The 72,089-nt window shown below is 41.1% G+C and overlaps 4 protein-coding genes across 4 annotated transcripts; 3 read left to right on the top strand and 1 right to left on the bottom strand.

Moving 5' to 3' along the window:
- The first annotated feature begins 37,912 nt into the window (after positions 1–37,912).
- On the top strand, positions 37,913–38,697 carry LOC121754269. Its single transcript, XM_042149642.1, has one exon. It carries the CDS (start codon positions 38,038–38,040, stop codon positions 38,527–38,529), a length of 492 nt encoding a protein of 163 aa, XP_042005576.1. The 5' UTR covers positions 37,913–38,037; the 3' UTR covers positions 38,530–38,697.
- Positions 38,698–39,248: 551 nt separating this feature from the next.
- On the top strand, positions 39,249–40,047 carry LOC121754413 (transmembrane emp24 domain-containing protein p24delta9-like). Its single transcript, XM_042149776.1, has 3 exons — positions 39,249–39,507; positions 39,602–39,961; positions 40,009–40,047. The coding sequence occupies exons 1-3, from the start codon at positions 39,271–39,273 to the stop codon at positions 40,045–40,047; spliced, it is 636 nt and encodes a 211-aa protein (XP_042005710.1). The 5' UTR covers positions 39,249–39,270.
- Positions 39,818–45,014, bottom strand: LOC121755565 (serine/threonine-protein kinase STY8-like). The gene is given in 9 exon segments (XM_042150880.1): positions 39,818–39,940; positions 40,042–40,133; positions 40,491–40,624; positions 40,749–40,864; positions 40,948–40,971; positions 40,973–41,034; positions 41,128–42,515; positions 44,384–44,505; positions 44,661–45,014. Coding segments are annotated over 6 exon segments (585 nt in total). The 5' UTR covers positions 41,321–42,515; positions 44,384–44,505; positions 44,661–45,014; the 3' UTR covers positions 39,818–39,940; positions 40,042–40,077.
- Positions 45,015–64,531: 19,517 nt separating this feature from the next.
- Positions 64,532–65,684, top strand: LOC121754411 (neurofilament medium polypeptide-like). Its single transcript, XM_042149774.1, has 2 exons — positions 64,532–64,756; positions 64,803–65,684. The coding sequence occupies exons 1-2, from the start codon at positions 64,532–64,534 to the stop codon at positions 65,682–65,684; spliced, it is 1,107 nt and encodes a 368-aa protein (XP_042005708.1).
- The last annotated feature ends 6,405 nt before the right edge of the window (positions 65,685–72,089 follow it).

The following is a 72,089-nucleotide window of genomic DNA, read 5'->3' as shown; positions in this document are numbered from 1 at the left end:
ATAGAGTGGGTTCCTTAACACATACATATCATGTATATCATTTAAAACACAACAACATCGTTATTTTCGCAAGGATAGAAATCTGGCAGAAAAGCGCGGTCATTTTGTAAAAATCATTTAAAATTCATCCGGCATCCATTGGGGCTGAAACATTCCCACAATACAGTAGACACATCGAATATCATTCAGTTAAAATTTCACATCAAAATAATCTTTTTAGGGCAGTCAAATCGAAAACGTAACTCACTGGTCGAAGATTACAACACTCAATGCTTTCTAAAGAATGGGCGAAGATTAAAAATCTTCCGAGTGTTACAACTAGATTCATAAAGCTTCGTTTTCCCATTGAACCAAGCCCATGTGATCTCCAATCGTATGGTTGGGTTACCACTATAATCATCTTTTTTAGATGTGGTTTTCAGTCCCATTCCTTTTAGCAATTTATGCATTTGATCACGGTTTAAACCTTTTGTTAACGGATCCGCTAAGTTATCAATTGACCTTACATAGTCAACTGTGATAACACCACTTGTGATCAATTGTCTGACGGTATTATGTCGACGACGAATATGTCGAGACTTACCGTTGTATAAGCCACTATCTGCTCTCCCTATAGCTGCTTGGGTATCACAGTATATCACTACTGTCAGCACTGGCTTCTTCCAACATGGAATACATTCTAGGAAATTTATGAGCCACTCGACTTATTCCCCTACATTATCCAATGCGATAAACTCAAATTCCATAGTGGAACGAGCAATACACGTCTGTTTCATTGATTTCCATGAGACAGCACCACCCCCCACAGTGAACACATACCCACTTGTAGAAAATGATTCTTTTGAATCAGAGATCCAATTTGCATCACAGTACCCTTCAAGTACTTGGGGATATCTTGTGTACTGTAGCTCAAAGTTAAGAGTATACTTCAAGTATCTCAAAACCCTACGCAGAGCTTTCCAATGTTCCTTGCTTGGGTTTCTCGTAAATCGGCTCAGTTTATTCACCGTACACGCAAGATCTGGTCGGGTGCAGTTTGTGATAAACATCAAACTCCCTATGATCCTTGCATATTCTTCTTGAGCTACAGGCTCACCCGTGTGCTTACTCAAATGCACGTTGGGTTCCAATGGAGTCTTAGCTGGCTCACAATCAAACGAGTGAAATTTCTTTAGCACTTTCTCAATATAATGAGATTGTGTCAGAGCAATTCCCTCATGATTCCTTTTAATTTTGATTCCGAGAATCACATCAGCTAAACCCATATCTTTCATGTCAAAATTTCTCTTTAACAGATTTTTGGTTTCGTTGATAATGGCACTATTGCTGCCCATAATCAACATATCATCTACATAAAGACACACAATAACAAAACTGTTATCTGTGTTCTTAATGTAAACACACTTATCACACTCATTGATAGGGAACCCGTTTGACAACATCACATTGTCAAACTTCAAGTGCCATTGTAACGGCGCTTGCTTCAACCCATATAATGATTTTACCAGTTTGCATACTTTACGCTCTTGCCCAGGCACAACAAACCCTTCGGGTTGTTCCATATATATTTCTTCTTCCAGATCACCATTCAGAAACGCAATTTTCACATCCATTTGGTGAATCTTAAGATTGTGCAAAACAGCAATCGCAAGAAGCACCCGAATGAAAGTGATTCTCGTAACAGGTGAATAGGTATCAAAAAAGTCATGCCCTTCTTTCTACTTAAAGCCTTGGACAACTAGGCGAGCTTTGTACTTATCTATAGTACCATCGGGCTTATATTTCCTTTTCAGAATCCACTTGCACCCTAAAGCCTTACAGCCTTCAGGTAAGTCTACTAACACCCAAGTGTTATTTCACATGATGGATTCAATTTCACTGTTGATAGGTTCTTGCCACCACGATGCATCTGGGCCAGACAAAGCTTCCGCCACTGACTTTGGTTCACCATCCAACATGAAAGTTATGAACTATTGACCAAAAGTCTTAGCAATTTTAACTCTTTTACCACGTCTTGGTTCAACATCCTCAGGACTTGACCTCGTCCTTTTTGGAGGATTAGAACTAGTGGATTCATCCATCATTCTTTCACTAGAACGATCCTCCTGCTTCTTGCAAGGGTACACATTCTCAAAGAATATAGCATTTCTTGACTCAATCGTTGTTCCTTCAGCCACGCCAGGCACAGCTGACCTATGGACTACTATTAAGTGCATGGCCAATAAAGATGCAATCGACTGTTTTACGACCTATTGCAACTTGTTTCGGAGGAGGCACTTCTACCTTCACTAAGCACTCCCACACTTTGAGGTATGAATACGAAGGTTTCTTTCCTTTCCACAACTCATAAGGAGTCACATCCCTATTTTTAGTTGAATTTTATTCAGGATATGATTCACTGTTAATACAGCCTCCCCCCACATGTTCTGGGATAAACCAGAATTAATCAACAGAGCGTTCATCATCTCTTTAAGTGTTCGATTTTTTCATTCAGCAACTCCATTTGACTGGGAAGAATATGGAGCCGTTGTTTGGTGAATTATACCACTTGCATGACATAATTCTGCAAATGGGGCTACATACTCACCACCTCTATTACTTCAAACACACTTAATTCGACAATTAAGTTGATTTTCGGCTTCATTTTTTAAGTCTTTAAACGCTTCAATTGCCTCATCTTTACTTCTTAATAAGTAAAGGTAACAATACCTTGTGCAATCATCTATAAATGTGATGAAGTACTTTTAACCACCTCTAGTTCGCACAAATTTTAAATCACATACGTCTGTATGGATTAACTCTAGAGGTTTTGTGCTCCGTTCTACCGAGCGAAACGGTAGCTTTGTCATTTTTGCTTCAACACAGACTTCACATTTCTTTTGTGAGTTAAACTCGTGAATTTTTAGTAAATCAAGATTCACTAATCTTTTTATAGCATTTAGATTTACATGTCCCAATCTATTATGCCATTAATCAAAGCTCTCAAGCAAATGAGAGGACGTATCATCTTCCTTATTGCTTATTCCTTTTCCACGGTGAATGACCGTAACATTCAGCACAAAAAGTTCATTCACTAGGCGGCCTTCACCTATGAACTTTCCATACTTGGTTAATAAAACCTTTTCACACTCAAATTCTAGTGAAAATCCATGATTTACTAGAAGTGAGCCTGACACCAAATTATTTCGGATGTCTGGGACATGCAGTACATCCTTAAGGGTAAGAACTTTTCCAGATCCTAATTTTAGGAACACATTACCCACACCAACCACCTCAGAAGAGGCTTGGTTTCTCATGCGTACTTTTCTACCTCCAGCAGATTTGTAAGTAGAAAAAACCATTCTCTCGGAACACACATGACATGTGGCACCAGTATCAACAAACCATTCATTTGGATCATTACCATGGTCCACGTCGGAGACCATTGCGACCACCTCGTGATCTTTGTTGTTTATAACAACACGTTCAAATAATTTGCACAATATTGTCTCCAACAATAAGTACACAATTATATTGAAACATATGTGCATTGGTATATTTAAAAACCCATGCATCCCAATTACTACTACCAAGTCTAAATTGGTCTTGCTGGTCAACTGACAAACGATAAACACAATTCTCAAAAGGATTGATCTCAGGGAATTAATCATTTCGTAGCCCATGAACATTGCGACTGTTCGTTTCTTCATTCCAGCATTGGAGCTCATGTTTCCTTCAACTTCGATTGATATAACCCTGTCTTAGAAGAGTACACTAATTTGTCTTGCGATTGTTAGAAATAATGGGAAGAAATTCCCAAGCCGTGTACAAGCGGTACTCTAATTATTACAATCGAAAGGAAACTTGCAACAAAAGAGGAATGAAAATTACAACGAAAATAAAGCAAACCAAATTTATAAGTCGAGTCGAGGAAAGCCCTCTTTCCGCAAGACAAATTACGCCCCGGCTAGTGCTCACGGAATGGCGTATTGCCCCCAAAGATAAAACGACTTCCTCCTAGCGTGTAGAAGCACCTCAAACCCGCTAGGCACCGGCGAACTTGATGGAGTTCTGAGAATCGAGCTAGACAATGCTCCTAAGATGCACACTATGATGTAGAGACCTTGAGAGAAGAGAGAATGTTTGTTGTTGGTGTATTTTCCATCTACAAATCCATGCCTTATATAGGCTAGAGATGGAGACATGAAAGATCAAGACATCAAGATACAACATAAAGAAATTGGGGTTGAAAGGCCAAAGGACTTGGCCACATGAAAGGCCAAAAACCTCTCTCTTTTCCCCCACATTTCTCACGTTTCCTACAAAGAACAAGTGGGAGAGGTGTGGGGAGGAGATGGGGCGTGTGGAATGAGGAGGGAGAGAGGCGTGTAGTTTTGGTTTAGGGTTTTTTTTTCTCTCCCCCTTTATTTATAGAGCGCAATGGAATCCCAATTAATTAAAGGAGATTTGGAGAATTAATTAAATGGAGGTTTGAAGGAGATTTGAGGGGGAGATTGGCGTGAACTATGGGGAGGAATAAGGGGAAATTTTCAAAAATCATAGGCTATTTAATTAGCTTATGATTAAATTTTGTATTTCACGGAGTTGAATAAAATAATACGGAGCAGAAAAGTAATAATAATCCTTCCAAAACAAAGGGAAGTTGTCACGACCGCACTTCCTAAGGATAGAAAGTACGGTGGGTCGCGACTAATGGGGAATAAAGAAGCGGAAAAGAAAGGGGAAAACAAGCAAGGGGTACGATATGTAGATCAAAAGATGAACTTTATTACCAAATTATAGTCTGAAATAACGAAGCAACAAAGTTCGTATGAAAAAATAGTCCAACGGAATAAAGATAACATCAGAGTTCTAAAACTTGACGTAGCGGAAGCATTAGAGAGTTAGCTACTACTATGTATGAAGACACAATAGCAACCGGAACGTTTATTGAATATGGTCTCGGTCCAATGCTCAACATCCTCCGTCTCCCGTCCACGCTCAACCTGCACATAGGGAAAACATATGCAGGGGCTGAGTACTTGATGCACTCAGTGAACTCATGCCCAAAATACATTTCATCAATAAAGTTATGTCAAGCCACTGTTGAGTGAAACTCGGGTTTTACTTTAAAAATAAATGCCGAGAAACACTAAAATCATTTTCATCGTAAAACATGGCCGCGCAGCCCATCATCATCATCATCCCCCATCATGTACCATATCTGAACCTTCATGTGAAACGAGAATGTGGCCACAAACTCGATCACTGGATTGGCCGACCACAAAGGACGGCTCACGATCCCCATCAGTGCACTAGTCTGAGTAGGGACTCACTCCCTAGTCAGACCCGAATTCGTTAACCATCAAAGTCTAGTAGGACATTATCCTAATAGACAATCAGATAGGCAATTCAAAACGTAAAATTCGGCATGACATAACATTAAAACCACCCTTATCTCACCATATACGTATCATTGCAAATAAAAGAGTTTAAGTAATAAAGCCCACCTCAATAGCTTATAAATTTCCTTTTATAATTGCTTGATCCGACTTTAACGAGCGTGCGAACCACCTTTTTTGAAAAATATAAATAAAGTACACATCAATCTCAATAACGACAACATTTAGAATGCATGCACTCTAATTAAAGTCTTTTATCTTGTTTTATCAGTTTTCGTGCATTCTCGATTATTCGGCGGCCGCCCAAGGCGTCGCGTGCGACGCCGGTCGGCCACTTACGCCCACAACTCATTCGTTTACTCGTCGTATTTTTCCTCCAGAACGTAGGATTTAATCCTAAGATTTAATTAAGCGCGAAACTCACTTTCACCAATTACTTTCCCTCGAATTAATTATTTCAAAATTGGGATAAAATTATTCGTCATTCGAAATATTCTAAAAATTAATTAAATGATTCCCCACCATTAACTTTATCCCTCAGCCCCATTTATTTAGAAGCCCCCATTTATTTAGAAGCATGCCCAAATCTCCAATTCAATTAGCCCAAACTAATTAAAAGAAAATAAAAGAAAAGAAAAGGGAAGGCCCAAAACTTATACCCCTCTCTCTCGTTTCTCTTCTTCACAAATTCTCCCAAATTGAGAGATATCCTGTTAGAAAGGAAAATATATAAGTAAGGAAAATAGGTAAGCAAGGAAAAAAAATTAATTAGGGAATGAGTATTATGGCAAATCTTGCCAATTTTATGTAACCCTTGGCCTATTTAAAGGAGGCGTACCAATTGTAATTCTCTGAACAAGTTGAATGAATAATACTCATAACAAAATCATCATAGCCTAATACCTTTCCCGACCAAGAAGGCGGTTATTTTCAACCTGCAACATGTCAGACGATGAAGAGAAACCAAATATGGAGGAGACACGATTAAAGATGAGTAAGAATGTTACTCTAGCCGTTAAACTCAATGGGATGAATTATCCCCATGGAAACGGCTGATAGAGTAGCCATCGTGGGAAGACAAGCAAACAGGTATATCACCGGTACACCGCAGCCGCCAGAACCTGGAATGAAGGGGTACACAGAATGGGAGGAAGCCGATATGACAGTGTTCTCATGGATAATTGACAACGTCGAAACAGAAATTGTTGTCGACTTTGCACATCACCAAACCGTGCAAGCTCTGTGGGAGAGCCTACAAACTACGTTCGAAAGTACTGCAGATCCATATCTGTTGTACGATCTAGAGGAAAAGGCAGGTCGAATCGTGCAAGGGGAACATGGGCTAGAAACATATTGGCGACATCTCCACGGAATCTGGGTCGAAATTGACCGATGCCAACATCAACCTGTGGATTGCTGCGACAAGGGGATTAGCCAACTTCGAATGTATGTAGCAACAAAACGGCTGTTCAAATTCCAAACAGGCTTGAATGCAAGATATGACGGGATCCGAAGGGATATTCTCAAGGAAACCCCGTTGCCCTCAGCCGAGACCGCATACTGTCTGGTAAAACGAGAAGCTACGCTGTTGAAAATCATGCCGGCAGCAGACATCAATCTCCAGACCGGCGCAATCAACGATGGATCATCATCGGGCCAAGTCGGACACGGGTTCGCCGTCAAAAACCAGCCACCACCGCGACCAAAACAGCCACCACCACGAACCGCCGCGCAACAGCCCAATCGCCAAGGCGGTTTCAAACCCGACAAATCAAAATTTTGGTGCTCTCATTGCGGAAAACAAAGACATACTCGAGATACATGTTTCCTCCTCGTTGGATTTCCGGAATGGTGGGATGAAAATTAAAAGGCTAAAGCTCGATTAGCCATCGGAGTCGAAGATGGAGGCTGATTATTTCTGCAAGGAGCAGGAATAGGGAGATGACTAACACCCGTGGGAGAGCAGGAGATACCGGTCCTCAACCGGGTGTAGGCGGCAGGCCCGGCGAGGCAGCCTTCGCGGAGAAGAAAGGAGGCGGGTCATATGGAGGTAACGGATTGGGGTTGAGAAACCCTGATCCCCAATTTGATTTTCAGAATAAACCCCAAAGCATGAGTAATTTAATTTCTAGTCCTTATAGTTCAGAATATATGCAATATGACCCGGGAAAATTACAGTTAGGACCCCAGAAAAACTATATTCCACGTTTGACCCCAAAACTGTCTGAAAGTTCCGTCTTAAGCCCAAATCGTTTTGCACCCTTGGAAAATATACCTATTGCATGCATTGCCCAAAGTAAAATTGACCCTAAGGAGAGTGAGTGGATTTTTGATTGTGGGGCAACTGATACTATGACCTACGATCTGAAAGATTTTTGTGAATTTAATGGGGCAACTAAAAGCCAAATTCAAACTGCCGATGGAGAGTTGACCGCTGTGGGTGGGAGTGGAACCATTGAAATATCCCCAACCCTGAAGCTTACAAATTGCCTCTATGTGCCCAAATTATCTCATAAACTTATGTCTATCAGCCACGTGACGAAAGAATTAAACTGTACGTTACTAATGCATCCAAATTTCTGTGTATTACAGGATATCAGGACGAGGAGGATAATTGGGCGTGGCACTGAGCGTCAAGGTCTTTATTATGTGGATGAGATTACTCAACAAGGTGGCACCGCGATGCTTGCTCACGGATCTGCAAATCGGGAAGCTTGGTTGTGGCACCGCAGATTGGGGCATCCATCCTCGGGTTATTTAAAATTGTTTTTTCCAAAGTTTTCCCATTTTAAGGATATTACTTGCGAATCTTGTGTTTTGGCAAAAAACCACAGACAATCCTTTAGATCAAGTGATACTCGTGTTAAGACTATTTTTTCCCTAGTGCATGCCGATGTTTGGGGTCCAGCTCCTATTGTTGGTGATCATGGTTTTAAATATTTTCTCATTTTTGTGAATGACTGCACTAGATTGACTTGGGTATATTTTTTGAAGCATAAATCTGACGTTTTTGAAAAATTTACCCGTTTCTTTACAATGATCCAGACACAATTCCAAACCACGATCAAAATTCTTAGATCCGATAATGGTAGGGAATTTGTTAACAAAGACATGACTGATTTTTTTAAAGAAAAGGGGTTAGTTCATCAAACTACTTGTCCTTACACTCCTGAACAAAATGGAGTAGCTGAACGAAAGAATAGGATAATCCTAGAGGTCACAAGAGCCCTGTTTTTTGACTCAAATGTTCCTAAATTTTTATGGCCTGCCACTGCTGTCTACCTGATTAATCGTTTGCCTACAAAAATTTTGGGTATGAAAACTCCTTTGCAGACTCTCGCATCCCTTACTGATATTCCCCCACCTCTCATACTTCCGCTTAAAATCTTCGGTTGTTCCGTTTACGTGCATGTACCGAAACACGAAAGAGGAAACTTTTCTGCATGTGCAATAAAATGTGTTTTTTTGGGGTATGGGGTAAATCAGAAGAGCTATCGATGCTATCACCCGGGGTCTAGGAAGGTTATAACAACCATGAATTGTAATTTTCTAGAAACTGAATACTTCTATCACAACTAACCTCGGGGTCAGGGGGGAGTGCTATTCAGGGGGAGTGTGATAAAATTGGACCCCTCAGTTTTCCGACGCCACATCCAAGTATCTCGAACGTGGAACCAACAGAACAAGCTAGTGTCACTGCCGAGTCAGTCACATCTGCTATAGAGCCTCCTCAACCGCCTATGCCTGAATCGAGTCCTCTTCCAGTGATATCCGAGGTAATTCCTGAAACTAGCTCAGATAATACAGTTATTACTCCTGACACTTTTGGTGTAGACGAGAATGAGAATGCAGCAATTGATGGTGATACCGGCCGCTATATACTCCCCAACAGAACTACTCGTGGGGTCCCGGCTAAGTGATACAGTCCTGAGAGGATTAGTAGAAGCCGATATTCTATGGCGAATCTAGCTAAAGCAAATCTAACAGAGATGGCTAGGGCGTTTGAAGCAACACTTTACGAAGAAGAAGAAATCCCATATACGGCCGAGGAGGCTATGAAAATTGCTCACTGGCGAGAAGCAATGCTAGTAGAAATGCGGGCTCTGATGAAGAACAATACATGGGAAGTATGTCTTAAACCTGATGGAGTTCGAACTGTGGGATGCAGATGGGTCTTCACTATCAAACGGAGGCCAGATGGGTCGATTGAAAGGTATAAGGCGAGACTTGTGGCCAAAGGATACACTCAGACTTATGGAGTTGATTATGCTGAAACATTCTCACCGGTAGCAAAAATGAGTACTATTCGAGTGCTCTTTTTAATAGCGGCAGTCAGGGAATGGCCACTACATCAGTTTGACGTGACAAACGCATTCTTACATAGGGAACTGAAGAAGCCCATTTACATGGAGCCACCACCTGGATTTGTTGGAGATTTCGAAGGAGGAAAGATTTGCAAACTAAAACGAACACTATATGGGCTAAAGCAGTCACCTAGAGCTTGGTTTGGGAGATTCTCTGAGGCAATGAAGAAGTATGGGTATGAACAAAGCAACTCTGATCATACATTATTCTTGAAGAAAAGAGAAGGAAAGATTACATGCCTCATCATCTATGTAGATGACATGATTCTCACGGGAGATGATGAAGAGGAAATAAGCAAGCTAAGGAAGAATTTATTTGCAGAGTTTGAAATGAAGGACTTGGGATCACTAAAGTACTTTCTGGGTATAGAAGTGCTAAGGTCAAAGAAGGGGATCTTCATCAGTCAGAGGAAATATGTACTTGACTTGTTAACCGAGACAGGACTACTGGACTGTAAGTCAGCAGATACTCCTATGGTTCAGAATCATGGTCTGCGGATAGTTGAAGGAGCTAAAGCCACTCACCGCACGAGATATCAACGTTTAGTTGGGAAATTGATATACCTATCCCACACTAGACCCGACATAGCTTATGCAGTTGGAGTAGTTAGTCAGTTTATGCATGCACCTCAAGTAGCTCACTGGGAAGCAACACTGAAGTTTGTTCAATATCTGAAAGGGACAGCGAACCATGGGATTCTATTCGAGAATCATGGACATTTAGAGATTCATGGATTCACGGATGCTGATTGGGCAGGGAACCTAAATGACAGAAAATCAACTGCTGGATATTTTACCTTTGTGGGAGGAAATCTTGTCACGTGGAGAAGCAAAAAACAGAAAGTGGTAGCCTTGTCAAGTGCAAAAGCTGAATTTCAAGGGATTAAGAGTGGGTTGACTGAGATTCTGTGGCTGAGGAAATTGATGACTGAGTTGAACTTAAACTCACAGAAGTCATGTAAGTTGTTCTGTGATAATAAGGCGGCAATCAGTATATCTGAAAATCCAGTTCAGCATGATCGGACAAAACATGTCGAGGTGGATCGACATTTCATCAAGGACAATATAGAGGCCAAGACGGTAGAACTTCCTTTTGTGAGATTTGAAGATCAGTTGGCGGATATACTCACGAAAGCTGTCGATGCAAGAAGCTTCCATGAGGTATTGGGCAAGTTAAGTATCGGTAATCCCATTACTTAACTTGAGGGGGAGTGTTAGAAAGGAAAATATGTAAGTAAGGAAAATAAGTAAGCAAGGAAAAAAAATTAATTAGGGAATGAGTATTATGGCAAATCTTGCCAATTTTATGTAACCCTTGACCTATTTAAAGGAGGCGTACCTATTGTAATTCTCTGAACAAGTTGAATGAATAATACTCATATCTTTCAACATACCCAAATAATAGACCCTCAATTCCGTTCCTCCTCACTCCGCCAGAATCGGCTCCTCCTCACCGCCGACTGCACCTCGACGATGGGAGCTCCGTCGATTCTCACCGTTCGCGACTTGCATACCACCACCGTGTCTCCTTATCACACGCACCAGACACCACCGCTGCTGTTCCTCGGCGGAGGTTGTTGTCGCCGCCATCGGTCAGCCTCCTGCAGCGATTCGCGCCGCTGCTGTGCAGATCCTCACCGGAGGTTGTTGTCGACGCTCGAAACAGCGCCGAAAGGCCCGCAGCTATCCGAACTCACCCCGGGACGCCCCCAACATGCCCCGAACAGCTCCGAAACAACCCCGAAAGATAAGTTCTTTACCAAGTTATGTTCTTTTTCTTATTTTCAGTTCACTAAGTATCGGGTTGTGATTATTGGATTATCGAGTATGCAAATCTATGAATGAATGCGACGGACTTGACTTTGAGAGTGTTCATACCTTGTTGAAAGAATTGGCAGAATAGGATGAAGGAGGTGTCACTCTTGTATAAAGTTTCTGTCACAAATTGAGCAATTGTTTTGAATTGGAATAGAATTGATTTGCTTGAGCTATGATTTGGTGAAAAGAATTTACCTTGGCTTGGTTGTGATTGAAACCAAATGGCAGCAAATTTCTTCCACTCTCTCAATCTCGGCTCTCTCTCTCTCTCAAATTGCTTGTTGTAAATTGTATTGTGAGGTGTTAGAGGAGAGGATACATGAAGGATTAATGTGTGACCTTTGATTTGTAGAATTAATTGAGGGAGATGGAAGGTGAAGAAGTTGAAAATGGGGAGTCTCATGGTGGAAGAATCGGCCAAGAAGGAAGAAAAAGAAGAAGAAAAGGTGTTGGGCTTGCTCCCACATTTTTTAAATTGAATTGGGCTCCCCCACTTTAATTGAATTTGTTTTGGGCTCATTTAGTTACAAAGCCCAAATTTGTATAATTATTTATTTGTTAGACTTTTTTATTGTTATGGCCAAAAGCCATATTGTAAAATAAAACATTGAACTTTATTTAATTGAGAAGCCCAAATTTTACTTTTCGCATAACTTTTTATTAATTAAAGTTCACGGAAAACTTTAATTAATTTCATCATTCCCAACTCCAACAAAAAATAACGAGAAGCATAGCATGACGACAGAAATTCATTTTAACTAATTCACGATATTTTTTTTAATTTAGTACTTAAAAAGTACGGGCGTTACAGAAGTAGGCGTGTAGTCGGGTTCCTCCCACAAGGAAAAATTTCTAAATCTTTAATAGAATAAGGTAAGGCAAGATTTGCTAGGATATTCCAATTCATTCATGGAAAGAAATAATTAGGAGATCAATTAATATACTGGAATAATTTCCTCCTCCCATAGTTAGGGAAATTTCGAAACCTCCCTTGGAGTAGCATAGGGATCGATTTTTTTCTCATGAAGAAATAAAGTAATTGGGCTTTGGATTTAATTTGGATGATTATCCCAAACAAATAATTAAATCCAAGAAAATAGAATTCATCTCCAATAATTAATAGTGGTCGAAAAGGGCAAGATGAAAAATTGATGATCCTATTTAATCTCACTCACCCTTAAGAAAATAATTCACTACAATATATTTCATCATGCATCAATTATTTAAAAGCCACGTCATAAAAATCAACGAAGTTGACTCAGTCAAATCAAAATTAGGTCACCAAAGAAATCACATAACAATCTGTCACTTAATTCGAAAAGAGGGGCGTTACATCCTACCACTCTTAAAAGAAATTTCGTCCCGAAATTTGGTATCCTCAAGGAAAGAGTTCAGGGTACAGCTCTATCATTCTTTCCTCATTCTCCCATGTGGCTTCTTCGTGCCCATGATTTCTCCAAAGTACTTTCACACAAGTAACCGGTTTATTCCTCACATTCTGGATCTTTCGGTCCAAAATCATTTGGGGTCTCTCTTCGTAGCTCAAGTCTGGGTTCAAAACGACTTCTTTGAAGTGGATCACGTGCTTTGGGTCAAACACGTATTTCCGCAATTGCGACACATGAAAGACGTTGTGCACGTTTCCAAGGCTTTGGGGTAGCGCCAAACGGTATGCAACAGGACACACTCCTTCAAGGATTTCATAAGGCCCAATAAATCACGGTTTCAAATTTCCCTTGACACCAAAGCGCGTTATCCCTTTTGACGGGGATACTTTGAGAAGGACCTTGTCGCCCGCTTGAAATTGTAAGTCGGTTTGCCGTGCATTCGCGTATGACTTCTGTCTGTCTTGAGCTTCTTTTATCCTCGCACGAGTCTGTCGAACAATTCCAACCATCTCTTCAACTACATCGGGTCCGAGTACTCTTCTCTCACCAACTTCGTCCCAGTAGAGCGGGGATCTACACTTTCTCCCATACAAGGCTTCGTACGGTGCCATGTTTATCGTTGCCTGGAAACTGTTGTTGTAGGCGAACTCAATTAGTTGTAGTGCGGACTCTCAACTTCCTCCTCGGTCTAACACCACGGCTCTCAATATATCCTCGAGGGTTTGGATCGTTCTTTCGGATTGCCCGTCCGTCTGCAGGTGAAATGCTATGCTGAAGTTCAGTCGAGTGCCTAGCTCACGTTGTAGGCTGATCCAAAATCTTGATGTGAAATTTCGGGTCACGGTCCGGGCGTGATTGTCACTAGGACTCCATGCAGTCGCACTATTTCCTTTATGTAGATCTGAGCTAGCTTACTCGATCCATGCATTTCGACAATCCGTATGAAGTGTGCACTCTTGGTGAGTCGGTCTATAATTACCCATATAGCAGTATTCCTTTGTTGCGTCTTTGGCAATGCTTCACACAATCCATGGCGATGTGCTCCCATTTCCACTTGGGAATTTCTAGTGGTTGTAACTTTCCGTACGGTCGTTGATGTAGAGCCTTCACTTGCTGGCAGGCTAAGCAGCGCTCCACAAATGCTGCTATGTCTCTCTTCATGCCATTCCACCAAAAGGACTTTTTCAAGTCTTGATACATCTTCGTGCTTCCCGGGTGAGCGGTGTATGGAGTCTCATGAGCTTCACTCATGATCTCGTTCTTGAGTTCCACGTCGTTTGGTACGCACCGTCTCCCTTCAAAAGTGAGGGTGTTGTCGGACTCCTCACTAAAACTTCCAGATTTGCCAGTTCTCACTTCAATTCGAATTTCTTCAAGTTTCGCATCCATCCGTTGGGCTGCAACGATTCTCGTTCTTAGATTAGGTTCAACCACTAAAGTGGCAATTCGGTCTTCCAGTGTTTCAGGTGCCCTTACCACTTCCAATTGCATTTAACTAAACTCTTGTATTAGACTTTCCTCTTCCATCAGAAAAAAATAGCTAGTTGCGAATGGTTCCTTCGGCTCAAAGCATCTGTCACTACATTTGCTTTGTCAGGGTGGTAGTTGATGCCACAATTGTAGTCCTTTACTAATTCGAGCCATCTTCGTTGTGGCATGTTCAAATCTTTCTGCTCGAAGAAATATTTCAGGCTCTTGTGGTCCGTAAAGATTTCACATCGAACTCCGTAGAGATGGTGCCTCCAAATCTTTAGGGCATGCACTACTGCTGCTAGCCCCAAGTCGTGGGTTGGGTAGTTCAACTCGTGCGGTCTCAATTGTCGTGACACTTAGGCGATCACTTTATTGTTCTGCATCAACACGCATCCTAGTCCCACCTTCGAATCGTCGGTGCGGACTACGTAGTTCACTACAGGCTCCGGCACAGCTAACACTGGCGCGGTGGTCAATTTCTCATTCAAGAGTTGAAAACTTGCCTCACACTCCGGGGTCCAATTGACTTTGACTCCTTTCTTGAGTTGTTGGGTCATTGGTCTTACTATCTTGGAGAACTCTTCTATGAACCTTCGGCAGTATCCTGCCAATCCCTAGGAAACTCCGAATCTCGTTCGGTGTCGACGGTGACTTCCATTGTTGTACAGTCTCAACTTTGGCGGGATCCACTTGGATTCCTTCTGCCGATACAATGTGTCCAAGAAAGTTTACTTCTTTCTGCCAAAATTCACACTTGCTAAATTTGACGTATAGCTTCTCAGTCCTCAACGTCTCCAAAGCGATTCATGCTCCTCGTGCTCCTTCCCGTTCTTTGACTAGACCAGGACGTCATCTATGAAGACCAAAAAGAATTTATCCACGTACGGATGGAATACCCGATTCATCAAGTCCATGAATACCGCAGGTGAATTCGTTAGACCGAACGGCATCACAACGAACTCATAGTGACCATATCTTATACGAAATGCGGTCTTCGGTATGTCCTCCCTTCGAACTCTCAGTTGGTGATATCCGGACCTTAAGTCCATCTTTGAAAACACGTCGGCTCCTCGGAGTTGGTCAAACAGGTCATCTATCCTCGGCAGTGGATACTCGTTCTTGAGAGTCAATTTGTTCAACTCTATATAGTCGATACACATTCTCATCGACCCGTCCTTTTTCTTGACGAAAAGCACCAGTGTGCCCCACGGTGAGACACTAGGCCTACGAATCCTAGGTCCATGAGCTCTTGAAGTTGTATCTTGAGTTCCTCCCACTCTTTAGGCGCCATTCGATATGGTGCCTTAGACACAGGTGCGGCTCCTGGTTCGAGGTCGATCGTAAACTCCACTTGACAGTCTGGCGGCGGTCCAGGTAACACTTCGGAAAAACGTCTGGAATTCCTCGCACAACAGCGACGTCTTCCACTTTCCTTTCATCCATCTCTTCTCCGTGTTGAGATCGATGCTGACTCGACTGGTACCGTTTTCTGTCGTATGCAGTCCTAGAATCATCCCACTTTCTTTTCTCCCGGGAGTGGTGTAATGACGAGGTAGTGATTTCCTTAGCTCTCTCCTTAGGCATCGCTGCCTCAATATCCAGTGCTAGAGCTAGTGCTTCCGCGTAGGGAAGTCTCCCACGGCTCGCTAATGACATCTTTATCTCGTGCCTTAGTCCCTCGCAGAACTTATCAGACAGCTTCTCGTCAGTATTGACTTGATCAGGTGCATATCGTGTCATGCTGTTAAGTGCACGGTCATACGTCCTTGGGTCAGATTATAGAATTCAGACGCCTTCGCGTTCCGGTAGCTCTTCGGCACGTACTTGCTATACACTTCCGCCTTGAAGCCTTCCTAAGTCATTCCTTCTGCTTGGTCTCGGGGCATTGTCTTCATCCTGGTGTCCCACCAGAAGTCGGCAGCGTCGGTCAGTTGGTAGTTCACACAACTTAACCGTTCTCGATCATTGCATCCTAGGATTGCGAAAATTTGCTCCAGTGCGCGTATCCATGATTCGGCCTTGGCCGGTCCTCCCATGAAAAATTTCTATTAACTCTCCTCGTTTTGTCTTCCAACTCCCACACAGTTTTCTAATATTCATGGTATTATCACACATTTCTTTTCTCGATCGTCTCATCGTCCCGTGGCTCTTTCTCGTCACCTTTCATATGTTCTCTCTTGTTGACGATATTTAATTTGTGCAATAAACTCTATGGAGGGGCTTGTACTCCCTCTATAATTTCCTCGCACGATGGTGACCGTAGATACATCTTCTCATATTCATTATTCGCTTGTCGTTCGATCGATCGTTCACTCATAAATGTATCTCGTCAGTTATGTCGACGCTTCTGGTTGGTATGCCATTTTTGAGCATGTCTGACTATAGAAACTTATTCCTTGTGTAAATCCAAGTCAACTACTGCATTTCCCTACCGTCTAGTATCAAGGATTCGAAATTTGACCCAACAGTCTTACTTGGATATGAACAGATTTTAAATTGTTGCAACATTGCTAAGGATGTCTTTAGTCGGTAAGGCACCAAAATTAATCAAGGAAACAAGGACAACAATGCAATGATTGAGTTTCATTGGACTCAACCCGTCCATTCTGAGAATTAAATGGTTTAGAGGTATCAAATAAAACCATAGAGCTTTGAGAATTTACTTCTTATGAGAGCTCGGAAGAACATGAGATAGGTCATGGAAACAGGATGAAACTGCAAAATTTCTCAAATTCCATAGCCGACAGCTAGATCACAATTTCCGAAATTCCGGACAGCAATGAAGGATATCGTTCAAACATATCAAGGCCTAAAATAATCAGTCGTGGCAGGATTTAGAAACATGGAAAAATGTCATGAAGTAGTACAAATGATGGTTCAACAACATCATGTTATTGGAAAAGATGAAATCACATCAATGGGTTCGCGGTTTTGTTAAAGACAACTCAAAGTGAATGGAACTTTTCAGAAATTTAACACGATCAACCCGTTAGGGAATAAGTGAACAGGATAGCCTTAACTTGGTGTTGTAGAAAGAAAAATCATTGAGTATGAAACAATATATGTAGTAAAACCGAGCTAAAAAGAATTTCACTTCTGCAAGAAAGAACTTGCAACATGCATAGTTACGAAATAAAAAGGTGTACAAAAGTTCCAAGAGGAATATTTCATCCTTTGAAGAAACATGTATGGGAGATGTGATCATACTGAAGGTCAAAACTGCAAACAACTTTAGGAATGAAGTTCAATGATTGAAGCTCATAAGGTCAAAATATTGTCCTTACGAAAGATGAATCAAAGAAGACTACTAATCAAGATGTCCAAAGTTACATAGGCAAGCACAAATTTCCAAGAACTGAAAGTGAGTCATGACTCGGTATAGGAAAAGAAATAATGGGGATTACTTGCGAATTGCGAGTCGAACAAGGCCTTAAATAGACAAGGGCTCACCGTTAATTGAAAGGTTCCAAAAAAAAATTTTCTTAGAATCCAAGTAAGTACAGTTGATTTAAAAATCGTTCATTCTAGCTACGAGGGTCGCACTCCCTCGCACATTTTTCGTGAGCCTGAACATGGTAACATCGTTCTATGAAATCGTGGATTCCAACTTGAGATTGATCGTATCGTCGAAATTAATAACTATTTTTGATGGTCGCATCTTCAAAGTCTCTTTGCCATGCCACGTAGTTTTCGAAATGCATTGCCATTGTACACGTGGTCTTAAAGTGTCGTAAACGTCGTCGTATTTGTGTCGCATCGCCACTTTGGCATGGTATGCAAGACTGCATAGTTTTATTAGATCTTAGGTATGATCTCGCCATTGTGAGGATACACCAAAGTTCGAAATATATATTTTCGTTGGTTTTATCACTCAGGAAAATGATATTGCAGTTGTCAACTTACAACTAAGTTCTAGCACGTTTAGTCTGGCCTACCTCTTAGGCACTCTATAATTTCAAGCATAGCTTGAAGTCTCGTACTTCAACGTATATTTGATCATTACCTAACTCAAGCTTCATATGGCTCCTACGTTCGCAACAAAGTTCAAAAGTTCCACATTTCACTTTAATAGTGGTTCTATACAATACCTCGTAATTCATCGGTCATGAATTATCACCACATAAACGTCATCCATATATTGCACAATCAACACATTTATTCGTATAAGTCATTTGGTGTTCCATAGCATAACAAACATCGTACATTAATATATGTGAATAACAACACTCAGTCAATCAATCATCCATGGAATCGCATTTCATAAATCATGCAGTTCATGCTCATCTGTATCACAAACACAACTCGCAACTACACGCGTATCATGCTCACAGTTTCATGGTCATGAAATTTCAACCGCCTAGGCATAAAATGTTGTCGTTCATGGAAGCAACATGTATTTTCTTCAAGTAAATTTTGCAGTTTCGTGGACGTAATAGCAAATCCCAACATCAACCAATACAAGTTCACAATCATACTTCAATATCCAGCACATTCAACACCATCATACCTCACTGTTAAACAAAAGCAATTGTATATTCTCATAGTGTCTCCCGGTTCATATCTTCACAACATTTTCCAGAAGCCATAGTGTTTACTTATTTCCCACAGGTGTTGTTTCATAGTATAATTAAGTAATCACACTCATACGCCACGTTTCACAATTCATGTAATTTCAATCATTTAGAATTTCATCTATCCAAACTCATAGAAGTCCAATCACATATTCTCTGATTTTTCTTATCGGGGTGTGCACAATAATATTCATCATTTTTGGCATAGTCGTATTAAGCAATTTCATATCCATGTATTTTCATCATCCCACACTTCCAAGCAACATTTTCAAAGACGTCATATTATCTTTGATTCCCATCGAAAATTTCCAAGCTTCGGTAATTTAATCCAAAACTCACAAAAATATTTTTACCTCTTTCTTCGTGGTTGGGCGGGGCGAGCTGCGGTGTTGAGCCTTTGACGATTATCAATTAGTAAATTTACACATGAATAGACTTTGACTCAACAAGGCTCTTGGGTCCAGAGCGGAAAGAACCGAGGCTCTGATACCAAACTGTCACGACCACCCTTTAGGGTTAATAAATGCAGGCGATCGTGATTAAAGAACTTAAAGAACAGACATAGAAAACTAGGGTTTCAATAAAGGTTTGACCCAGAATTAATAAAATGACCAAGGGTTTGACATTATTCAAAAGATACCAAGTTTTCAAACATTCAAATATACAGCTTCAAAGTTTAATAAAAGACAAGTAAAGGAAATGTCACAGCGGAAGCATCCAAGAGAAGAGTGAAGTCATGTGTGAAGACACAACGACGCTCGGTGTTTCAAGACAACCATAGTTTATATTGATATTTGCTCAACACCACCAACCGCTCGTCGTCGTTCAACTTGCACATAGGGAAAACACATGCAGGGCTGAGTACTATAAAAATAATAATCAGTGGCTCATGCCGAAAACATTTTTTTTAGTAAAAATATAATTTATCATGCCATACGTAAGTAACCATCGGGGTTTAGCTTTAGAAAGGCCCGAGGCACTCAAAATCATTTCTCATAGTCAAAGTCGACTGATCAGTCATTTTCCCATAGACGTTAGCCATATCTGCCAATACATGACAAGGAATGCGGCCGCAAACCAGGTCACTAGACCGGCCACCATGTACGCTAGCACACGATCTACCATAGGTGTACATTAATCCAAGTAGGGTTTGCGGCCCTACGAGGACCCGAATTCGATTTAAATAATAGTGGCAAAAGCCACATCAGATAGGCACGTTAAAACAAAACACGACATGATAAACATAGTAATTTCCACCGATAAAGTATTTAGGACATTGTCCTTAATTAAAAGAAAGCCCACCTCGACCGTTTAGACCTTAAGTACTTCTTTCCCTTTGTTATCACGCTTTGTGCATGAGTTATCACCTTTAGATAATATGTATTACCAATCAGTCACAAACATTGACTCATAATTATGCATGTCCCCAACGTTTCCCTTTTCCCCAACAACAAAAGGAAGCACACCGTAGCATGCATCATCGAATAACATATCACTTCATCATAGAGTGGGTTCCTTAACACATACATATCATGTATATCATTTAAAATACAACAACATCGTTATTTTCGCAAGAAATAGAAATCTGGCAGAAAAGCGCGGTCATTTTGTAAAAGTCATTTAAAATTCATCCGGCCTCCATTGGGGCTGAAACTTTCCCACAATACAGTAGACACATCGAATATCATTCAGTTAAAATTTCACATCAAAATAATCTTTTTAGGTTGGTCAAATAAAAAACGTAACTCACTGGTTGAGAAAAATAATTTCTGGCAAAACTGCGCAGTCAACTTCACAAATTCACCAAATATTCATCTTTCGTCGAAATAGATTGAAATCACACACGACATAGAAGACACCTTGAGGGTTACTCAGAAAAAAGAATCGTACAAAAAGAATTTCTTTTGGTCGGTCAAACATGCGTCGGAACCTACTGTCCGAACACTACAGATTTCATGCTTCAAAATTCGAATTAGGGTTTTATCCTCATTCATCCAAACACAACCTTTTTATGCTTCCAGCACACAACCATGCTTAAAAAGGATCTCACAATCATGTTCTCATATAGTCACACATCATTCACCCATGATTCATTTAGACTTCACACAAATTCACTCAAAACGCATATTCACAATTTATTCTCAATCAGACACGAATTCACACCTATTAAATTCCTAGATTTGAAATCCCTACACTCACTATATGCATGAGGGAGTCAAAACAATGTTTGAATGGAGAGGATGAAGAAAAAGTTCAATTGTACCTTTCTTGATTGAAACGATCGGTAGGACAAATATAAATCTTGATTCTTCAACAACTCTTGGCAAGGATGAAAAGATCTTGAGTGGAGTAGAAGAACAAGTGGGAGAGGTGTGGGGAGGAGATGGGGTGTGTGGAATGAGGAGGGAGGGAGGCGTGTAGTTTTGGTTTAGGGTTTTTTTTTTCTCTCCCCCTTTATTTATAGAGCGCAATGGAATCTCAATTAATTAAAGGAGATTTGGAGAATTAATTAAATGAAGGTTTGAAGGAGATTTGAGGGGGAGATTGGCATGAACTATGGGGAGGAATAAGGGGAAATTTTCAAAAATCATAGGCTATTTAATTAGCCTATGATTAAATTTTGTATTTCACGTAGTAGAATAAAATAATACGGAGCAGAAAATTAATAATAATCCTTCCAAAACATAGGGAAGTAGGCGTGTAATTGGGTTCCTCCCACAAGGAAAAATTTCCAAATCTTTAATAGAATAAGGTAACGCAAGATTTGCTAGGATATTCCAATTCATTCATGGAAAGAAATAATTAGGAGATCAATTAATATACTGGAATAATTTCCTCCTCCCATAGTTAGGGAAATTTCGAAACCTCCCTTGGAGTAGCATAGGGATCGATTTTTTTCACATGAAGAAATAAAGTAATTGGGCTTTGGATTTAATTTGGATGATTATCCCAAACAAATAATTAAATCCAAGAAAATAGAATTCCTCTCCAATAATTAATAGTGGTCGAAAAGGGCAAGGTGAAAAATTGATGATCCTATTTAATCTCACTCACCCTTAGGAAAATAATTCACCGCAATATATTTCATCCCGCATCAATTATTTAAAAGCCACGTCATCAAAATTAGGTCACCAAAGAAATCACATAACAATCCGTCATTTAATTCGCGACATTAAAAGAAATTAAAGTAATCGTCTTAGGGTTCGAAAAGTGGGGCGTTACACTAGACCTAGTCACTTGTCATCGAACACGTAATCCAAGCATTCAAAACATTAACCCACTAGCTATTAACTAGCATATGAAAGTAAAGATCGATCGATTGTAAAAGTATGTGGAATGACATTTTGGAAAAGGGTTAGCGGCTTCCACATATCAAGAGTGTGTTAAAGAATTAAACTACTTATGTTTCAAATAAGAACGGAGGACTAAACTGGTTAGTTATACTAGGTGAAAATTGACCGGCTAGATAAAAAGTAAAAAGGACTCTAAACTGGTCAATTAGACTATACTGGTAAAGGATGCTTGCTTTCCAAAGGAAATACAAAAGATGATTTATCCAACATACGAATCAAGTGAAAATCAGATGAGAGCACCACCCCTAACAAATTAGTCCACCAAACTAAAAAAGTGACTTTTGATCACATTTCTCTAATTGGCTTAGAGCATCCACAATGGCAGTGAGCGGACCGGCTAGCCGTTAGAGCATCCACAATGGCGGCGAGCGGACCGGCTAGCCGAATTTCGGCGAAAAAATCGGCGAGCTCACGCCGATTTTCGAGCGCTCGCCGATCCGCTGGCCGCCATTGCAAACTCCGGATCGGCGAGCGGATTTTTTTTTTTTTCCGACGGTTGGGGGGCGACGGCGACGACGAGTGAGACGGAGGCGGGTTTTTTTTTTAATTAATGTGATATTTTTAAAATTAATGTAATTTTTTTTAATTAATGTACTTTTTAAATTTTAATAATATAATTGAATTTTTCCGTATCTGTGTCGTAAAATTAATTCCGTATTTTGTGTGATTGTTAATTATTTGTTTTATATAATTTTGAGTGATGTGGCTAGGCTATTGTTAGGCAATTGGTGGGCTATTTGCTTATTTTGATGATGTGGCAGGAGGATTTTTAGTGCTGAGAATGTGGCAGGAGGAGTTTGTGGCTATGCTATGACTGAGCTATGGCTGGACTATTCTCATTGTGGATGCTCTTAAAGAATAGAAAAGCTGAAAAGTTGCATGGTACACAAACATAAAGTGAATTTAGATTTGACTCTCTAGCGAATTTCGTACTACATTTTCTTCTAGTAACTAAATAAACAGAGGATTCTAAAACCATAGACTAGCTTAAACTTCAAAAAAAGGAGCTTACTTCTTTGCAATGTAAAACTGAAAATTAAAGTTGAAATACTAAATTACTCAAACTGGGCAACTATAATGGCACTAAAACAGAAATGAACTCTAATCATGCATCCAACTTGAAATGACTCTAGATCTAACAAATATAAACAAATAACAACGGCTCCAAACATCCAATCAAACGGAAATAAAATGCAACATCCCTGAAATCAACAAAAACTTCCATAATATGAAATATAGGACATTCAAAACATCCAAACAGCGAATCAAACTCAAGCAACAAATAACCAAGAGCTAAAAATATCCTACACTTCAAACCATTTGGGAGATGAAACTGAACATGCAAAAAAGAAATTAAATGATTGTATCTTCACTCCAAAGAGTAGTGGAACAAGTTAACTAAGATGAAACAGTGGTGTTGAACGAGCAATAGACAAACCCCTCTTTCCTTCAATGTTGATTCCTATTTATAGGACCACTTCCATCACAAATTCTTATTGCATCTTCTTTTATGTTTTGACAAATGTACTCTTGCGACAGGGTGTCTTCTCATTCTCCCTTTACACTCCTGGTAGCTGTCACACCCCAACTCCCCCGACGTATATATTTATAATAAACAAATACAAATTAAAGTAAAGAAATCACATATTAATCATTTCACCATCCAAATACTATAATTACAAAATCCATCATTTATTAGACTTATTTCAAATATTCTAAATCCGCTCATATAAATAAACATCAAATAAACAATTTAAGATTCATAAGCACATGACTCTCTGCTCAATATATTATTTTGTGACAAATCAAGCTTGGTATATGCCTGGGATTCCATTGTATATGACCCGAGGTCCCACTACCTTTGTACATATATATATATATGACCCGAAGGTCATTGCCATTGTATATATGACCCTTAGGTTCCATTGCAATTGTATACATATATGACCCGAAGGTCCATTACCAAAGTATATATGACCCGTAGGTCCATGGCCATTGCATATATGTCCCGTAGATCCATTGTCATTGTATATATGACCCGTAGGTCCATTGTCATTGTATATATGACCCGTAGGTCTGTTAATTATGGAGCCTAAAATATCTCCTACCATGTTTAGGATTTGTTTCCTTGAAGTATATTTCCTTGTGATAGATTTATTCCTTAAAAGATACTCCCTCCGTCCCGGGCTACTCGCTCATTTCCTTTTCGGCTCGGAGATTAAGGAATGAGTGTATAGGAAAGTCAAAAATGACGGCTGTAGGTGAAATTTTTTACTAAAAATGGAAAGAGTGCAAGTAACTTGGGACGCCTAAAAAGGAAATAAGTGCGAGTAGTGCGGGACGGAGGGAGTATTTCCTTATGGAATATGTTTCCTAGTTTGACTAGAATTAGGGTTCTCTAGTTACTTATAAATAGAGGTGCTCCCTCATTGTTAAATTATCCTGAAATTATATAGTGAAATCCCTGGCTTGGCATCGCCCCCAGACGTAGATACACATTGTATCGAACTGGGTAAACAACTTCTTGTGTTCATTCTTTTCATATTCGTGATTGCCTGTGTTTATTTTCCAACAACTGGTATCAAGAGCCTAGGGTTTAAGAGGCAGAAATCACGATGGGGATCGACGAGAAAATTGCTGTAGAGAAGTTCGATGGATCTGATTTCGGATTTTGGAAGATGCAGATTGAGGATTACCTGTACGGTAAAGATCTCTGGAAGCCTTTAAAAACCAAACCCGAAAAGATGGAACATGAGGAGTGGGAGCTGCTGGACAGAAAAGCGATGAGCGCGATTAGGCTATCGTTGTCCAAGGATGTGGCTTATCACACGACTGCAGCAAAGTCGACAAAGGAGATGATAAAGATCTTGGAGGACATGTATCAGAAACCATCAACGGCAAACAAGGTACATCTGATTAGACGATTGTTTAATTTTAGAATGCAAGAGGGAAAGCTGGTGCAACAACATCTCAACGAGTTCAACATGATTACTTCGCAACTGAACTCGGTTAATATAAAATTCGATGATGAAATTCGTGCCTTGATTTTGCTATCGTCTCTGCCTGAGAGTTGGGCTGGCACAGTGACAGCAGTTACTGCTGCAGAGACAAAACTAACAGTTGAGAGAGTAAGAGATCTGATGATTGGTGAGGAAGTTCGCCGGAGAGAATCAGGATCTTCTACTTCGGGATCAGCACTTAATACAGAACAGAGAGGCAGATCGAAGGGAAAGCAAAATCGTGGAAGATCAAATTCCAGAGGAATGAGTCAATCCAAGAAGGATTTGGATAAAGTTAAATGCTGGAATTGTGATGAGTTTGGGCATTTTAGAAATCAATGTGAGGCACCGAAGAAGTATAAGAATAAGGATCAGAAGGACAAGAAGACAGCAAACGCTACCATGTCTGATGACGATGGCGAGGCGTTGGTCTTGAGCGTCAGTAGTCCGATGGAATCGTGGGTATTGGATTCTGGGGCGTCGTTTCACTCCTGCAGCAATGTGGAGATAATGGAAGACTACGTTTCTGGCCATTTTGGGAAGGTACATCTGGCTGATGACGAGCCCTTAGATATCGTGGGAAAGGGAAACGTGAAGGTAGTGACATCCAATGGATTCGTAATAAAACTGAATGGAGTCAGACACATTCCTGGATTGCAGAGAAGTTTGATTTCGATTGGGCAGCTTGATGCAGAAGGGTACACCGTGACGTTTGGCTGCAACAATTGGAAGATTACCAAGGGAGCTATGATAGTAGCTCGAGGTAAGAAGGAGGGTACGTTGTATACCACAACTAACTTCAAAGATTGCATTGATATTGCAAGTGAGGCAAATAATGCAGATTTGTGGCACTGTCGTCTTGGCCACATGAGCGAGAAAGGGATGAAGATAATCTGCTCAAGAGGTTTACTGCCTGGCTTGAAAAGTGTTGAAGTTGGCCTGTGCGAGGATTGCGTGTTTGGGAAACAGAAAAGGGTGAGTTTCTCAAGAGGAGGCAGAAAATTGAAGACACAGAAGTTGGAGATGGTCCACACTGATCTATGGGGACCAGCACCTGTGAAGTCCCTAGGAGGCTCTGAATATTATATGACTTTCATCGACGACTCTACTCGAAAGCTATGGGTTTATTTTCTGAAGAGTAAATCCGATGCGTTTAACGCTTTCAGGAAATGGAAAGCCCTTGTTGAAACTGAAACCGGGATGAAGGTGAAGTGTCTAAGATCCGATAATGGAGGAGAATATGAACTTGCAAAGTTCAAGGAATTCTGCGCCGAGAATGGAATCCGCATGGAGAAAACTGTGAAAGGAACTCCACGGTAGAATGGAATCGCAGAGCGCATGAACAGAACGTTGAATGAGCGAGCAAGATGCATGAAGTTGAAAAGTGGATTGCCAAAGAGTTTTTGGGCAGATGCAGTCAACACAGCTGCATTTCTAATTAATAGAGGTCCATCAGTTCCCTTGGAGTTTCGGATACCCGAGGAGGTCTGGACAGGAAAAGAGGTAAATCTATCTTTCCTACGCATCTTTGGTTGTGTTGCTTATGCTCATCTTAGTTCCGTTGAGAGAAGTAAGTTGGATGCTAAATCTATTAAGTGTGCGTTCATTGGTTATGGAGGCGATGAGTTCGGTTATAGACTCTGGGATGAGCAGAACCGTAAGGTTATTCGCAGTAGAGATGTCATCTTCAATGAACAGGTATTGTACAAGGATAGATTGGAGGCGTCAAGTCCCAGCAGTTCTGAGCCACAAGTGGTCGAGCTAGACATCTCAAACTCGAGTGGGAGCAAGGAGAGTCAGAATGCTAAAGAGGTGCTTGAAGAAGAACCAAGCACTCCACCACCGACTATTCCGCTGCCTAAATCGACTAGAGAGCGACGTGCACCTGATAGGTACTCGCCCTCTAATTTCTATTTGTTACTTACTGATGGTGGTGAGCCCGAGTGTTATGCAGAGGCAGGAGAAGGCCGTGATAAACGAAGGTGGAAAATTGCCATGGATGACGAGTTTGCCTCTCTTCTCCTAAATGGCACATGGGAGCTTGTGGAACTTCCTAAAGGGAAAAAGGCATTGCATTGCAAGTGGGTCTATCGAATCAAAGGTGAAGCTGATGGTAGCAAGCGCTACAAGGCTAGGCTGGTTGTCAAGGGATTTGAGCAACGATACGGTATTGATTATACAGATGTGTTCACTCCTGTTGTGAAACTAACTACTATTCGTTTAGTGTTGAGTATGGTAGTTGCAGAAAATCTATTGTTACATCAGATGGATGTAAAGACGGCATTCCTTCATGGTAATTTGGAGGATGAGTTGTACATGACACAGCCTGAAGGATTCATAGTAAAAGGAATGGAAAACCTTGTATGCAAGTTGAAGAAGAGCTTGTATGGTTTAAAGCAAGCTCCAAAGCAGTGGTACAAGAAGTTTGATGGATTCATGATGGAGATTGGCTATAAAAGATGCTACGCTGACTATTGTTGTTACTACAAGAGGTTTAACAAGAGCTATCTTATTCTGTTATTATATGTTGATGATATGTTGATCGCAGGAGGTGATCAAAAGGAGATGGATAAGTTGAAAAGGCAATTGTCTGAACGATTCTCCATGAAAGATCTTGGAGAGGCTAATCAAATTTTGGGCATGAGAATCGAGCGTGACAAGGTGGCAGGAAAATTGTATCTTTCGCAAGCTGCTTAGATTGGTAAGGTTTTGGAAAGATTCAACATGGATAATTCGAAGCCAGTAAGTGTGCCTTTGGGCAGTCACTTTAAGCTGTCGAAGAAGGAGTCGCCGAGTACAAAAGAAGAACGTGCTGAAATGAAGAAAATTCCTTATGCTTCAGCAATTGGCAGTATTATGTATGCAATGGTGTGTACGAGGCCTGATATTGCACAAGCAGTGGGAGTAGTGAGCCGGTTCATGGGTGATCCGGGCAAGCAACATTGGGAAGCAGTTAAATGGATCCTTCGATACTTGAGAGGTACTACAGAAAGCGTCTTATGTTTCAATGGCAAGAATGTCGAGCTGGCAGGTTATGTGGATGCAGACTTGGCGTCCAATGATCTTGATGGGAGAAGAAGCACAACCGGGTATGTATTTACTTATGGTGGTACTGCTATTTCATGGACTTCTAAGTTGCAGAAGACTGTTGTTTTGTCTACTACGGAGGCTGAATATGTAGCTGCGACAGAGGCAAGCAAGGAGATGGTGTGGTTGCAGAGTTTCTTAGATGAACTTGGGAAGGAGAACAAGAGTAGCATACTCTACAGTGATAGTCAGAGTGCTATTTTCTTGGCGAAGAATCCAGCGTTTCATTCTAGGACAGAGCATGTGGAGTTGAAATATCATTACATCCGACACCTAGTGGATATGAAAATCCTGCAACTTGTGAAGATACTTGGAAGTGAGAATCCTGCAGACATGTTTACTAAGGTGGTGACCTTAGAGAAATTGAAGCTATGCATAGCTTCAATTGGCCTTGGAACTTGAAGAGAAGGTTAGGCGATGCTAAGCGGATGAAGGGATGAGATCACGAGGAAATGGTTGTTTAGGAGTTGTTAGTCTCCAAGTGGGAGATTGTTAATTATGGAGCCTAAAATATCTCCTACCATGTTTAGGATTTGTTTCCTTGAAGTATATTTCCTTGTGATAGATTTATTCCTTAAAGATATTTCCTTATGGAATATGTTTCCTAGTTTGACTAGAATTAGGGCTCTCTAGTTACTTATAAATAGAGGTGCTCCCTCATTGTTAAATTATCCTGAAATTATATAGTGAAATCCCTGGCTTGGCATCGCCCCCAGACGTAGATACACATTGTATCGAACTGGGTAAACAACTTCTTGTGTTCATTCTCTTTCATATTCGTGATTGCCTGTGTTTATTTCCCAACAAGGTCCATTGCATTGATATCAGATCTAGAGCAAAACTGTCACATATCCTCTTTAATCCAATGATTCAAATAATGCCAATTACATATGTAGAGCATGTTCCACCAAATAATTCTAATATTATATAAATATATATTACTACACCATTCATATAACCATACCCTATTTAATCATATAGCAATTAATCACATACTACCAATAAAATTAAATATGTAATTTATACACACCTTAGGTAGGATTGATATTCTAGCGTAGCACATGTTTTTGCTGTCCAATTTGCAACGTAGTAGATTCCTCCCATTTTTATCCGATCCATACTATAAATTTGAACTTGGAAACTTCAGCAAACTACCCAAATTTGATAAATTCTAGTCGCACCGTACTCGAATTCTTCTTAGATTTATGCAAATATTATGTTTATTAGGTCATCCGCAATGCCGTCACTTATTCGTCCTTTAACCGTCCCTTAAATTACTATTCATGGCCCCACTGTACTTTTTTACTCCATCTCTTAACTAAGGAACGGAACCTGCAACCCTCCGTCCCTTAACCGTCCCTTAAATTACTATTCATTCAATTTCATTTTTTATTTTTATTTTCAACCAAATTCAATTAAAAAAACACACTTCATTAAAAATAAATTAAAATTACAACATAAAATAAAAATACAACTTAAAATTCAAAAAATAAAAAAAAATACATAATTAAAATCCTAAAAAATAAAAATGACATAATTTAAAATACAATTTTATAGAAAATAAAAAAAACTGCTCCGCCTGCGAATCATCCCCCGAAGGCGGTGGAGGTGCACTGAAGCCGTGAGGAGGCGGAATGCCAAGTTGTGCTGCCATAAACGCAATTCCGTTAAGATAGGCTTGGTATTGGGGAGGCGTCATGCGGGAAGTGTCCGCCATTGTGGCGGTCATGCGGGAAGTGTCCGCCTTCGCCGCATTTCTCCCTTGCGGCCGACGGCGCCCACGGGAGGACCCCCCTGCATCGACTGCCGTGCCCTTAACCTCCTGCGAGGTAAACTCGCCTGCGGCGCTGCCCGAACCGCCTTCACTAGACAAGTATTGGTCACTCACCGTGTGCTTCGTGCGCTTCGAGGTCGAGCCCGAGATGGAACTCACACCGCAGGCCCTCCTTTCCTCGTCTTTGACGACCTCCCAAACATCGACATATTTGAATTGTTTGCCGGTGTCGTCGAAGTAGACTCGCAAAGCCGACCTCAGAATGTCGGCTCCCGTGGCTCCGCTTTGGTAATGAGCCATTTCATTCTTGTAGATGGCGCAGAATTTTTTGACCTCTCTGTCGACTCGGTCAAAGTGAGCGCGGAGCATCTTATATGTGCGGCGGTGGGTGCCCTTGATGACCTTTTCCCAGAAGCACTTCTGGGGTTGTTGATTCCCGACGATGAGATCGTACGAGACGCTGATCCAGGCATTATACACAGCCAGTGTTTCTTTGGGGCCGTACGGATGCCGGCCTAGATCCTCCTCCTCCTCGTCCGCCTCCGCCTCCGCCTCCGCCTCCTCCCCCGCCTCGGCCTTCTTCCGGAGTGGGTTCAACGGAATAATCCTCCCGAATCTGGGATAATCCCTGCGAATACCTCGGGGCGGAGGGACGGGCGTATGCATCCACGTCAAAATGGGGTGGTTGGTACCCCCCAGGCGTCGACGAACCCTGGGTGCCCGGCGTCGACGAACCGGAACCACCACCGAGGACATTGTACATGCCCCATAGTCGTCGAACGCGTTGATGTCGAACTCAACGGAGCCGCCACCGCCAGAGTTCCCGCCACCGGATATTTTGTGATGAGAGGTTAGATGAAAATTGGAGAGGAAATGGAGATGATTTGGGAAGAATAGATGTGTAGTTGTGTGTGAAATGAGGATGAATTAGGAGTATTTATAGAGTAAAAAAAATTTTAAAAAAAAAAGAAAAGGAAAAACGGTAATATAACGGTAATATTACGATATTACCGTTTTTCATTTTTTTTCATTTTTTTTATTTCATTCGAATTTTTTTAAAAAAATGATTTATTTCGTCAACGTGACGATGCCCACTCGCGGGCCGGCGAGTGGCCGTCACGCATGGCGCCGGAGCGCGCCACGTCGCCTCAGCGCGTGGCGAGCCGTCTCGCGGGACAGAACGCGGAACGGGTGGGGGATGAGACGGGGCGCTGCAACGCGTCACGCCGCCGTCCCGTCCCTTAATGACGGAATACGGGCCACCTGCGTGACGCCTTGCGGGTGGCCTTAGAGCATCCACAACGCGTTGCGTAACCGCCCCGCGTTCCGTGCCGGAGGAACGAAAACGCGGAGAAACGCGTTGCAGCCGGTCGTTCCATCCCCAGCCCGTTCCCAGCCCGTCCCGAGACCCGCCACCACGAGACGCGGCACGAGACGTCTCGCCACGCGCCGAGATGACGTCGCGAGCTCCCAGGCCATGCGTGATGCCCACCCGCCGGCCCGCGAGTGGGCGTAGTCACGATGACGCAATAAATATTTTTTTTTAAATTTGAATTTTTTAATAAAAAAAATTATAAACGGTAATGTTACCGTTTATAGCTGTTTTTCAATTTTTTTTCTTTACTCTATAAAAGACTCCTATTTCATACTCATTTCACTCACAAACACACATCTATTCCTCTCAAATCCTCTCTATTTCCACCCCAATTTTCATCTCAAATCAACTCTGTTTTTCTTCTCCTAAATTTAATCAAACTAATGGATCCTTTTGAAAAAAATGCGTCAAATAATGGAACAATCACTTGAAGAAGATCGACGACGGGAGGCGGAGGAAGCCGCGCCGCCCCAACTACGGTCCCATACGTACATCCATCGTAACCGGGAGGAAGCCGCCGCAAGGTTATTACGCGACTCTAGTGCCCACACCCAACTCCAACATGATCTAATTGAGCACATTTGGGCAAATTTTGACGGATGAAATTATTAAATTGTGTACTTTTATTTTTTAGGAAATTATTAAATTATGTTTTTTTACGAATTTTATGTTGTAAGTTTATTTTATTTAATGAAGTCTGTTTGTTTTAATTGAATTAGGTTGGAAATAAAAATAAAAAATGAAATTGAATGAATAGTAATTTAATGAACGGTTAAGGAACAGATAAGGAACAGAGGGTTGCAGGTTCTATTCCTTAGTTAAGAAATAGAGTTAAAAAGTGTAGTAGGGTCCATAAACAGTAGCTTAAGGAAACAATACAGCAACAGCGTTTACGTGCTTTCCCCTTTGACAAATGAATGGTGGTATGTATATAAAAAAATTAAGTAGCTTTGTTGAATCAACAACTAGGCTAACTTTATAGGATAATAGGGTGTCTCACTATAGTTAGAATTCTCACACGTAGTCTAACTTCTAATCATATTAAATTGGATAAATTATTTTCATTTCCTATAAGGGCATCCGCAGTGTTGCGGATGTCCCGGCGCCATTCCCCACAGAATTCTCACCGCCACGTCATAAGGACTTCTCACTGCATAGTGGCAGAATTCCTCTGCGGAATTCCCGACGGAATTCCCACATTAAAAAAAATCACAAATTCACAAATTAACCAATTTCCAGAAGTAAATAATTTATGGAATTAAAATTTCGACGCGAATACGGAGAAAACGACCACACTTTATTTTTAAAAAAATATACTTCCTTAAAAAAATACATAATTAATTAAAAAAAGTACATTATTTGAGGCATCATACCCGGCATCTGGGGCAACACCCCCCGACATCTGAGGCATCACCCCCGGCATCTGAGGCATCATCTCATACCACTGTGAGTACATGTTGTAGTACCCCGACATCATGCCCGATGGCATTTGAGATTGGGGCAGCATCCCCGGCATTTGGGACATCGACCGGGAAAAGTGCGTACTCCTGCCGATGGGAAAATGCGGCGCCAGTTAATCGCCCGAGGCGGGAGAAGAATCGCTATCGTGGTGCTCCATTGATGATTCAAAAGAAATGTATTTAAAGAGATAGATACTCGTTAAAACAAGTGGTGCGGATGAAATGAAGTTCAACGAGACGTATTTATAGAAAATCAAAAAAAACAATTAAATGCAAAAATCGGAATTCCACGGAAGGGTGCGGACCTGCGACGTCCTCATGCGAATTCCGTATCTGCGCGTGTGTGGCCCAATGGTGGACGTCCGCTACGGAATTCCGCTAAATCTGTGGGAATTCTGCGTCGACGTCCGCCATTGCGGATGCTCTAAGATATGCATTTACTTATATACACAATAAAAAACGGCATCCTACAACTATACGTGTATATTCAAGAATCTAACTTACACTATAGTCCGTATTCATACATTTCCTACTTTAACTTATGTATTCACATGCATATATACATATATAGCATTTAAAAAAATGACTTCTTTAATCATTTGTTTACTATTTTACACATATGCACAATATTATTAATATGATTACACAAATATTAACATTTATATTGGCATTTTACTATATGTATTTGAATATCACTATATTCTTTATTATACAAGAAAATGACTCTCTTTCTTTTCTTTTGTTAGTTACTTTTCTCTAAATACATTAATTATCACAACAAAATGATATTTATATTAAGTCAGGGGTGTTACAGTAGCGCCAGGAGATAGAAGAGGGGAGGAGGAGGAGGAGCAGAAGGGGGGGAGAGAGGTTAGAATTCATCAAATTCCGAAGACCACACTTTCATTCTGATCATTCCACTCTTGGGAGTATCTAGAATAGTGTTACTTATGTTGTCAATATTTTCAATTGTTTAGCTTTGACACTGTTTATTATGAGCTGTTTAATTCATCTTGTAGGATTTTTGGTGATTGTAATGATAATAATGTTGATTTAATCATTTGATTGTTAATTAGTACCTAGCTCTTGTTGTTATATTAATTGGTCTTGATCTTTGAATATTCAGGTGATTAGCTACCTCATGAATGATATTAGGCTTAGCTATTGATTAATTGAAAGGTGAAATAGCTAAGTTGGAATGATAACCACGTTGATCTATAAAATTTGGGAGAGTTGTGATCTTGTGTGAGGATTTTATGTTCTTAGGAAATTAGACACTAAACATTAGAGGGACACCTTGATGATAGAGTGCAACGCACACATGCTAGATACTTAAACGCAAAACTTGATCTAATTGAAAGATCGTCCTAACAAAACTAGAGATACATAGAGGCATAGGAATTGAATAGGTTAATTAACATTAAGTCCTTATATCATATCCTTGAATCTAAAAAAAAACTCATTTTAACTTAGCATATAAAAAATGTAAAACTCCTTTTAACCTAGCATATGGTAGAAAATAACTTAGAATATAAAAAACACATATTATTTTTATGTATGGAATAAAAATGATTGAATTAATTTAGGTACATTACAATTTTTAAAATCATATCACCATTTTCGTTCTAAATCAATTTTTCCATATAAAAACACATTTTTATTTTGTACTTCATCCGCCCTTAAAAAGTGGAGTATAAACTATTACCTTTTTAGTCCGTCATTAAAAAGTATGAACTTTATAAAATTTTGGACCTCACCACGTTACTAATAATGTAGACCCTATTATCTACTAACACTACTTTTACTATATTTTCTCTTCATCTTCTTTGTTTTACCAATTATTATACATTAAAACTTGTGCTCAAAAAAAAGTTTATACTTTCTAAGAACAGATGGAGTATATAAATGGAAAATCTGGGTTTGATGTCACTTTTAGGTCATTTTAGGTCATCCTTAATTAAAATGATTTAAAAATAAACTAACAATGATGTAAAAATTCCCTATATATGATTTTGTTATGCATTTCTGTATTTAAATCTAGTTTTGCATAGATTAAAACCTTATATAGGAAACAAATATTATTTTTATATATATACAAATTTTAACTAAAAAATATTAAATTAATTTAGAAAAAAATATGTTACAATTTTAAATTATATCACCATGTTCATTCAATCTACTTTTTGATTGGGGAATGTCACTTATTTTTATTTTTTAATGTTTCTCATAAGAAACGTTCTTTTAACAGCCTATAGGAAACAAATATTATTTCATTAATTAAAATTTTTACTATGGGTATAATTTATATTTCTATAAGTATTTTCTAAAAAAAATCGTAAAACCAACTGCAATAAACACTTTAAAAAATATTTATATAATTTATAAAAAATAGATATAGATGAACATGGTGATATAATTTAGAAGATTGTAATACATTTGTTTTAGCAAAAATAGATTTAGAATGAGAATAGTGATATCATTTTAAAAATATCCATCTGTGTCACAAAAAATGTCTCATTTTCCTTTTTTTGTTTTTCCTACTAAAGATGCTATATTTTTTTTAAAAAAAAATTCTCTCTCATATTAATATAAAACTTATATTTATTCTCTCTACTTAACACAAAACAAAATCCTCTCAAATCTCATGTTATCCCACAAGTGTGATATCATGTGTGGAACGGATGGTGTACTCCTTTTCTAAAATAATTCAATCAATTTTATTTAGGGGTGGCACAGTACGGTATACCGCACTCAAAATGTCATACCGGTACCGCAAATTGTGGTATGAGAAAATGTCATACCTATACCTTACAGAATTTTTCGGTATACCGCATTGCGGTATACCGAAAATTCGGTATGCTTATTTCCGATACCGTTACCATACCGTCTATGCGGTATACCATACCGTATTGTGGTATACCGTACTTTTACATTATACCGAAATAAGGTATGGCATTCCGAGTACGGTATACCAAAATAAGGTATGACATACCATAATACTTGTGTTTCATACCCAAAAAATTCTATTATAGCCAAATATTTAAAATAAAATTTCACTTATTTAAATAATATCCAAAAGATTAAAACTACACCATAATCAAATCTATACAGTGGACTTGATTTGCATCTTTGCATGTGTGTTTGGGGTTGGGGGCGGTTGAACTAAAATATGAAAGTAGGGTTAGGAATTTTAACATATTAACTATTTTTTATATAAATTTTAAATACAACTTATATATCAAATTTTTGGCAAATAGTGTAAATGCGGTATACCGCGGTATAGGAAAATCTATACCTTACCGTACCAAAATCTATCGGTACGGTATCCGTACGGCAACTTGCGGTATACCGCAAATTCGGTATTTTCGGTATTTTTTCGGTACGATAAGTGCGGTATTTCGGTATTACGGTATATTTTTCCAGCCCTAATTTTATTCCCTACACAAAAATAAAAATATGTTTTCGTATTCTAAGTTATTTTCTACTATATACTAAATTAATATTTTCTAGTGTATGCTAAGTTAAAAGGAGTTTTCTAAGAAAAATGAAAATTCCAACCCTCCAAGGCTTCAAACTGGGGGCACAAAGATCCTAACTACACCCTCTACCATTTGGCTATTAAGTATTTTTGTTACTATTTGAAAGGCGCGAAACCTATAATAAAGTAAGGAAAGTAGAAAAAAAGAAGAACAATAGCAATGTGTATTGAAAACTTTCAAATATAATATATTTATAGGCAAGATTCCTCATCAAATTTCTAACAACTCTCTAGCAGTCTTCCCAAATCTACCACTGACTAAAGATAAAATACTTAAAATTAAACCAACTATTAAACCACTCTGCATGACATGAGGAGTGATTCCGAAAATCTAAAACAAATTGATAACAATAATAAACTGAATAAATCCGCCACTAAGCATAACATACGTTAATGGTTTCTAAAGTTTAGCATTGATTTTGAAAAAACCTACATGCGTTTCTCTAGAGACGCAAAATCTACATGCATCCTTCCCCCTTATTTGGAAGGAAGTAAAAAGTCTCCAAAAATAGAATTCTCTTTCTATATTCTACTGCATTGAGAATTTCACCTTAAGCAAGTACTCCCTCCGTCCCATTAAAGATAACTCACTTTTCTTTTTTGTTTGTCTCATCTAAAATGACACATTACTATAAATGGAAATACCTTTATCTCTATTTTATTCTCTATCTTACTTTACTCTCTCTACCTAACACACAAAATAAATATGCATAAAACTCTGTACCGCTCAAGGAATAGGTCATCTTCCTTGGAACGGAGGGAGTACTAATATTTGAATCAATATCCCACGCTACTACTAAAGTCATCTTGAAAAAACCAACACATATAATATCTCTAACTTTAATGTGTCTTCCTTATTCTATTATTACTTCTAAGTATATGCATAATACTCCCTCTAATCTGTCTTCATTGTTCTATTATACCTTCATGTATATACATAATACTCCTTCAGCCGTATTTTTAATACTCCCTCTAATCTGTCTTCATTGTTCTATTATACCTTCATGTATATACATAATACTCCTTCAGCCGTATTAAAAATGAAATGTTTCCTAGAATAAAAATTATACTATATCTCTATTTATTTCATATTTCTTATTTTACTTTCTTTGTTAACTCACAAAACAGCATTGCATAAAATCTCACGTTAAAATCTAAATATTTCATATTTTTTTGGGGTGGAGAGAGTTTTTTTGACTTGGATAAATTTGTAGAATAGAAATTTGAATTTTATACCCCATATTCAATGATTGACAAAAAGAGCCTTCTAGAACAGATGAATTCGTTGTATTTTTTTCTACTGTTCTTTTAGATGAAGAATGGTCTATTAATGCTAAATTGTGATATTATTATTCTAAATTGATTGTGGTCTCGGTCTGCAAAAATTTAACCATACTTATTTGAGAGAGCGAGAGAGAAAGGGGTTTAAGGAGAGAGGGGTTTTAGATCGGCAGCCATGGCAGCGCTTTCACAAGCAAACCCTAGCTCCATCTCCACCGCATCCACCCACCCGACGTCTCCTTCAAATTCACCCCAATCTGACCTACCCAAACTCGAAGCCCTAATTCGAGAATCCCCTGATCCACCGAAACCAGAGGAAAGATCCCCAAATGAGAAATTTTCTGACGATTCGACCAAAGAAGGGGCCGGCGGCGATGGAGGAGGAGAGGAGGAGGAGGAGGAGGAAGGCGAGTGCGGATTCTGCTTGTTTATGAAAGCGGGCGGTTGCAGAGAAACTTTCACGGATTGGGAGAAGTGCGTGGAGGAAGGGGAGAAGAACAAAGAGGATATTGTGGAGAAATGCGTTCAGGCGACTTCGGCGTTGAGGAAGTGTATGGAGGCGCATTCCGATTACTATGCGCCGCTGCTCGATGCGGAGGAGGCGGTGATGAAGCAGATAGAGGAGGAAGAGAAATCAGATGATTCTGAGAAGAAGGAAGCGCCTTGATTTTGACTCTGAGATTGATTTCGATTTTTAGCGTTTCGTGATAGGAAATTGCTCTATCTAGAATAAACAGCGTTGGATATTTGGCTGCGAAACTGTTGATTTTAACATTGATTTCTTAATCTTTGTGATGTTTTGTTGTTCAATGAAGTGCCTATTTTGGCTTTTTTAGCTTCATGATTTTATTGATTAGTGGTTGGGAATGAACGCAAATGGGATTTGTGTTTTAATCAAGAATCATGTGTTTTCGAAATGTGCATCTTGGAGAAGATTTTATCAGAAAAATTTATCCGAATTCTTGAACATTTTGATTGACATAGCCATGGTTCTTAAATGTCACATATATAAAAAAAAATTCAACTAAGATTGTACAATCAGGTAGGTACCCGTTCTTGAAAAAATTCCCTTCCGGGCAACCAAACCCGATCTGAAATTGCGTCAGAGTACCCAATTACCCGAGTCGGGTATCTAGTCCCAAATATCAGATATCCAATTACCCGAGTCGGCAATTATATATACACAATAATACAAGTACGTATATAAAACTAGGTAATACTAGTGAGTAGTAATATTTAATTTGATATCGATAAGTATGTGACATAATTGATGTCTCAATTTTTGATTTGAAGTTTGATTATTGAATTTATTGTGTTATTAAAAATAAAATAAAAGTGAGAGGTGGGAGGCATTGATGAAGTCCAGGTGAAAAAATGAAGAAATGAATATTTAGAGATCTGGAATATAATGTGGATCAGAAGAGTGGATTTGAGGATGGAAAGAGGAGGAAATGTTATGGTGGTTCTGGCTGTGATTGTGTTGCTATTAAGGCGGGTGGAGTCGATCCGATTCGATCTGGAAACAGGGCACTCCAAATGCATAGCCGAGGATATCAGGATCAATTCAATGACAGTCGGAAAATATCAAGTCGTAAACAACAACGAGGGATTGCCTTTGCCGGATGCCCATAAAATCACTATTCGGGTACGGTCTCATTCTATTACTACAATAATTCATTTCTGCATACATGATAAATCTATGTATTGTTGCTGATACTGTTATATATGTATAAATATAGGTTACCTCAGCGTACGGGAACAACTACCACTACGCAGAAAATATTGCTTGGGGCCATTTTGCGTTTCAGGCAGCGGATGACGGTGATTACATGGCTTGCTTCTATGCCGCTGAGACCAAACCCTCCAGTTTTATGACTGTGGAGTTTGATTGGAAGTCCGGTGTCGCTGCCAGCGACTGGAGCCGTGTTGCCAAGAAAGGTTCCCTTCGTGTAAGTGCTCTCACTCTCTCGCTTACCTCTTACTCTCTATACTTGATGGATTTTCATCTTCAGGCAATGGAACTTGAGTTGAAGAATATGTACAATACAGTCCAGTTCATTCAAGACGAGATATATTACCTGCGCGAAAGGTATAATTCAGTTCTACAACCAAACTATGCTCTCCAACAACATATCTTGAATAGTAGCCTACTTGTTCTACAGGGAAAAAGAAATGCAACTGTTAAATATATCGACCAACTCCAAAATGGCGTGGCTCAGTTTTCTGTCGCTTCTAGTTTCGTTATCTGTCTCAGGCCTGCAGCTCTGGCACCTGAAGTCATTTTTTCAAAAGAAGAAGCTTATTTGAACTCATTCTTGGTATGGGGACTGTAATGTTTTTTAGTTTCAACTTGCAACATTATTCATCTTTGGAGAGAAAGAAGCTAGCTTAGAGAAACAAGTTTCTAAATCTTATACTAATACCATACATTGTTGTTTTTCACATTTTCGTGAGTCCAGATCTCAGCTTGCGCTGGCACTGCTTCGCACTCAAAAAAGTTATGAATGGCAAAATAAATTCACAGAGCACTCACAAACACACCAACCCTAATTTAAACATAACATAATTGCATGACAATGGAGATATCACCATGCAATTACTTCTGCCAAATTCCCTCTAAAACATTACCTTGTCCAGCAACATGAAATGAATAGGTGCCTGTGATTATCAGGAGGTACTCTTCTATCTTTTCAAGTATCTTCAAAATCTCTAAGTGAGGTGGCATCTGGTTCATGTCTGCAGACCAACACTGCACAGCTAACCTGTACGGTTAACAGAGCTTACAACGCCTTTCAGTGCAATTAAATGTAACTATGTCGACTGCTACAATCCTTATATATGAATCTATGGCTAATTCTGCTTCAGGTGTATGCAGACAACACTTACTCCTTTAGTTTGGGAATAACTTTTGTTGATCTGAATATTGGTATGTGTCCTTCTGCTACATATGTAGCTGCTTCATATGGTTCATATTGTGACATAGGAGGGTCTCCCTCGAGAATCTGCAACAGGTTAGAACCGTCTTTACCTTGTATATCGACCATGCCGGTATATGATATGCCATTATGGAGGTAGAGCTTCTTACCTAGTATAATATCATCCTGAAGGAAGAAAACATCGACTTTCTTGTCATATTTCCTGTGCTTGAAGAATTCAGGCGCCATGTAACGGTCTGTTGAAGTCACACAAAAGACAATACACATTATTAAAAATCGATTCAACTCCAGATGCACTGCGTTGATCTGTTTTAGATTTTAATACTCACAGCTTCCAGTCTCACCAGTCATTTTGTAAACATCATGAGAATGTTTTACCCTGATGAGCTTGCTTAACCCAAAATCTCCCACTTTTCGATGGTTGGCGCTGCTATTGACAAGTAGAACGTTGGAAACACACTGCTTTTTATCATCATATAGGGAAAGACCAGAATCTATACAGACGGTCAGCACAGACTCCATTGCGAGCTAAATGGAAATCAGCAGCAATTCTACTCTATTCTCACCATACATGAGACCACCTACTAACCTTGGTTTGAGATCTGTGTACTAAAACATTTGGCTCACTGTGGAGATACGCCATGCCTTTATTCCAAACATGATTAAAACATTCAGAGGAGCATAAAACTTAGTATTTTTAAGTACTACATAACATAAATTGCACCATTTCATATTTGAGATATACTGTAATTATTGCTGCATAATGATCTCATATTGATATTGCTGGGTGTTATATGGCAGATATAGGAAAAGCCAAACATTTTCAAATTTAGGGAAGCCCAAGCCTTATCCTTGATTCCCCCATACCCCCATTTCTAAACAGCAGGTTACTAAAGTATGTATTCAGATGAGTACATTTGCTGCCATAAAAAAAGATAAGCATGAAAATAGGAGACACAGCTTTATGATAGAGAGGGATTGAGACGAGTGGTCAATGATGTACTGTAAGTTTCGGATTTCTTGGTAAACCAAAATGACAATAACCACATTTTACCTCGCAATATCCATTGCAAAATTGATTGCAGTTGACAAACTCAAAGCCCCTTTTTCCTGTAGATGTTGATGCAGATCACCTTAATAAGGAACAATAACAATTGGACAATTTGTAGTGAAATGCAAAACTTTACACTAACAGAAACATGTATCACTGACGCCTCTCAAGTACTCTATGACTAACATTAAGGGCTTTTTGTCGGTAACAGCACATAGAAACTGGACAATATTTAGATGACGAAGCTTCGCGAGCAAATTGACCTCATGCTTGAATCCATGCTGTATTACGGTCAACAAACAGGAATACAAAATAGTAAGAAAAGATACTTGAGTAAATCGGTTATACAGATACTATATGAGTGACTGGGGAATAGAAGCAGAAAAAGCTAAAATCTAAGTTCAGCATATGGATTGAACACATCAAACAGACAGTTCAGAATAAACTTAATATTATATGACAGACAAGGTTTAGGTCCCATTCTGGCATGCAAGGGGCAAAATACTAATATAAATTATATAATGAAAAATTGAATTAGCAACACAGTGGTGTGGAAAACCATACATCACTAATCTGCCGTCTGAAAGGCTCGGAAGAATTCGCTTGACAGCTACTGGTGTTCCGTGTTTCCCACCAACTAGCTTTTAGTATCTCACCAAAAGAACCCTATCAATACCAAGTGTCATCAATAGGAAAAGAGAGGTGACATGTACCCAAGTCTTAAGATGAATAGATTTTAGTAAAGGGAATGAAGAAGCACTGACAGTTGTCAGAAAAAATTAGGATTAGCACACACCTAAACACAGTCATGGTTTCTCACTTCTTCGACTTCACGTCATGTAGTGTGTGACAGAGAATCAGAAAACAGCTTGTATGGAGTAAAAAGCGGTTGAAATCAAAACTGACGAGAACAAAGCAAAAAAAAGGAAGACAAAAACTGGAATTTAACTCAAAATAAACACTCCTCCAGAGAGTCTTGAGGCAATGCTCAGAAACGCCTACGCTTCACTGTCAACAAGTTTCGTCTTTGCTGGATGCATTCTTCAAATCCTTCAAATCCTCCCACATAATTTACAGGAGTTCACAAGACAAGAATCCTACAAAAGTTGCCCTAATTGATTCAAATCATTTCTAATCTATTTAAATCACATCAAATCCAAACTTACTTAATTTATTTAGATAATAATTGACAACAATGGCTAATAGTTCAACAACTTTGACGTTGGACAGTAATCCATCCATAAAGAGGATTAATATCAGTCGCCTTCCTAGCGAAAACAGCATTTCCGCAAGGCTGGAGTCGAACCTAAAACACTTGGCTTTAATCGGTGGAGGCTCATACTATCGCTTGCGAACGTAACTTAGACAGGACCCAAGAAGGTGCTGATGAAAATGGTGAACCATTGGTAAAAGCGAGCACGCTTCATGGTGAGGAGGCTCACTGTGGCACGCAGAGAGCGCGTTGAATAGGGTATCAATGGCCTCGTTCTACCTAAAGGTACACAAAATGCAGACTGGTAGCAGGTGCAGCAACGACCATTGGTTGCTGGATGGTGGTGTGCGGAGCAGGTGCAGGGTGTAGGGCGGTGATGGCTCAGTGTTGAGGTTGTGAGAATCAGTGTTACTGATCTGGGATGAATGTTGGTCACATGGAGTGTGGGAGTCGTGCTATCCCCACCCCTAATCAAGCCAAGAGCCCATAGCTCCCGCAATGGCGCCAGCTTATCCTCGATACCCTTAGATATCCTGGCATCGAGGATGATCAATTGCATGTTGATGTTGACAGCCTTCTCCATTCCATCCAGACATTGTTCGTAGCTGCAAGTGTTCACCATGACTGAAGGCACGCTCCGCGCACCGACTGATATGGAGTCAAACTGGTCGAACACAAAACTAACGAGAACAAAGCAAAAAGGAAGACAGTAACTGGAACTGAACACCAAGAAAACAATCCTCCGGAGATGTCCACGTCAATCCTCATAACCACTAACAAGTTTGGTCTCTACTGGACACATTCTTCAAATCCTCCCACGGAATTTATAGGAGTTTGCACGACAACAATCCCACAAAACTTACGCTAATTGATTCAAATCAATTCCTAATATATTCCCGATTCACCCAAATCATATCAAATCTAATAAAAGATAATAACTGGCAATAATAAGCTACTAATTCTTCAACAGCTTTGACACTGAATAGTGATCCATCCATGAATGGGATCAATATTAACAGCAGTAACAAGGTCCACAGTCCATACATAACTATAAAAATTTCCAGGAAGGCAGACCTAAATGCAGATGGTATTACGAGATGAACAATAGTTAAATGGAACAAATCTAAGTTGGTTTTATTTACAGTCCGATGTCAAGAGTAAATATTCATGTCAAGAGTAAATATTCTAAATAGTGGAAACAGAAAGGACCCTTACATGTGTGCTCTAACAAGATTTATAAGTCCCTAGTTTGTTAATCATGTAGTATCAAAAGACTATATCCAAGTTTGACCAAGCAGGAGGTCATAAATATATTTCTTACCTACCCCACAAGAGTTGAGTTAGACAAGTCCAATTCTTCAGGGTCTATCTCCCAATCGCACTTGTTGGGCAGAGGAGGTGGTACAGGTCCTGGTTCAAAGTGACTTCCATTCATTTCTGACCCTGCAATACAGAAAATGAACGGATATCAGAAAATGTTAAAACATAAGGAAAAACAAAATGTGAGAAACGGGAGGGATTTTTTCATCCAAGTAGAAAAGGCATTTCAGCACTAGGAATGCGATTCAAAATCATGAGATTTACATAAGATTCATCACCATGGGATTTTTGAAATTCAATCATGCTAGATCTTTTTGCTCCTTCGTCATCAAATTTACGAATCCGTACAAGTTAGTTTCCTCGATCCTAATTAGTTGAGTTGGATAGTTTGTTTATGCCGGTAGTGCAAAAATGGTCATAAAAAGCCTAGAAGAAGTGAAGTAGCTGCAAAATACATCATCAATGTACAAAATCTCACAGAAAACGGAACTGATTCACGCAGGACATCAAATTATCGATCCAATTCTTCAATTGCCAACAAAAAAGTGAACAAACACAATCACCACACTAACACACTTCGCACAGCACAAACACACGCATAATCACTCGCCAAGAGAAAAAAAAAACGAGAGAAGTTGTACCGTGTTTGTCTAGCGATCATCTGCTTCGTACACAATTAAGCACTTTAGGGTGTCCAGTATAAGGTGGACACACCAAACATCCCGGCCCCATATTTTGTCTATAGCCCCAATTTTGTTGTTCATGGCCTCAAAATTTTGTGTACGCCACTATGGTGGACACCTCCAATAGCCCCCAAATTTTATAATCAACTTTCATTTTATAATGTTTTCAAGTAATTATGAACAAATTTATCGGGCTATACGTAATTAGAAGAAGCCGACTATACGAATTTAAAATAAAAATAAAAATAAAAATAAAAATAAAAATAAAAATAAAATACAAATTAAAATTAAAATTAGAATTACACACTAAATTAAAATTAAAATTAAAATTAAAATTAAAATTAAAATTAAAATCACACACTACATTGAATCTAGTACAAATCACTACCGACGTGGTCTCGTGGGATTGTCCGCCGATGAGTAATGGTGCGAGGGATCGGATCCTCCGCCTCCTCCGCCAAACGGGCCGCTACCTCCTGGGCGGCCTGGTGTTGCACCTGTTGAATCAGAGCATTCCAGTTGTCTCTCCACAAATTATTCATTTCCGACCCCAAATTGTAGTGAGAGAAATTTGTATAGATGTTGTGTTTGAATGGTGTGAAAATAATGAATGGAGTGGGGTGTATTTATAGGTGAATTGAAGTGTAAAAAAAAAATTAAAAATGGCATGCAACCGCCGCGGCGGATATCCGCTACTATAATAGCCGCGGCTATAGCCGCGCCTATACCCCCACCGCCGCATCCTCGCCCCCACTCGCGGCGAAGCCTCGTCCGCCGCCCTCCCCCCCACCAGCAACGTCCACCCTCGCGGCGGACACCCCCCCCACTATGACCGCCGCGCCTACCGCCCCCCACCGCCTCCCTTCGCGGCGTCCGCCGCGTCCACTCCATAGTGGACGCTCTAATCAGCGATCCAGCCGTGGATCGCCGCGGTGCGTGCCACAGAATCAGCGACTTCCGGCTCACGTGCGGAATCAGTAAATTTTTGTATGATTTATGTCAACTTCAACCTTTTTGTAGTAATATAAAACAAAAAATGTATGAATTTTATATTTACCATGCAATCTTCTTTTCACTCTTTTCAACGGCAGCGGAGCCGAGATTTTGGGCAAAATATATGTATAAACAAATCTTGTTATAACGAAAAGGGTATTTAAAAGAAATTTTTAAATTTAAAGAAAAATGTCATGGCTATAGATTTTTGGGGCAAATGCCTCACCAACCATGACTCTTTTTACTTTGAATTTGTTTTGCAGAGATTGAGTTCACTTTCGCTGATCGAAATTTCTCTGTGTTTTTTTTTCACTTTAAAATTATGGATCAAATTAAGAGAAATACTAGTAAATTGAATAAGTTGGTGTTTAGCTTGATATTATATTTGAATTATTTTAATTAACTCTAATATATTAATTAAATATCTTAATTTTTACTTAAAAAATAATAATGTAAGGGGGCGTGGTAGCTCTTATAACAATTAACATGGCTTGATGGTTAATGGGCTTTCATGATTTGGTGAATAGAATAGTACGGTGTTTGGTTCAGCCCATGGAGGGAGTTTGGGACTATTTCCATCGTTTGGCTGAACATGAGAATGAAGGAAACAAAAGTTGTTCTGCCTAAATTACCCTTACCATGTCGTAGGTGATTGATAATTAGCGCCGCTCATCCCAATTTTTTAGACAAATATGGCGCTAAACCTAGTTCTGTTCCCGCCCAATCATTCTGAAACTCCATTAGGTGGCTTAATTAGGTTACTTAAACCGATTTTCTAGTTTCCAGCATTGTGATAAGTCGTATTCTAGGCTTTGTTACGGGTCAGTATGATGTGCATATTTGAACTTTATCTGCAAAACAAGTTGCTTAAGCGTGCAGGTTGAGTGTTCTAGCCAGTAGGCAAAGCTTCAGATACTTCGGGTGAAAAGGGCGTCAGGACGATTACGTACTGACCAGTATACATGCAAAAATGGCTCGAGATGGAGAAGAAGGATAGCTGGGACTGATCAACCACAATTGTCACGACCGCCCTTCTAGGGTATAATAAATGCGGCGATCGCGACTTAAACGGACTTAAATACAATCAAAGAAAAAAAACTAGGGTTTTATAAAAGAGGTTTGACCAAGGTATTTAACGACAATTAATCAAAAGCAAAGGGCAGAGCGACGCCTTGACAGATAGACTAAATAGAGGAACAATTATCATCATTTATTTCGAAATAACGAGGGTTCAACGTATTCCAAAACACATCATGTCTTTAGATTCTAAACGAAATCAAAAATAGTTTAGAGAATTCAACAATAAGTAAAACGGTTTTCAGCGGAAGCATCCAAGAGAAAAGTGACGTCATGTATGAAGACACAACGACACTCGTAGTCAAAATATATCAATATTTAATTCTTCATTTAATTTGCTCAACACCGCCAACCGCTCGTCGCCGCTCAACCTGCACATAAGGAAAACACATGCAGGGCTGAGTACTAAAATAATACTCAATGGGCTCATGCCGAAAACATTTTCAATAAAGAGTTTTATTTATCATGCCATACGAGAGTAACCATCGGGTTTTAACTTTAGAAAGGCCCGAGGCACTAAAATCATTTCCCATTGTAAAAGTCGACTGCAGTCATTTTCCCATAGACGTTAGCCATATCTGCCAATACATGACAAGGAATGCGGCCGCAAACCAGGTCACTAGACCGGCCAGCCCGTACGCTAGCACACGATCTACCATAGGTGTACACTAATCCAAGTAGGGTTTGCAGCCCTACGAGGACCCGAATTCGATTTATATAATAATGGCTTCAAGCCATATCAGATAGGCACGTTAAAAATCAAATAAGGCATGATAAACACGATTTCATTTTCATCGATAAAAACATTTAGGACATCGTCCTTATTTAAAAGAAAGCCCACCTCAACTGCTTAATTCACAAGTATTTTCTTCCCCTTGATATCACGTTTCGCTTGTGAGGATTCACCTTTAGTATTTAGATAATACATAAATCAATACCTTTTTCAATTGAGTAAATAAAATGCATGCATCTCATGTCTCCAATTATTTTCCCGTTCAAGATTATAAATTTTTCCCAATCAATGTTTTCGATTAATTTCGGCTGCTCACGCCCCAACCAATTATATTAGAAACAAGCCCAAACCAAATAATAATTAAATCCCTCAAGTCTTTATCTAATAGAAACGAGAAATTAATAATCCCATTTCATAACAGTACACTCTCTTCCTATACACCGCACACGTACACGCATATTTTAATAAATTTGAAAGAACCAAAAGGAGTGCATGTATTTCTTTAATAAGGATACACGGCAATATTTGCAAACAATAAAAAGGAGTACACGTAAAATATCACTTCCATTTAAGAATTATTAAAGATTGGTTTATGAAGGGATTGAAGTACACGTACACACCCATCCCCATTTAAAAATCAATTACTCAACTCAAACAAAAACGAATTTTATACTATTCCGCTTTCCTATATACGCAAACAATCATTGACTCCCTTTTTTAAAAGTAAGTCGACAGAATAAAGCTCTCTTCTAAAACCATCGGCTTCTCCCCTCTCTCTCTTTACTGTGTTTTTATTTCAATGAACATCTCCAGAAACTTCTCTCCCTTTCTTTTTATTTGTTGAAACAGAATACATAATAGCAAATCACTCAAAAGAGATACACATAAAGCTCAAGGAACGCTATCCCGATTCGTCCCGAAAAGTCCCCGCAGTTAAGTTCTTAAATTTTAATTTAGTTGATTGTTTTAATTCGGTTCTCGAGTTTTGATTGACGCACTAAGCGATATGCTTGATGTTTGGAGAATTAATAAAGAGGGTGAGGTTTATACCTTCGCTGAACAGATCGGCTTAGACAAAAGATCGAAGCTTCAGATTTCCCCCTTTCCGGATTTGGTTTCAAATTTCTGTCAAGAAGAGGTTCTGGTGTAAATGAGAATTCACCTTACGAAGAAAAAAAAAGGGAGGAACGTGAAAAAGAATGATTACCGTGGTGAGATTAGGATTTGGTTGGGGAAAAGATGAGCTCCTTCTTCCTATTGCTTCCTCCGCCGCTTGAGGAAATTTTGAGGTTCAAAGTGAGAGTGGGTGACTGCGAATTTGTGTGAGGGAAAGGGATTAGGGTATGGGGATTAATATACCGTTCAAAATGGGTTCACAATTGAGAGTTGATTGTGGTGTAATTTTGGAACAGATTGCAGAGGAGGAGCGGTTATTGAGCGTGGGAGAGGGAACGTAAACTCGGTAATTGATTTCATCAATTAAATGTGATATACCAAATCTCCTTATCTTTGGGGTTACATTTGCAGATCAAAGGGATGGAAGGGAAGAGAAACCGCGTAAGGGAGGAGAGGGAATCTCTGCAACATATTAATTTAATTTGTAACTAAGGAAAGTCTTGGTGACCAAGACTAGGAGTAGAGATTAAATTTAAAATGGATTTGGGCTATAAGCATCGGTATTTTATTAAATTGTGTAGCCCACACTTTATTTATCACCGGACTGGATTTTTTTTTTGTATAATTTATTTAATTTATCGGATCCAACACGGAATCGAGTCCAATAAATATTCCTCACGGACAGGAATTGTTTAAATTCGCATTGTGATTTACTTCACAATTTCTAACCCCAATAATAAATTATCAATTATTCACAAACATTTAATCTCACCCCTCATTAATTATTCAAAGTAGCCACGTCACATACTCCACAAAGTTGGCCCAGTCAAAATACCAACTCAAAATTAGGTCACGTAAAGTATCCAACAACAATTTCATTCGACAATTAATTCACAGACTTCGCGACATTAAAAGCATTAAATGCAAGTACTTTAGGGTTCGAAAATTAGGGTTCAAAAAGTGGGGCGTTACATCCTACCACTCTTAAAAGAAATTTCGTCCCGAAATTTGGTATCCTCAAGGAAAGAGTTCAGGGTGCAGGTCTATCATCTTGTCCTCATTCTCCCACGTGGCTTCTTCGTGCCCATGATTTCTCCAAAGTACCTTCACGTACGCAACCGGTTTATTTCTCACTTGCTGGACCTTTCGGTCCAAAATCATTTGGGGTCTCTCTTCGTAGCTCAAGTCCAGGTTCAACGCGACTTCTTTGTAGTGAATGACGTGCTTTGGGTCGAACACATATTTTCGTAACTGCGACACATGAAAGACGTTGTGCACGTTTCCAAGGCTTGGGGGTAGCGCCAAACGGTATGCAACAGGACCCACACCTTCAAGGATTTCATAAGGCCCAATAAATCGCGGTTTTAATTTTCCTTTGACACCAAAACGCGTTATCCCTCTCGACGGGGATACTTTGAGGAAGACTTTGTCGCCAGCTTGAAATTGCAAGTCGGTTCGCCGTGCATCCGCGTATGACTTCTGTCTGTCTTGAGCTTCTTTTATCCTTTCACGAATTTGTCGAACGATTGTAACCATTTCTTCAACTGCATCGGGCCCGAGTACTCTTCTCTCGCCAACTTCGTCCCAGTAGAGCGGGGATCTACACTTCCTCCCGTACAAAGCTTCATACGGCGCCATGTTTATCGTTGCCTGGAAACTGTTGTTGTAGGCGAACTCAATCAGTGGTAGTGCGGACTCCCAACTTCCTCCTCGGTCGAGCACCACAGCTCTCAACATATCCTCGAGAGTTTGGATCGTTCTCTCGGACTGCCCGTCTGTCTGCGGGTGAAACGCTGTGCTAAAATTCAATCGAGTTCCTAGCTCACGTTGTAGGCTGATCCAAAATCTTGAAGTGAACTTCGGGTCACGATCAGACGTGATCGTCATTGGGACTCCATGCAGTCGCACTATTTCCCTTATATAAATTTGAGCTAGCTTATTTGATCCATAGGTTATGGGAATCGGTATGAAGTGTGCACTCTTAGTGAGTCGGTCTATAATTACCCATATAGCTGTATTCCCCTTTTGCGTCTTTGGCAATGCCGTCACAAAATCCATGGCGATGTGCTCCCATTTCCACTCGGGAATTTCTAGTGGTTGCAACTTTCCGTACGGTCGTTGATGTAGAGCCTTCACCTGTTGGCAGGCTAAGCAGCGCTCCACAAATGCCGCTATATCCCTCTTCATACCATTCCACCAAAAGGACTTCTTCAAGTCTTGATACATCTTCGTACTTCCCGGGTGAGCGGTGTAAGGAGTCTCATGTGCTTCACTCATAATTTCCTTTTTGATTTCCTCATCATTCGGTATGCAAAGTCTCCCCTCGAAGGTGAGAGCATTGTCACCTTCTTCACTAAAGTTTCCAGATTCACCGGTTCGCACTTCTACACGAATTTCCTCTAGTTTCGCATCCATCCGTTGTGCTTTGATAATTCTCGTCCTTAGATCAGGTTCAACAACCAAAGTGGCGATCCGTGCTTCCACGGTTTCAGGTGCTCTCACCACTTCCAAACGCATCTTACTCAACTCGTGTATCAAGCTTTCTTCTTTGGTGAGAAAAGTGGCCAGTTGGGGATGGCCCTTCCGGCTCAAGGCATCTGCCACTACATTTGCCTTGCCGGGGTGGTAATTGATGCCGCAATCATAGTCCTTCACCAATTCGAGCCATCTTCGTTGTCGCATGTTTAAATCCTTTTGCTCGAAAAAGTATTTCAGGCTTTTGTGGTCCGTAAAAATTTCACATCGTACCCCGTAGAGATGATGCCTCCAAATCTTTAGGGCGTGTACAACCGCTGCTAGCTCCAAGTCGTGGGTTGGATAGTTCAACTCGTGAGGCCTCAATTGTCGTGATGCGTAGGCAATCACTTTGTTATTTTGCATCAAAACACACCCAAGTCCCACTTTCGAAGCGTCGGTATAGACCACGTAGCTCATTCCGGGCTCTGGCACAACCAAGATTGGTGCAGTGGTCAATTTCTCCTTCAAAAGTTGAAAACTTGCCTCACACTCCGGGGTCCAATTGACTTTTATCCCCTTCTTGAGTTGTTGGGTCATTGGTCTCGCTATCTTGGAGAATCCCTCTATAAACCTTCGGTAGTATCCTGCCAACCCTAGGAAACTCCGAATCTCATTTGGTGTTGAAGGTGCTTTCCACTGTTGTACCGCCTCAACCTTAGCGGGATCCACTCGGATTCCTTCTGCCGACACAATGTGACCAAGAAAGTTGACTTCTTTCAGCCAAAACTCACACTTGCTGAATTTGGCGTATAGTTTCTCGGTCCTCAATGTCTCCAAGGTGATTCGCAAATGCTCCTCGTGCTCTTTCTCATTCTTCGAGTAGACAAGTACGTCATCTATGAAGACCAAGACGAATTTATCCAAGTATGGGTGGAATACTTGGTTCATCAAGTCCATGAATACTGCAGGTGCATTTGTCAATCCGAACGGCATTACGACGAACTCATAGTGACCATATCTTGTGCGAAAAGCAGTCTTGGGTATATCTTCCCTTCGAACTCTCAACTGATGGTATCCGGACCTTAAGTCCATTTTTGAGAACACACCGGCTCCTCGGAGTTGATCGAATAGGTCATCTATTCTCGGCAGTGGGTACTTGTTTTTTAGGGTCTTTTTGTTCAACTCTCTATAGTCGATACACATCCTCATCGACCCATCCTTCTTCTTGACAAAAAGCACCGGAGCGCCCCACGGTGAGACACTGGGTCTAATGAAACCCAGGTCCATAAGCTCTTGAAGTTGTATCTTGAGTTCCTCTAACTCTTTAGGCGCCATTCGGTATGGTGCCTTGGACACGGGCGCCGACCCTGGCTCTAGGTCGATTGTGAACTCCAATTGTCGATCTGGCGGTGGTCCAGGCAAAGCTTCGGGGAAGACGTCTGGAAATTCTCGTACAACGGCAACATCTTCCACTTTCCTTTCTCCTTTCTCCTCTCCTTGTAGATAGACAAGATAAGCAGGACGCCCTTTTCTCACCATCGTACTAGCTTGAAGAGCGGAGATGATAGACGTTCGCCGGTTCATCGAGATTCCATAGTATATGGTGGGTTCCTCCCCCGGGGCTTGCAGAGATATTCGTCTCTCCTTGCAACGAATAGTAGCAAAATTCGTAGCTAACCAATCCATTCCCAAAATTATGTCAATATCCCCCATTGCCATGACTTGTAGGTTGTGAGCGATTAACTTAAGTTCTCCCATAACAATTTCTACGTTCGAGCATGTTCGAGAAACCTCTATTACCCCTCCCACTGGTGAGGACACCATCATCTTATGTTCAGATTTGTAAGCAGGTAAACTTAAGGTGTCCACACATAATTCAGATATGAATGAATGTGATGCGCCCGTATCAAACAATACAACAATGGGTGTGTCGAGGATTTTGCCCATACCTGCCAGGTTTCCCTTCTCGTGACTCCCATGTTCAGTCTTGGGTTGTTTCTGACTCAAGGCATATGCTCTAGCCTGAGAAGGGAGTCTTGGGCGGTAAGGTTGCTGTTGTCGCGGAGGTTGATCGCGATTTCCCCTTGATTCAATTTGCAGTGCCCTTGGCTGCTGGCGGGATCCTTGAGTGTTCTGTCTCGACCCCATTCCCACATTCTTGCTCGGACACTCTCTAGAGAAGTGGCCGTTTCCCCCACAGTTAAAGCACTTGGTGGTGTTCTGAATTCTACACTCTCCAAAATGGTACTTGGAGCACACATTGCATTGGGGTGGCTTTGGTCGGAAGTCGCCTCTCTGGTTAGATAAGTTTTGCCCTCCACTATACTGTGGTCGGTTCTGGGTGGGCTGGTACCTCTTGTTGTCATACGGGGTCCCATTCCCCTCCCACTTCCTCTTCTCTCGAGAGTGGTGTGGTGGAGGTAGTGCCAAAGTAGTGTTTTCCTTCATCCTCTCCTTGGGCATAGCTGCCTCAATATCTAGCGCAAGGGCTAATGCTTCCGCGTAGGGGAGTCTCCCACGACTAGCCAACGACATCCTTATCTCATGCCTTAGTCCCTCACGAAACTTTTCAGCCAGCTTCTCGTCAGTATCGACTTGGTCAGGTGCGTATCGGGTCATGTTGTTGAGCGCACGGTCATATTCGGTCACAGTCATGCGCCCTTGGGTCAAATTGTAGAATTCAGATGCCTTTGCCTTCCGATAGCTCTTGGGCACATACTTATTATATATTTCTGTCTTGAAGCCTTCCCATGTCATCCCCGCTGCTTGATCTCGGGGCATTGTCTTCATCCTGGTATCCCACCAGAAGTCAGCAGACTCGGTTAGTTGGTAGGTCACACAACTCAACCGTTCCCTATCATTGCACCCTAGGATTGCGAAAATGCGCTCCAATGCGCGTATCCATGATTCAGCCTGGGCCGGTTCTCCCATTCCATCAAAGACGGGGGGTTTTTGCTCTAGAAAAAGCTTCACAGTTTCACGGTCAACCGGAGGTGGAGGAGGTGGTGGCGGAGGGATGGGTTGAGTCACACTCTCTTCCATCGTCTGAGGGGTAGGTTCACGGTTGTTACGTCTTATGTTGCGTCTTGGCGGCATTCTGATTCATTATCACACGAGTTATTATCGCATTTATTCAAAATCCAAGAATAGTCATGTGGCATAGTTGAAAAGTGAGGATCAAGGGACAATTGCATCATAAAGAGCTTTTGCAAAGGTATCAAATACAATTGCACAGAATGATAACAAGAGAGCAATTGCAAAATAGCATAGCAGAAGGTGATTGTAACATAAAATAGCAAAAGGCGATTGCTCAACAGGGTATTAAAAGGTAATTGTTTAATAGTGTAACAAAAGACAATTGTACCATGGAATAGCAAAACATAAGAGCACAAATGGGATGGAAAAAGGCAGTTGCACAACAGAATAATACAATTGCATAATAAGACGGCAAAAGGCAATTGTACAATGGAGTAGTCAAAAGATAATTGCACAATAAGGTAGTAAAGGATATTTGCACAATAGTATAACAAAATACAATTGCATAATGGAATAGCAAGGATAATTTCAAATTATGGCAAAAAGCAATTGTACAATCGAGTAGCAAAAGATAGTTGCGCAATAGTACATCAAAGGTAATTGTGCAATATGATAGAAAATGACAATTATAATATAGTATAGCAAGAGGTCATTGCATCATAGGCTAGCAAAAGATAATCGCACAAAAGATAATAAAGGATGGTACCAAATATTTACACAATAGGATAGCAAAAGACAAGAATTTCCCATAGAAATATCAAAATGTTGCCTCGAAGAGGTCTTAGTTCCATCATAACGAAAACAGAAGGCAAAACAACGGGAAAGAGAAATGTCAAGGCCAAGCAAAACAATAGAGTATCAAAACATGGGAAATCGTAATAAAATATTCTAGAATTATTATGTTTAATCATTTCCATCCTCATCCTCCTTCTCCTCGGTCTCTCCAACGCTCTCTCTAATTGGGTCCTCCTCCTCTTCGGGATCCTCTTCCTCGGGATCCTCTTCCTCACTTTCCTCCTCGACACCCGCGGGTGGAAGGGTCATCCCAAACCTCCCATTGACCTCTCTGTCGATTCTTAGAGGGGCTGCGACACGCATCCCGAGTCTCCTTCTCTTAGGAACACGGGAGACGTGTGGCTCCTTGTCGCATCGATACTTCCGCATGCGGGCTGTACCCGGCGGATAGATATGTGGAGGTGGATCACGTGGCGGTCCATCAAATGCCGCTGTCATGGCCGGAAGCAGCACCTTTATAAGGCCAACCAAATCTCCTCGCGCGGTGTAATCGGGCGGGCTATACCATATGAAAAACTGAGATGTCTGAGCGGTCCACTCATCCCAAGGAGACGGTAAAGTGTGGATGAGCTTTTGGATCCCCTCGTGATGGGTAGCTCCCCCATATGCATAGGCGTTCATCCATTTACTGTAAAACTCGGTGACGTAGGACATGAGGAAGAGCTTCCCGTCCCACTCGTAATCTCGGTAGCGCTCAACCGGGTGGTCCCTTTCGCTGGAGTAGCGATTACGCATCGGAGCATAATACCGTTGGGCCTTCTAAAAAAGAAAAAAAACTCAGCATCAACACAAGGATCGAAAGAAATAACAGTGTATGAGGTTTCAAATGATGCTGAGAATGTGATGGGTGCGTATATATAAATCTCCAACGGTGGAGGTGTGAGGGTAGTATCATATCAAGAATGAATGGAATTTCATTTCCGAGGCAAAAAGGTTTGTGCGTTTTCGCATTTCGTTAAATCATGATGTGTTCTCACACGTCGCTTGCCTTGCGTTAGGCGTTTCGCACCTCCACGTTCATTATTATCGTAAAGTTTTATATTCATCGCAAAAATTACAATTATGTATAGTAGCATGCTCAAGTTCTTTCACATAGATATTGTCTCATAAGCAATTGAATAATCACCATCGTAAAATACAAGTTCATTTTCATAGCCACATTCATCATTTTTGGCATAAGCGCAATTAACAAGTTCATATCCAAGCCAAGAATCCAAAATGTCATATTAACTTTCGATTCCCATAGAAATATATTCATTTTCACAAGAGTAATATTCCCATCGAAATTTCCAACATCTGTAATTCAATTCAAAAACTCACAAAAATATTTTTACCTCTTTCTTCGTGGTTGGGCGGGGACGAGTTGTGGTGTTGAGCCTTCGACGTTTATCATTTAACCAATTTACACATGAATAGATTTTGACTCAAACAAGACTCTTGGGTCCAGAGCGGAAAGAACTGTGACTCTGATACCAAACTGTCACGACCGCCCTTCTAGGGTATAATAAATGCGGCGATCGCGACTTAAACGGACTTAAATACAATCAAAGAAAAAAAACTAGGGTTTTATAAAAGAGGTTTGACCAAGGTATTTAACGACAATTAATCAAAAGCAAAGGGCAGAGCGACGCCTTGACAGATAGACTAAATAGAGGAACAATTATCATCATTTATTTCGAAATAACGAGGGTTCAACGTATTCCAAAACACATCATGTCTTTAGATTCTAAACGAAATCAAAAATAGTTTAGAGAATTCAACAATAAGTAAAACGGTTTTCAGCGGAAGCATCCAAGAGAAAAGTGACGTCATGTATGAAGACACAACGACACTCGTAGTCAAAATATATCAATATTTAATTCTTCATTTAATTTGCTCAACACCGCCAACCGCTCGTCGCCGCTCAACCTGCACATAAGGAAAACACATGCAGGGCTGAGTACTAAAATAATACTCAATGGGCTCATGCCGAAAACATTTTCAATAAAGAGTTTTATTTATCATGCCATACGAGAGTAACCATCGGGTTTTAACTTTAGAAAGGCCCGAGGCACTAAAATCATTTCCCATTGTAAAAGTCGACTGCAGTCATTTTCCCATAGACGTTAGCCATATCTGCCAATACATGACAAGGAATGCGGCCGCAAACCAGGTCACTAGACCGGCCAGCCCGTACGCTAGCACACGATCTACCATAGGTGTACACTAATCCAAGTAGGGTTTGCAGCCCTACGAGGACCCGAATTCGATTTATATAATAATGGCTTCAAGCCATATCAGATAGGCACGTTAAAAATCAAATAAGGCATGATAAACATGATTTCATTTTCATCGATAAAAACATTTAGGACATCGTCCTTATTTAAAAGAAAGCCCACCTCAACTGCTTAATTCACAAGTATTTTCTTCCCCTTGATATCACGTTTCGCTTGTGAGGATTCACCTTTAGTATTTAGATAATACATAAATCAATACCTTTTTCAAATGAGTAAATAAAATGCATGCATCTCATGTCTCCAATTATTTTCCCGTTCAAGATTATAAATTTTTCCCAATCAATGTTTTCGATTAATTTCGGCTGCTCACGCCCCAACCAATTATATTAGAAACAAGCCCAAACCAAATAATAATTAAATCCCTCAAGTCTTTATCTAATAGAAACGAGAAATTAATAATCCCATTTCATAACAGTACACTCTCTTCCTATTTACCGCACACGTACACGTATATTTTAATAAATTTGAAAGAACCAAAAGGAGTGCATGTATTTCTTTAATAAGGATACACGGCAATATTTGCAAACAATAAAAAGGAGTACACGTAAAATATCACTTCCATTTAAGAATTATTAAAGATTGGTTTATGAAGGGATTGAAGTACACGTACACACCCATCCCCATTTAAAAATCAATTACTCAACTCAAACAAAAACGAATTTTATACTATTCCGCTTTCCTATATACGCAAACAATCATTGACTCCCTTTTTTAAAAGTAAGTCGACAGAATAAAGCTCTCTTCTAAAACCATCGGCTTCTCCCCTCTCTCTCTTTACTGTGTTTTTATTTCAATGAACATCTCCAGAAACTTCTCTCCCTTTCTTTTTATTTGTTGAAACAGAATACATAATAGCAAATCACTCAAAAGAGATACACATAAAGCTCAAGGAACGCTATCCCGATTCGTCCCGAAAAGTCCCCGCAGTTAAGTTCTTAAATTTTAATTTAGTTGATTGTTTTAATTCGGTTCTCGAGTTTTGATTGACGCACTAAGCGATATGCTTGATGTTTGGAGAATTAATAAAGAGGGTGAGGTTTATACCTTCGCTGAACAGATCGGCTTAGACAAAAGATCGAAGCTTCAGATTTCCCCCTTTCCGGATTTGGTTTCAAATTTCTGTCAAGAAGAGGTTCTGGTGTAAATGAGAATTCACCTTACGAAGAAAAACAAGGGAGGAACGTGAAAAAGAATGATTACCGTGGTGAGATTAGGATTTGGTTGGGGAAAAGATGAGCTCCTTCTTCCTATTGCTTCCTCCGCCGCTTGAGGAAATTTTGAGGTTCAAAGTGAGAGCGGGTGACTGCGAATTTGTGTGAGGGAAAGGGATTAGGGTATGGGGATTAATATACCGTTCAAAATGGGTTCACAATTGAGAGTTGATTGTGGTGTAATTTTGGAACAGATTGCAGAGGAGGAGCGGTTATTGAGCGTGGGAGAGGGAACGTAAACTCGGTAATTGATTTCATCAATTAAATGTGATATACCAAATCTCCTTATCTTTGGGGTTACATTTGCAGATCAAAGGGATGGAAGGGAAGAGAAACCGCGTAAGGGAGGAGAGGGAATCTCTGCAACATATTAATTTAATTTGTAACTAAGGAAAGTCTTGGTGACCAAGACTAGGAGTAGAGATTAAATTTAAAATGGATTTGGGCTATAAGCATCGGTATTTTATTAAATTGTGTAGCCCACACTTTATTTATCACCGGACTGGATTTTTTTTTTGTATAATTTATTTAATTTATCGGATCCAACACGGAATCGAGTCCAATAAATATTCCTCACGGACAGGAATTGTTTAAATTCGCATTGTGATTTACTTCACAATTTCTAACCCCAATAATAAATTATCAATTATTCACAAACATTTAATCTCACCCCTCATTAATTATTCAAAGTAGCCACGTCACATACTCCACAAAGTTGGCCCAGTCAAAATACCAACTCAAAATTAGGTCACGTAAAGTATCCAACAACAATTTCATTCGACAATTAATTCACAGACTTCGCGACATTAAAAGCATTAAATGCAAGTACTTTAGGGTTCGAAAATTAGGGTTCAAAAAGTGGGGCGTTACAACAATTAAGGGCAAAGAAGTCATCTCACCACAAGGTTTTACCCTAAAATCAAGGGTAAGCCTCCCTATAAAAGGAAGCCACTTGGAGATAGAAAGGAGGATCGAAGATCATCATCATCCACTATTAGGTAGAATTCTCTCGGTAGTTCAGTCCTTCAGCCCAGTCCAGAGTCTCGTTCCTCGCCACTGCCATGGTCACTTGAAGGTCGTGAAGAAGTTCCCGGAGTTCCAGACGTTCTCATCTAGTCAGCAAGATCATAGTTTAGGAGTTCCATCGCCCGGAGTGGCAAAACACTTTTATTTCGTTTTCGTAGTTTAATTGCTTGTTTTTTTTCCTTACGCTGTATCTTTGTTTGCTTTTGAATTTCATTGCCTATAAGTACTTTGTTTGCAGATCCGAACTTGTTTTATGCTATGAAATTGTTTTCTGTTCAGTTTACCTCGCTGATCTCTTTTCCTTCTTCTTAGTTAGCTTAGATCTAGAGTTTCTGGTCGTTTTGAGTATCGAATCGTGTGTTTCCAGTTAGTAGTTTATTTCTTCGAGTTAGCATAATCTGTTTACTTTTATTTCATAGAGGTTTGTTTCATGCAAGGTGCAGTTATGTGTTTCTTGTCTTCTTCCATGCTGATTAGTAGGCGGGATTTCAGTTTCGATGTTTGATTTTCGATTTGGAATTTTTGATTGTAGATCTGTGTTCGTGAGTTATTAATCTGTGTTTTTATGGTGCTGAATCTGGTTTGTTTTCTGATTTTAGTTGTGTTTGTTGAAGAATATGATGTCCATATCCAAGTTTGGGACCACTTTGCTTTTTAGATGCTTTTTGCTTTTTGTCCTTCACCTTTAGTTTGTACCCTGCAGATCTGTCAGCCTAGTCACCACAACTACCACTTATTCTCTGCTTTTCTGTTTAGCCTTTTATAGAAACCTAGTACTTTCCGCATATTTTCTGTTCCACCGCATCCACCATAATTCCATGTACACCACTACATGTCGACCACCATTCACCCTTCCTAGTCAGTAGGACACCATCTTAATTTCCCATCTAGGTAGAGACTCAACCCAAGCGTGGTAGCTAACCAAACCCTCCAGAATATCATCGCAATAGTTTTAGCGCACCATCTCTGTGGGATTCGACCCTTATCACCACTATACAGATCAGTAGGAGTGGGTTGAGGAATCTTTGAAACCAGGGTCTAGGCTTAGTTAAGATCTCTATCCTGACCAGTAGGATATATCCTTGCTTGAACGACACCTACGCACCCCTGCTCCTTTCAAATGGCGCCGTTGCCGGGGATGGATGGCGTTTTTGAGTTGCTATTGTGTGTGATACTTTGGTGTATATATTGTGTATAATTTTCCTTTTTCTTTTCATTTCAGTTTATGAGCAGTAGCTCGTCTCCTGATCAATGGAGGCCGAAAATACTCAAGCGAGGAACTATACTCGTAACCACTCGTTCTGGCCTGTCGACCACCTTGTCTGACCTAGGCACGAGTAGTGACGAAGAGAAGGGCACCATAGAGGGACTAATACCAGAAGAGAAACCACTGTTGGAAGGAAACCCAAGGGAAATGGCCAACCAGGGAGATGAAGACCCGGAGATCGGGACGCTGAACGCACATACTGAAGGAGAGCCCCCGCAAGCCATAGTCGTTACTCCAGGGCAAATCGCCTGCGATGTGAAGCCTCATGTGATCGCGATCCTGCCTACATACTGTGGGAAGAGCTATGAAGGGCCATATGAGTTTCTTCATGAGTTTTGTAAAATTTGTAGGGCGCAGAGGAGACCAGCAGGAGCGACTGAGGATGATTATAGGCTGAAGGCTTTGCCATTTGTGCTCAAGGGGGAAGCTAACACCTGGTTCATGCGCCTGCCCCCCAACTCTATTGAGACTTGGGCCGATTTCAAGTCAGCATTCCTGGGCGAGTTTTTTCCATCATCCAAGACAAGCGCGCTGAAGAGGGAAATAACTAATGTGAAGCAAGGGTATGATGAACCCTTGAGTGATTATTGGGCAAGATACATGGGTCTTTTACGACGTACATCATACATGTCCCAACCATCGCATGGCGGACATTGAAGTACATCATACTTTCTACGAAGGTATGAACGCGGTAACCAAGGACCTGGCAAATTCATCGTCAGGAGGAAGCTTCACGCAATTACGGGTCAGCGAAGCGAAGAGAGTCCTAAGGAAGCTACTGAATGCAAAGAAAGAGTATGACCATTCAAGGGAAGGATACAACCGAGAGCGGGATGCTGTTGCCTCGTCTACTGATCAGGAAAATAAGCTAGAGCAGAAAATAGATTTGAAAATGGATGAGCTGAAGAAGTCACTTCTGAGTGCGATCGAGAAGAGCACTCCACCACCTCCCCCAGCTGGGAACTACAAGGGTGCAGAGCAGGGAAATCAAGGACCGAACTATGATCAGCCTAATGACTTCGGGAATATGGAACAAGTTAATGCTGCGGGGTACTTCAATTCTAGTGGGCATTGGATTCAAGGTAGACAACGGGATGCACCATGGAGGGATCATCCAAACTTCCGATGGGGTGACGGAAGCTAAAATCAGAACCAAGGTCAGAACCAGTATAACCCCCATCCGAACCAAAACCCTAACCGTGGACCAGCAAACCCAGACTACCAGCCCAACTGGTCAGGAAGAAACCAACAATCCCAAAACCAAAACCCACAAAACCAGAACCCGAACCCTGTCTATGTGCCGCCCCACCAGAGAAACTTCCAAAATTTCTAAAATCAGCCGAACCCAGGACCCCAACACCATCAGAACCAAAATCAATTCCAAGGCCAGCACCAGAATCAATATCCTCAAGATCAGTACACCCCTCCTGCCCAGTATAACCAATACCCGCCTAATCAAGGCTAGCAAAACTCCCAGAACTATCAACACCAAGGGCCGAGTCATTTCCAAAATTCGAACAGGCCAAGGAGATCCGTTGAGGACATGATGGGTGAAATGCTAGCATCACAACAGAGCATCAAAGGAGAATTGCAATCCCATAATGAGGTCGTGCAGGGGATGCAAAATGCCCAGAAGGAACATAAGGCGAACATGGATATGATGAATAGGAAGTTAGCTCAACTGGCCAGTTCGGTGGGTGATTTGAAGGGAAATGCGGGGAAACTCCCATCTACAGTCCAAATGCCCGAAAAGGCAAATGTGAATAAGGTTACGTTGAGGTCAGGAACTACTTATGACGCGCCTCAACCGAAACGACCTAGTGGAGGATCCAATGGAACGAAGATAGGAGGCGATACCATTTCAGCGGAAGAATTAGGGAGACCTATGCCTCGGATGCAGGATCCATTCTTCTTGGATGATACACCAAGTGTAAGAGGTGAACCCGACACCCTACTGACCAGGAAGGAACCTCCTCAAGAGGAAGAGCCCAGAATGGAGGCCCAGACCCAGGAACTACCCAAGAAAGACTCCAAGAAGGTTACTGAGGGACCAGTAGAGGAGAAAAAAGGGGAGAAACCATTCCCATTCTGATTTGTTACAAAGAGGAAGAAAGAGAACCCGGTTGACTACTGTCGATTTTTGGGAAGTTGGATGTCACCATACCATTCCTCCAAGCCGTGAAGCTACCCCCTCTCGGGAAATTCATAAAGGACTTCATAGCCGGGAGAGCCCAGAAGGATGGCAAGATTATGGTGGAAGGGATAGCGTCAGCAATAGTGCAAGAGAAGTTACCACCCAAGAGAGCCGACCCAGGTATGTTCACCCTACCCATAACTGTAGAAGATGTGAAGGTCGAACATGCAATGTGTGATTTGGGGGCATCTATAAATGTCATGCCATTGTCTATCAATAACCGGTTGAAAGGAGTGAGGCTGTCAAATACTAGGGTGTTGATCCAACTGGCTGATTGGTCGTGCATAAGTCTTGAGGGAGTTTTAGAAAAGGTGTTAGTAAGAGTGCATGATTTTACATACCCTGCTGATTTTTATGTGATCAAAATTAGTGAGCATGAAGCTAGGGAATCTAGTGGCATATTGTTAGGAAGGCCATTTTTTAGGACGGCCAAGACAATAGTAGACATGGCTGAGGGAACAATTTGCATTGATTTTCACGGGGAGAAGTTTATTTTTGATATCAATGAGGCAATGAAAAAGCCTATTGATTCTGAAAATGTATGTTATGTTGATGTGATTGACCCCTTAGTCCAAGATTTTCTTGAGACCGAACTATTGCAGGAGAAACTCCAAGCTTCAGATGTATATGAGCAAGCTGACGTAGAAGCCGCTGCATGGTGCGATCTGATCAGCAGCCAAGGGTTGACTGATGAAGAGATAGAAAAAGCAATTATGAACTTTTGTCAGAAATCAGAATTTATTGGAGCCGCAGGGGCTCAACTACCAGCCAGTACAGGGGAATTCTCAGATGGTGAATTAGAAAAAGAGGGGGATGCTGCAAAAAACCTTCTACCCGCAGACACACTTCTCCAACAAGTTGATTTAAAGAAAGCGGCAAACAAACAAGCCTCGGTGAGACCCTTTTCAAACCTCCAAGATGAAACCCCAGAAATACAAACGCCAACTGAAGAGCGGCCGCCAAACCCACAACCGCAACCACAAGAGTCGATTCTTCAGGCTCCGGCGATGATTCCGTTGAACGAACTGGCGGAGTTCCTCAGGCAGCAGGACCCAAATAAAGATTGGGCGGCTGTGTTGGCGGGTTTTAACCAAACCTGAAGCGGATCAAGCATGACCGGAGGAACCCCGATAGTACCTACCCCAGAAACAAATGTTCAGCCCACAGTGCACCCACCGATTTCCATTTCAACTTCCTCAACAACCCCACCAGAAAAGAAATCTCCCTTGACGACCGCACCATCAGAATCCTCAAACCCTCCCCGACTCGCCAACAAATCGAACCAATGGATGTTGACCCTCTTTCTGCCCATTATGACTCTGACCTAGGGGAAGGCGAATGGAAAGCAAGCGAGGAGCAGAAGAGCCGGGAGGAGGAAGATGAATCGGAGAGAACACCGGTAGCGGAACTCGTTCCCCAAGAAATGGAAAGGGAGGGGATAGATCTGAACGAAACGGCCAGAAAGAAAGTCCTTATGACTGATGAGGAGTTTGAGGAGCTTTCGAACGAGGTAACCAGGATGGAAGATGGCTGAGGGTCTGGACCTCGCATCGGAGGCAGTAGGAGAGAGTGAAGAAGCTGGTACAAGGAACGACCCAGAAAGCCTAGCCCACCAGCCAGTAGACAAGGTGAAAGAGAAACAGACCGAAGAGGAAGAGCCGAAGTCGGTGATTCCCCAGCCAGAAGCAGGGGAGAGTGATACACAAATCGAGGAGAAGGATACCGAGGTACAACCAGCGGAACCAGAGCAGGTGGTACCACCAGTATTGAAACCGAAAGCAGTTAAAAGAAAATTGGTGTTGAAAGGTGATCCAAAGGTAAAACGGCTGAAGCCAAAGAGAGTATCGCAAGGATGCCTAGGGAAATGGACATCCAGCAAGGCAGGAGCAAACACGGCAGCAAGTGCGTTGGAAATCTCTAGTGAAGAACACAGGGCTACTCCTACAAAACCTGGGGAGGAATCCTTGTCGGCTACCAACTTGAAAGATACCTCGATAGCAACCGAGGTGGTCTCACCTACGCCGAGTGACCAGAGAGAAGAAACTGACACGATGGCTGAGGGTCTGGACCTCGCATCGGAGTCAGTAGGTCACCCAAAGTCAGGAGATGACAATACCCATATCCGCTTGGAGACCCAGTCTACTGCCCAGAAGGAGCCTTCAACACCAACAGAGGAGAGACCAGAGGAAAATGAAGACGGAGATGAGAATAGATACCACAAGGAGAGGAAAAAGAAGGGGAAAGCCCCTGTTAAGAAGAAACCAAGCAGAAAGAAGCAACGCACGGTCAACACCGGCATCGCCATCACAGAGTCCGATCAGAGAGCCCCGCCGTGCCGAAAGGAGCCGAGTGACAGTGAGTATACCGTAAGTGAAAAATCGGGGTCAGAAAGCAACGTCTCCCTAGAGGAAGAGGAGTATGGCGAGAAGCAGCTCTGACACAACCATCGAGAGTTGATGCATCCTCCCGTGGAAAGATTGAAGTACCGACGTTGGAAGGTGGAGCTCACTGACGAGCAAATAGAAGACATGAAGCACTTCAGCACTAAAAAGCTTCAGGATGCGTTTGATGACAAGGACGACGGCAGCAAACAGATTAAGAGTGGGAAGGTAATCTTTTTCCCAGCACTTGATGAATTGAATTCCTGTGAGCCTCTCTTGTTGCAGTTGCGTGCGTTGGGTTTTGATTGGTTGTTGGAGAATGGGGATCCGAGTATACCTATAAGGCTGGCAAATGAATTTTCACTACCTTTAGATTCAAGGTCACTATGGATCTGGATGAAGAGTCCATAACCTTTAGGGTATTCGGAAGAGAGGTGAGCATGAGCTTGATTGAGTGGACGGTCAGATTGGGAATGTGTAGTTTAGGAGAGGCCATAGGGCCAGAATGGAGAAGTAGGGAGAGGGGAATTCCCCGGAGGCGCATCGAATTTAAGCCCCAGGAAGCCTGGGAGGAACTTACTCACCCTGACGCAGGGCAGTTCCAATCCAAGGTTTCCCGCTCCGTCCACTTCAACAACCCAATTTCGCATTTGGTACAGTTTTACCTGGATTTTAATTTGTTGGGGCAATCAAATTCCGTCGTCCGAACTTCAATGACCGAACTGTACCTCCTCTGGTGTGCTAAGCGCGGGAGGACAGTGCACCTGGGCTTCTGGACCGCGTACCAGTGTCACCTCATCGCCACCCACCCAGCGAGGAACCTCTACCTCTGCCATTTATTGGAAGTTTTTGTCAGGAACAACATAGCTATCTCGGAGGGAGAGGACTTATCCCCCTTGACGATGGTCGACCCTCCTGACCTCTTTGATACACCATTGTTCGTCCGAACGAACACCGTTTACATGAGGTAGGGCATACCACGTTTCTACGCGATGGGAGAAGAAGCTATACCAGCCGGGAGAGCGATGGCAGCCCAGGGAACACCAGCGCAGGAGCAGAGGCAGGAGAGGTTGGAAAAAGCAGTGGCGGAGTTGGCCGATGAAAATAGGAAAACAAGGGCGGAGTTGAACCGTTTGGCAACTGTGATGGAAGGAATCTTGAGGGAGTTAGCTGCTGAAAAGTTAGTACGAGAAGCTGGTACAAGCGGCCACGGAGGCCAGGAAGTCGGATCACAAGGACCCCCAAACAGAAGAGGAGAAACAAGAGGACGGAGATGCCGAGGAGTCGGCCGAGCCTGAAGGAAACCAGTCCGAGAATGAGGGGGAGCAACCGGAAGAACCACCTGCACCACAACCTGCCCCGCGAAGGAGCAGGAGGAACAAGCGACCACCACCCCACCTGACCAGTTAGTTTTCTTTTTATTTGCAGTTTTTAGTTTTTCGTATTTTAATTGTGTTTTATTTTTTTCTGTGTAGTATGTGAGCAAACCCTTTTCATAACACTTAGCCTACGCAATAGTCTAAGTGTGAGAAGTCAGGGTTCGCTATTTTGACGCATGAGTTGTGTTTTTCTGTTGTTTTTATGCTTTCGTAAGCATGTTGGCTCACACTTAGCCCATTGCATGGTCTAAGTGTGAGGAGTTTATGTATATATGTGTTTTGTAATTGTTGGATTCTGCTTAGGCTTTAAACTCTCCCACTTAGCCTATTTTATAGTCTAAGTGTGAGAAGTTTTAGTTTTTAGCATGTCGTTTTGTTTGTCATGTTTGTGTGTCCACCGTACTGGCCATTAACTTCACAGCCTTATCTGAGGGCAGACACTTGTGAAGTGGGAGGGGGGACGCAATGGCCAGTATGATGTATGTGTATATGTGTGGTCTGTGTTTAAGTGTTTGCGTAGTGTCTAGGTCTAGTTTTTATTTGATTGGGCTTAAAACTCAACTGTCTTGAGCTGACGGTGAGGGGAATTGAGGGAGATAAGACATGCTGGAAAATGGAAACCACCCCCCTTAAGTATCTCCTAGTCAGTATGGATGATGCGAGTATGAGAGAAAAGCCTACACTTAGAGCCAAAACACAAAAGCCTTTTTTAAATGTGAGTTAAAAGCCTAAAGTGGAACCACTTTCCACTAATTCAGAAAATAAAAGAGTGGCTGCCACAAGGTGCCTAGGGTGAAGTGACTGCGTGTAGCAACACTGAAGGCAGTAGGAAACCCCCCAAAAAAAAATTTATTTATTTTCCAACCCTTAGAACCCCACTTTCTAGCCATACACATACCCAGATATAACCCCTAGCCCCTGGAATTGTGTGTGCAAGGCATAAGGCAAGAAGGCAACTGGCCAGAAGGTGTACAAGAAAGCAGAATCCAACTGGGCAAGAGTGATTGAAGGCCCAAGGAAGAAAATCGACCAGGGAGTCATCCCAGGTCCCAAAAAAAAGAAGGAATAAGGGTGGCGAAGCCCCAAAAAAAAAAAGAAAAAAAGAGAAGAATATGAAGAAAAATGGTTAGAAAAACTTGACCACAAAAAAAAGAAAGAGAAGGAATAAGGGTGGCGAAGCCACAAGAAGCTACTGACCAGTTGGAGATCAAAGTCAGAAGCGCCAGCCAAGAGAAGCAACAACCAAGAGCCCAAATGCACACAGTTCCCCCACATCAAATAAAATAGAAGTTTTTGAACCTTAGAGCCTTAGGAACATCCACCCAAAACACTATAAACCAATAGCCCCGTTTCAATCCTTTAAGCCCTTCAGTAGCTACACGTGAAATCTAAGTCCGAAGCAATTGTGGTCGAGCAATATGAGAGAATGCAGTCCTAACATTCCTGGTGAAGGTATGAGTGACTGAGTGAACCTAGTGTTTGGCCGAGAGTTTGGGCGATCTTGACGAGCGGATATACTGACTGGGAGAGAAAAGGAGGGCGGCGGAAGTGCAAGGCTGTTTAAGGTCGGATTGCACCTAATCCCGAGGGGAGGGATGGTTGAAAATATAACCCAATTACTGTGTTAATGTGTCTAAGTGTTTTAGTTTTCTTTTATGTGTTTGTCTTTGTAATGTGTTTTTCTTTGCGTCATAGTTAGAGTCTAGGTTAGGATAGAGTCGGTCAGGGGAGTAACCAGGCTAGAATTCGACTTACTTCTTTTTGTTTGTTCTTCACGCTTGAGGACAAGCATGTGGTAAGTGTGAGCAGTTTGATAAGTCGTATTCTAGGCCTTGGTTACTGGTCAGTATAATGTGCATAATTGGTATATATTCTGCAAAACAGTTGCTAAAGTATGCAGGGAAAGTGTTCTAGTCAGTATGGAAAGGCTCGGACAACTCAGGTGAAAAGGGCGTCAGAACGATTACATACTGACCAGTATGCATGCAAAAATTGCTCGAGATGGAGAAGTCATCTCACCACGAGGTTTTACCCTAAAATCAAGGGTAAGCCTCCCTATAAAAGGAAGCCACTTGGAGATAGAGAAGGAGGATCTAATTTCATCATCATCACTCTTAGGTAGAATTCTCTCGGTAGTTCAGTCCTTCAGCCCAGTCCAGAGTCTCGTTCCTCGCCACTGCCATGGTCACTTGAAGATCGAGAAGTTCCCAGAGTTCCAGACGTTCTCATCCAGTCAGCAAGATTGTAGTTAGAAGTTCCATCGCTCGGCGTGGCAAAACACTTTTATTTCACTTTCGTAGTTAAATTGCTTGTTTTTCCTTACGCTGGATCTTTGTTTGCTTTTGAATTTCACTGCCTAGAAGTACTTTGTTTGAAGATCCAAACATGTTTTATGCTATAAAGTTGTTTTCTGTTCAGTTTACCTCGCTGATCTCTTTTCCTTCTGCCTAGTTAGCTTAGATCTAGAGTTTCTGGTCGTTTTGAGTATCGAATCGTGTGTTTCCAGTTAGTAGTTTATTTCTTCGAGTTAGCATAATCTGTTTACTTTTATTTCATAGAGGTTTGTTTCATGCAAGGTGCAGTTATGTGTTTCTTGTCTTCTTCCATGCTGATCAGTAGGCGGGATTTCAGTTTCGATGTTTGATTTTCGATTTGGAATTTTTGATTGTAGATCTGTGTTCCTGAGTTATTAATCTGTGTTTTTATGGTGCTGAATCTGGTTTGTTTTTCTGATTTTAGTTTGTGTTTGTTGAAGAAGATGATGTCCATATCCAAGTTTGGGACCACTTTGCTTTTTAGATGCTTTTTGCTTTTTGTCCTTCACCTTTAGTACACCCTGCAGATCTGTCAGCCTAGTCACCACAACTATCACTTACTCTCTGCTTTTCTGTTTATCCTTTTATAGAAACCTAGTACTTTCCGCATATTTTCTGTTACACCGTATCCACCATAATTCCACGTACACCACTACAGGTCGACCATCATTCACCCTTCCTAGTCAGTAGGACACCATCTTAATTTCCCGTCTAGGTAGAGACTCAACCCAAGCGTGGTAGCTAACCAAACCCTCTAGAATATCACCGCAATAGTTTTAGCGCACCATCTCTGTGGGATTCGACCCTTATCACCACTATACTGATTAGTAGAAGTGGGTTGAGGAATCTTTGAAACCAGGGTCTAGGCTTAGTTAGGATCTCTATCCTGACCAGTAGGATATATCCTTGCTTGAACGACACCTACGCACCCCTGGTCCTTTCACATTGTATCATCGACACTTATACCAAAAACAGAGCACCACCGTTCATACAACTTCCCGCCGACGCATCCGAAACAGCTGCATCAAGGTAAGTGGTAGCTCTCTGTTTTGTTGTTGTGTATTTCTGTTGCTATGGATGCATATACTATGCGCTGAAAATCGATTACTTGAATCTACGCGATTGTTTCTCCTCATTTGTTCTTCCGAATAGAAATAAATAGGATTGTGTACAATACCTGGTCTTGTTAGTCGTAGTGATTATGTTTTACGCGTTATGTTGTAGGCATGGCTTCGAAGGGAAAGGCGAAGGTCACGAACAACGGGAGCCAAAATACTCCATTATTTAAGGAGATCAACAACTCCACACTCCTCACACCACAACTACCGAAAATACTCCAACATTCCCTCAAGTTCTAAGCCTTGTTCCTTCACACTACCGACGAGCATGGCTGGCGGAGCACCCCACGGTTTTGGAATGTAAGAAAGTAACCCTTATGCCTGTTGATTTGTGTTTGTGTTTAGGGTTCTTATGTGCATATTTTGTGGCCAAGATAGTCTCTTACTTAAGTTTGCTTTCTTTGTGTAGGTTACACGTTAACCAAACCAGGCCGCATCCAAACGGTGTTGCCCCCGTTCGAGTTCACGATCTGCTACTCCCACAAAGACCATCACGACTTCATGGTAAACTCTAGCTCTCATTTTAGATACTTACGGTGCACCTTTATCGGTTCTAAGTTGTTAATCTTTTGATTGATTCCCTTGTTAGTCGTTTCCCGAGGGATGGGTGGACCACTACGGTGCATCACTCCCCCTGTTTTGCCGTGTGGGCCATCTCGATCACGCCCAGTGGCATGTTCAGCTTAGCATTCATGGAAAACGGTGTGGAATGGTTCGCGGTTTGCCTTTGTTTGCCCTTTATTCTTGTTTCCAATAAGGGGACTTATTGACGTTCACATACAACATGGTTGACGTCTTCATTGTTCGACGTTTCAACTATTCACTAGCCTTTCCATTCCCAGACCACGAGGGTAAACTATTTCTGTCATGTGCCTACCAAATTTTAGAGAAAACTTTGAAAACGTAATGGTACAAATATTTTTGTTTGTGATGTAGCATTTGATATGCCACTCCCGCCGGTGGACGGTTTGCATGAGGACATCATGGAATTCGACTGGGGCATCGGCGTTTTGGAAAATTTGGATGATGCGAACGTCGAGCTGCCCACCGAAGTCCTCACTGTTAAACCGCCATCGTCGGCAGAGATCACTGAGCTTGGCCAAGGATTGCATGCAGCCCCCACCTGCCGGTGGCTGCCCACAAAGAAGTTGACGCCACCAATCGCGCTCCAGACCTCGAGCTCAAACTGAGCTGCTCCCGCTCCACCAGATCTGGCACCACGAAGGTAGTCGGCCCGACACTCACAAAGAAAATGACCTCCATGAACGTGTCACACACAATGGTATGGAAGGATGCTCATGTCCCTTCTTTGTTACCTGTCATACACTCTGTTTGTGACCTTGTTGTTGGTTATGCTTGTGTATGGGTTTTGTAGAGCATTCCCAAGTGCTTTTGGGACAAATATGTGAAGTTGAACATGCCCAAGTGTACGTTCAATCTGGAGGTCGGAGGTGCGGTATGGAAAGTTGTCGTCTCCACGGCGAGTGGGAGGAAGTGGTTTGCAAGTGGATGGCATAAGTTCATGAAGGCCAATGATATCAAGGTTGGAAGTGTGTTGGTTTCCACATGGTTCTCGTCCAGAAACTCCACTTCTTGGTGAAGATCAACCCATGAGTATCGGATGTGTGGTTGGTGTGTTTGTTCTCGTTT

This window comes from Salvia splendens, chromosome 11 (genome assembly GCF_004379255.2).
Source record: "Salvia splendens isolate huo1 chromosome 11, SspV2, whole genome shotgun sequence".
Lineage (NCBI taxonomy): Eukaryota > Viridiplantae > Streptophyta > Magnoliopsida > Lamiales > Lamiaceae > Salvia > Salvia splendens.
This window is presented reverse-complemented; position numbering and strand designations above follow the sequence as displayed.

Excerpts from the sequence above, each read along its gene's own strand:
- LOC121754269 (XM_042149642.1), top strand. The coding sequence starts at position 38,038 with ATGGCAGCGCTTTCACAAGCAAACCCTAGCTCCATCTCCACCGCATCC.
- LOC121754413 (XM_042149776.1), top strand. The coding sequence starts at position 39,271 with ATGTGGATCAGAAGAGTGGATTTGAGGATGGAAAGAGGAGGAAATGTT. Across the intron at positions 39,508-39,601 it reads CCCATAAAATCACTATTCGG|GTTACCTCAGCGTACGGGAA; the intron begins GTACGGTCTCAT and ends GTATAAATATAG. Across the intron at positions 39,962-40,008 it reads TGCGCGAAAGGTATAATTCA|CCTACTTGTTCTACAGGGAA; the intron begins GTTCTACAACCA and ends CTTGAATAGTAG.
- LOC121754411 (XM_042149774.1), top strand. The coding sequence starts at position 64,532 with ATGGATGTTGACCCTCTTTCTGCCCATTATGACTCTGACCTAGGGGAA. Across the intron at positions 64,757-64,802 it reads TTGAGGAGCTTTCGAACGAG|GCAGTAGGAGAGAGTGAAGA; the intron begins GTAACCAGGATG and ends CTCGCATCGGAG.